Source organism: Phaethon aethereus (assembly GCF_964289735.1).
Source record: "Phaethon aethereus genome assembly, chromosome: 9".
Taxonomy (NCBI): domain Eukaryota; kingdom Metazoa; phylum Chordata; class Aves; order Phaethontiformes; family Phaethontidae; genus Phaethon; species Phaethon aethereus.
Window position 1 is genome coordinate 19,133,166 of NC_138585.1, and position 71,895 is coordinate 19,205,060.

Consider the following 71,895-nt stretch of genomic DNA (forward strand, 5'->3'; position numbering starts at 1 on the left):
ACGCCCAAGATACCTGCATACCTTTGGCTACCAGGAGTTTATTAGGGAGCACTAACTGACCCAAATGCGTGTTGTAGATCATATAGAAGGGCAAGCAGGTAAAAATGAGAACGTAGAAACACAATGCAAATAGAGAGAGCAAAATAAATTGGAACTAATTTCAGCTGGTATCCAGAGTTCTGAGGGCAAACTTCACCCCACTTGAGTTTTCAAGGCATTGACCTTATCATGTTACTACAATACAATATCGGCATGAGAAAATGAAGAATTAGGACCACACCACTTCCCAGGTGTGGGGCTTGGCTTGCTTTGTTCCCCTCCACCAAGCAAGCCCCATGGCAAAGGCCCAGGGCTGGAAACCCAGCCGCAGGCGTGAGCAGGCGTAACGCGCTGCTGTTGCAGATCTCTAGCGCGTGGCTCCGCACGCTGGGACCTGCCTGCGCAGCTCCTGTCCCAGCCTGGCGCGGTTTGCAGGAGGCACTTCGCGGGACATAGCTGGGGCGTTGATACTTCTGAGGAGTGTGTTTGGACGCAGCACTAACAGCGAGCCAGCGCGGCTGATCCACCTTCAACGAGCTCAGTCCCTGGAGCAGGACTGAACCCGCCAGCAAAGGCTGCCGACAGTCCCCGGCTGAGACCAGAGCCCATCTGGGGCTTTGCTCAGCCCTTTCTCGCTTTTAGCAGGTCCTCTGCAGAGGTGGCCCAAGATCACACCTCTCCCTTCTGTGCCTTAACATAAAAGATCGAGCTTGGCTCTGAAGAAAGTACTTTTTGAAAGAACACAGGGGAAGTACTGATTACAGGTTGTAACCCTCCACTGGGTCTGCACCAGGTTATCAAAACGGGGGAGAGATGCACGAAGCTTTACGTGGCCTTGCAGAGCTCTAGATCTCAGCTGCTGAGTGAGAGCCTGTCCTTCCCCCAGTTAGCTCAGCAGTCCTTTCTGTTTTCATTTTATTTCCTAACCATCATTTATTTCCTTCTGTGGTAGTTTACAGACGAGAAGTGTCGGTCTCCCCCTCTCTCTCCACCTCCTTTCCAGCCATGTGACTGAGCACTCCCTGCATCAAATGAAATTTTTCAGTCCCCAGGAAACCTTGATTTCCTTTCCGCCCGCTCCACAGTGAGAAGCAGCATCTCTCAAACCTGCAGCTGTGCTGGCCATGGGGAGGAGCGCAGGGCAGTTCATCTTGCTAACCTTTGCCTGTGGTGAGTAACATCCTCCAGCGTTTCTGTCAGAACAATGAGATAGATTATACCAGTTTTGTTTCCCTGCAGTCCGGACAGCACCTAACAGACTGAAAACCTTCAATAATTTTGTTGCTAGCACTAAGGGTGCTTTTAATAAAATCCCACTGCTAAGAAATAACTATAACTACATTTAATTGCAGCTGGCATAGACAGTCTGATGTTTTCTTGTGTATTCTCCCTTGCACTCTGTGGTGACATAAACTCTGACTGTGTGACGGAGTAAGCTCAAAATAGTATGAGAAGCAGGCTTTTTTGGGCTAGCTTTTCTTAATTAAAAATAATTCCGAGACCAGCAGAACTGACTGGGGGTCCTGAGTGAGGCAAGCAGAAGAAAAACTAAGGAAGCGTTGCTCGAGTCATTCATCTGCATTCTGACATGCAGAGCATGACCAGGAAAGCAAGAGTGGGGCGGGGGGCTTGGGGAAGGCGGAGGCAGGCTGGGGCTTAGCTCAACGACAAACCAGACCAAAGTCACCGTTCTGTCCTCAACGCTGCTCTGTGAAAATCTGAGGAGCTAGCCTGGTCAAGGATGTGTCCCAGCATGTGAAGGCATGCCTCAACACTCGCAGCAGTACAAAATCAGCCAGGTGAAGAAGGACAGAGCGTGATTTAATCAGTGGAATGGTTGAAGGTCTGAGCTTGCTGATGGGGTGCTGGGTTTCTGCGGTGTGTTTTGCTATCGGCCCACAGGGATCACACAGGCAACAATCCCCGACTCCCTCCCAGCCCCGCAGCGGTGGTGCAGTGAGCCGGGAAACAGCCCAGGGACTTGGCCACATGCAGCTCCTGCCGTATCTGCTCTGCTTTCCCACACCTGCTTCATAGCCTGCATCTGCTGAAGTACCCCAGAACGTATACAGGAAAGGAGAGCGAGATCAGACTGAGAGAAATAACACTAATAACTCAGTGGTCATCAAGGATCTTTTTGACCAGGAAGAACTTGTTTCCTCACCTCTTTATCCATTTTGATAATTCCTTTAGTAATTTGCTGTGATGCTTCATTAATGCCACAAAATCAAGTCTTTCAGTGCAGATAGCGAGTTAAACATAATTAAAGCTTAAGGGATAAAGTCTGATGAGTTGGAGCTTTAAGAAACTGCTCCTGTGTTGGAGGGAAACTTTGACAGTACTGAAACCTCTCAGAAAATCTTGGTGCTTTTCCAGTTCCTCAGGGACCCAAACCAAAGCACCCAGAGCCGGGAAAAGTGTTCTCAGTGATTGTAGGAGCCGCATCAGGTTTTCATGTCGACACAAAGTCAGTCAGCTAAACACAAGCATTTCTTCTGGGCAGTGTAAAGCGGAACGAACCTGCGGGGCGGCCGAGCAGCATGACTGTGTGGTTAGACAAGATGGGGAAAAAATCCCCAGCGAGAATTTTTTTCATCCCCCCCCGCCAATTACAGGAAGGCGAGCTGAGAAACGCTACAGCCAGACCACGGCAGTGAGCGCTCCGCTGCCCGCCGCAGCGGCCGGGAGCAGGGCAGTGATGTTCCTTTGCTGGCACTGACTGAACCTCCCTGGCCACCAAAGCACGAAAGCAGGGTCTCCAGGCCCAGATTTGGGACAGTGAGTTTCTGAGAGCTGACCTGATCCTTTTCTGAGCTTTGTTCCGAAGCATTGCATGCATGGAGGCTCGCTGGGCAGAAACGCAGCCCTTGGCAACTGCAACACACAACTTCGAAGCCGAGGTGAGACAAGGGGATTGCAGCTACTTGCTCCAGGAAGGTACACGGCAGGGAGCACGCGTCCCTTGAGCAAAACGTTGGTCATATGAAGTTTTGAGATGGCCTTGTGGAAAAAACGGGCAGAGACCAGCAGAGGGATGCAGAGCTGCAATTCATTGTTGCTCCGCGGCCTCGTTTGCCGGCAGAGCGTGAAAAGGGCTGCGGTGTGGGCAGCCATGCAAGCGGCTCCTTTGCCAAGCCGTGCCAGGCTCCCCGAGAGGCAATGCTGCAACGCTGAAGGACACGTGGTGAAACCTCCTAAGCTCTAGTTGGAGGGTACGTCAGGCACCCCATGGGCCTACCTGCCCCTTCGCACAGCAGCGCTACCGAAGCACCTCCAACAGCCACTCAAGAAGAGCCAAGACCATTAGGTGCAACCGGGCAGCAATCCTTACCAGCCCTGGGAGCTCATGTGGCCAAATGCCTTTTGAGAAGATGACCCAAACCAACAGGTTTAGCAGCATGGCTGTGCCCCAACAGAGGCTCCAAAATGCTGGGGAGAGCCATGGGAGGCTGGAGGACTGGTCTGGCCAGGTCACCATGGGCCACCCCAAAGATATTTCTGACTTTACCCCTCAGTGACCCTGAACATTCCTCTAGTGAAAAATAGTTAGGTTGAAATGACCTTTTGGGGAAAGTGAAGTTTCATTTAAAAGCTATGGGTGTCATCCAAATGTTAGTGAAATAACGTTTCTCTCCACATCTGTAAGGTAAGTGTTATCTGGTCAGAAATTGAAGCCAATCTGTTAACTATAAAGCAGGAAGTACTGACTATTTAAGACTTGTGTAAATTTAAATATGGGTTGTTTTGCAATCTTATAGGGGAAAAAAATGAAAATTGCAACTTCTTTTTTGGTTTTATTGTGTCGATACACTTAGATGCAACTACCTATAGCTGGTATAGGGAAACTGCTCTGATTTTCCACCGGCACACAGAGAAGGAGAGAAGTTATTTCAGCTCTGCCAGCAGGTGTGGTAAAGTCTAGGGGAAAGTGAGAAAATGAATGAAAGAATCATACTTATGGCATTTTTAGGTTCCTTCTGATAAAATTCACAATCAGGGGGACCTGTCCTGTCATTTTTGTGGCTTTTCAACTGCATCAGGTTGCAATTCTTTGATAGTAACAGCTACACTGGCAGTCTGTATATTCTGTACAGCACAGAGGTGAAACCCAGGCAATTTTAGGAATATGGAGTACACATCTACACTTCTGCTCTTCTCTAGCATAGCCATTTTTAAGGGAAACTTGTGGTGTGGGTTCAGATTTGTACATCTGTTCTCATTTCTTTGGTTTTGATCTTGAATTTGATCCAAAACCCAGTAGGTTTTGTTATTCTTATTTAGTTTATCTGTATCCTATAATGGTGAGATTTTGTGAATTCAGCTATTGCTGCAGATCTCTCTTCATGCTAAGTGAAAAGAAATAAGAAAAGGAAGAAGAGCTTGTGAGATTTCAGCCATTTCCACTCTGAATGTGCCTCTGGCCTTAATCGATCCTTAAATACGAATCTCAGCAACCTGCCTGCCACAAAACTTTGACATCAATTCATGAGAAATTTCTTTGGAAGAACCAGCGTACAATAAACTTCTCAGACAACATGTTGTGACATCCTTCGTGGAGCTGTACTCCTAGGAATATAAGCTGTCTTGGACTTTTGGGTCCCTTCTATCTAGAAACTGAAACTCAAATTCATCTTTGTCCTCCAGCAAATTTAGGCAGTAAAGCATTTAACTACACCTGAAGCTTCATGCAAATCAAGGAATTCATATCTGTCAGTGATTTATGATTTCTTTTAGCTTGACCTTGTCTTTACAGAGTCTTGTTGCATACTCACAATCAAAGACTCAAGCAGAAGAGTTGTGACCTTCATCTATTCTACAATGTACTATTCTCACTTCTTCTTCACCTCGTTATTTACATTCAGGAGCCAGATATTTTCTTTTCAGTTCTGCAAGGGACATGTTTCTGTAAATGTTATAAGATGGAAGCGTAATTTTGGTGCTGTGACTATTTTCAGATGTGGTCCAAACCAACCCTGGATGCTGTACCCTGAAATTTGTTTCTCGTTGCTGAAAGCCCATCACTAAGAGGGCTGATCTTTCCTTGTTTGGAGCATCCTCTTGGGTACCTCCCAGGAGGAAGAACTTCAGGGTTCGAGCTGGCATGGCTACAACAAAACCATAAATAACTATCTGGAATTTCCCTGTCTCTCAGACTGGTTTCCCAGCTTTCCCAGACTTGCATCACTGTAAGACCATTACACTGCCTCACTTCCTTCACACCTAAAAAAATGTTTCCTTTCCCCACGCTTTGTTGGTAAGTAACCAACCACCCCTTCGCCTGTTACACCCACTTCATCTTCCTTAGACCTTGATAATTCGCCTCTAGCAAATCTTGCTGTACTATTTCCTGCAAGGGAATTCTTGTGCTGCCTGGGGATTGTGCAAGGTCTGCTCACACCTCCGGTATCTTCTTGCTGCTTCAGCAGTAAAAGCAGCATGTGGGGAGCTGGGAGCCAACGTGCTTCCACTGCAATGGGTATCTTCAGAGGTGTGAAGACTGGGGGAGTGGTGAAAAGTTATGGATAGTCCTACAGCATGTCTGCTTCCACTCTCCTATCACGACTGGAGCCAAGTGAAGAATAAAATCATATCACTCGATAACAAAATCAGTGCAGTTATGTTGTGGGTAGCAGCAGAAATGTTAAAGGTAAAGGTTTCTTAACTACTGACTTACTTGTTTCTTTGCAGCATTTTCCTCCTGCTTTGCTGAAGTGGCCTTGGGGGTCGAACAGTCTCCAGAAGCCGTATCCTTCCACCATACAGCTACTTCTGCTCAGCCGCTTTCCCTTTATCATTCTTCACCCCACCAAGGTAACGCAGTTCATTTTAACAGCACAGGCTCTCTTAAAACAACATCCATAACAGCTGTGCAGACAACCCACAGAACAACTGTGCAGACAACAGACCAGCTCCAGGTAACAACAGCACCAGGCCATCACTCGACAGCTCAGGCAGGAGCAACCACCCTACAGGTGACCAGCCAGGAATCTCCTACGGCGGTATCCACGTCAGCAGACAACACAACTGCAGCCGGTCAGGCTACAACCCAGGCAATGGAAACAGTTACACCTGCAGTGAAGAACACAACTGTACACCCTATGTCCTCAACCAAGCAAGACAGAACACATGTGAGCACAGAAATGACAGCAGCAGCCACAAACACAACCACAAAACATACAACACCAAATACACAAATGACAGCTGCTGCCTTAACTGCTACAGCCACCACCATGCAAACCACAAAGCCCACCACAGGGTCAGGAAATCAAACAACAGTGCCTAAAGGTCCAACAGCCACAGCTGTGACCAACACAACAACCATTCATCCAGGGACTCAACCAACCATCCCATCTACTACAACAACAGTGGGACCCACTCCTGCACCGCGGCCTTCTCCCATCCCCACTGGCACATACACCGTTTCCACCGGGAACAGGACCTGCATCAAAGCAGTCATGGGTTTGCAACTGATGGCTGAAAACACACAGGAGGTAAGGTGGAAGCACTACAAGGCTGAGCTTTGTAATGACTGTCTCTTCATTAGCTGTAATTTATTCTTCTTTTTTCAAAGCAATTTTCAGAAGTTAGCTTGTGTGATAAAAATAAGCGGTTTGCTACCAGTTCGAGGTGTTTTCTGTGCCACAGTATCTCAGCTGTTGTACTTTGGCTTGTATGATGATGTCAGTGGGACATACGGGTGCTTTCTTATCTCAGCGATCTATCTGCGGCAGCAGTATTTGGGAGGGAAGGTCAGGCTTCAGTGTTATTTGTGTTTCTCAGAATGGGAGACTAGTTGAAATCTGAATTGACTTCAGTGAAGGGCTTGACACCGCGAGTTGCAATGAAAGCAAGAAATTGTCAACTCTCAGACTTGGATTTAGAGGTGGGTTGTCTTGATGCTGACACGTGGATATTTTAGGGATCATAGGAACTTCAAGGCTGCATCAGAGCGGTGGGGCTGATCACCTCTCCTAGCAGTGATACGCTGTGAATGATTCAGCAAAAGATGTCATAAAACCCAAAATGGTGATTATGTCCCTCAGAATTAAGGTTTTGCAACCTCTGTTGATAAAATATGTGGGGTTACATCCTCAGGTTCTGGAGTTTATATGCCTCAAGCCATCCCCATTAGAAATCCAAACATTCTTGTCTGGAGTCTGAATATTTCTAAGATGGGATGAGTATATAATGTTGGTGAAAGTAATTTTCACAGAAGCAGAACCATTTAGGTTGGACCAGACCCTTAAAATCATTTAACCTAACCGTAAACCTAACACTTTCAAGTCCACCACTAAACCATGTCTCTAAGCACCACATCTACACATCTTTCATCCCTTGTCCTGTCTGAAGCCAGGCAGGGAGCGTTGTTCCCCACCTCACCAGACCACAGTGAGACGCTTATTACAGAAGGTGTGTATGACATGAGACTGAAGGAGCCAAACTGTGTATTCAGGGCCCCAGAGCTCTCCTTTCAGACCACAACGTGGGTTGGTTGATGCTGGAGATGAACGGTGCAGGACATAATGAGGAGGCTGGGGTGATACAAGGAGCAACACGTCAAAGTCAATCTAACCACTGCCTGCCTCTGTCTTGATCTTTCCTTCGCCTTCAGGCATCAGTTCCCACTGCTCTCTCTTTTTAAATTACCACTGGTGTTCATCTGACCCTGCTCTGAATCATCTCAGTTCACTGAATGAGCAGAAAATTATTATTTTCTTCCAGCTTAGCACACTGGAACAGCTGGGTGCTGTGTCAGACAAGTGCTAGTGGTGGTTTACGAGTGGGGAATGACCCCAGCAGCCAGCAATTAGGCTGCCGCCGCCACCGCCCTGTTCATCTGGCCACACAGAGCCTGCCTGAAAACCAAAAAGGCAGCTATAAATCTCTGTGTGCTTCTTATTAAGTTTTCCCCCACTCTTCATCAGCAGCCCTGAAGTGTCTCTTCTCTCCACAGAAGCGGATGGAGTACATGGCTGTCAACCCCAACGCGACACAGACATCTGGCAGCTGCGGGACGGTGCAGTCTGAGCTGAACATAACTTTCAGTGGAGGGTTTATAAACTTCACCTTTGTAAAGGTAATTGTTGCATTTAGAGGGAAGGAGTGTTTTAGATTGGGAAGCTGGAACTTAGGCTGCCTTTGATCCAGCTTGTGCTGTGGGAAAAGGCATTTCATCCACCTCTGTGCTAGTTTTCCACTTGCATATAAGGCACTACTACTCCTGTCCTTCCCAAGAGGCTAGACTCATAGAACCATGGATTAATTCAGGGTGGAAAAAATCTTTGGAGGCCACCTGGTCCAGCCCCCTACTCAGAGCAGGGCTAGCTTCAGTGGTAAATCATGTCTTGCCTAGTTAAACTTCCAATTTGGAAAGGTTCGTATGTGCAGCGAAGGGTAAGTACAGTGCCGTGCCATCCTTTGATAGAAAGTGCTGGAAAACAGTGTTAAAGCTACCCATCTAGCAACACAAAATCTAGAAATAGCCTCAAGCAAAATCTGCATCTCATTTTTACATTGATAAAAATCTAGCGGGAGGGAAGGCCGGCTCTGCTGTTTGCACTGGAGCGGGACGGAGGGAATGGCTTTGGTACTGGAGTCCCTGCACAGGAACAAGGTGTGTGTGCCGCAGCTCCGACTCACACTGTCAAGCTGCTCGTGCGAAATGGCGCCTCAGGGACCACTCGAATGCAGGCGAGGTTAGTTATTTGTTTCCCATAACTGCCAAGTATCGCAACTGCTCGGCCAAAAGCCAGCTTGTTAAATCCAAGTGCCCAGGAGCCACGGCCCAGCCACAGCTGAAGGGGCCTAATTTCATCTAACTTCTGAGTGGAAAATTCCAAACAAGTGAACTATAACAACAAAATCGTAGATAAGTGCCCTTAAAATGCACTACATCAGGGAGACTTATAAGTACACGCAGAAACTTGGGCAAGAGAGAGGCCCTGCTTACATAGTGGGAAAATGAGCTTTCTTTTCGATATCCTGTTTATTGATAAATGGTCCCCACCGGGACCACATCGTGTGTGGATGAGGCTTTAACATAAGCTACCGAGAGCACTGCTGCTATTATAACCACAGGAGAAAATTGCTGAGTGCAGCCGTCCTCTTGCTTCCTCAGACATTTACACGGTTTACGTATTTTGGGAGGCAGCATGCAGTACTATTTATCTGAAAGCTAATAAAGGCTGGGTGGTGATGCCAGCAGGGCTAAAGACAGAAGTTAATACTGTGTATAAAGTCATTCATGGGCAGGGAGGAATGCGGCACGGGCTGGATCCCATCAAACTCCGACTTAGGTAACATGCATTAAGGCCATGTCCGGGAGCTCCACAGAAGTTCAGAGCTGCATCTGGCCGTCCCTGCTGATCTGTGTCCTTCAATTAATTAAGCCAAAATGTCAATCTTACAACCTGGTTCCAAGCTCAAACTGGTGACAATTAAGAAAAGTACAAATGGTTAATCAGTCATTTCCACAGAAAGTCCAAGACATGACAGCAAATTATACCACATCTGTGTCATTAGTGCTTGAGCAGAGAAAAGATTTCAATTACTAATTATCTTGATTTTAGTTTATGGCAGAAAGTTTTCGAAAACCTACAGAGGAAAAGTGAGGTAAAAAATCAAGGGGCTGTTTTAAAACAAAGGTTCAGTTCAGACCGTGAGTGTTTGCTTTAAATGTATGCTTCCTGCAACAAGGGGAGCATTTTCTGTGTTACAAGGATCCTTAGAAAAATCTAGTGATTCAAGTACCCATGAAAGACCCAGCTCACAGCAGAGCTAAGGAGAGTGATGTGAACCTTTAGGAGGTACTTGACCTGTCTTGCTCTGAAAAACATGGTTATTGGCACAGCATTAGACAATCCTCCCTTCACTTAAAGATAAGCCTCAAGAGTGTAGCAGGGCTCGGCTCAAACTTCTTTGAAATCCAAGTTAATAAGAAATCATTTTGCTGCTGTTTTTTGTGTGTTTGGCCCCCACAGCGTCTCTAACTACTTTGAACCATGAGTGCTCCAGTGATGGCACTTCTGATTTTCACTGGTGAAAGAGGAGCTGGATCAGGCCCTGGGGCTGCGGTGCTGGTGCGGGGCAGTGGGAGGTGAGCGGCTGGCTCCGCACTCCCCACTGCCAGCTGCTTTTTGCAAAGAACTTGAAAAAAGGAAGTTTTGTAACCAACCCACAAGACATAAGTAGGAGCAGGTGTTTTCCCCAAGCAACTGTGGCCAAACAGAACATAGCGCTGCTGCCAGAAAAATGGTAGTATTATTTGACCCGTTTCCCAATATTTATGTCTTTAAGTAGGATTAATGATGAGAACTTCTTCTCTGGTGTATTTCTTTCTTAAACTTTACCAATCCATCCTACCAGCTTTCGAACTGCATAACGTTAATACTGCGTGCACAGGAGACATTCATGTCTGCTGCCATTTATCCACCAGCTGCACTCACCAGTCCCGGCGTGCTCACAGCTGGAATGGAAACGAACAGTACGGCTGCTACACAAAGACTCGCATTATACCCAACCCTGATACCAGGGAAAAGCTCCTAGGGCTGGCCCTCACGTAGTGACAGTCCAGGGGAGGACAGCGTTCAGGTTGCACCAGGATTTTTGGGCACATGCAGGCAGGACAGTCAGCTGGAAATTTTGCTCCGCGCTATTGTACACGGTGCTTTCCGTGTCAGCAGTCTGTAGCCATATGAAAAAAAGCCAGTCAGCCCCAACAGTGTCAGCAGGGTGGAAAGAACAGTTATTTCTCCGCTACACAGGACATCCAGGTTGCTGTTTCCTCATTTGTAGTGACTGCTGTTGGTAGAGAAAATAGGAAATGAGTGGTACCAGCATGAGATGAGCTCCCGGCTCTCAGCGTGTTGCTGACCTCTCCCAGTTCAAAACAACGACGAACGCAGAAGCCACGGCTGCTTTCTGCAGTTCGCTCACGCGAAGGGCATCTCTGCGTAAAGTCCGCTGCAGCGCCCAGTCCCCAGTACTTCTAAAGGTGTGGGCTTAGGTCCTGCAAGCAGTCAGACTGCAGGTCAGCATGGACTAATTCAGAGCAGGATTACCCAGGGGAGCACTGTAGGGACTCTCGATGAAAGCAGAACAAGTGAACAGAAGTAAAACGGCCTTATCACATGCCTGTTAATTTGTGCAAAGTATACTATTTGCTTAAGTCCCTTCTACTTTTGGTAACCACAAGTATCACAGAAACATCTAGCCTGAGCAGTGTGAGTAAAACCACACCTGCGTGGTCCAGTTCCACTGAACTGAGCGGACCTGGTGATCTAGCTGAGGCGATTACTGCATTACACCAGCTTCTTAGCTATGGGAGTGATTTGGAAAAGAAAAAGCAATACATCCGAGCAAGCTGGTTTTTGGGTCTTGAAGATGATGCTTTAAAATGTGTTTCTTTGGGAAGTTCTTTGTGACCATTTTGCTGTGGTGAACTGTACTTTTTTCACAAATATGAGGATGTATTATGACTAAAGAGATATCTTCTTTTATAGCAAGCTCCAAGGTACTATGTCAGTAAAATCGAGACCAGGTTACAGTTATCTTCTGAAGGTCAGTGATTTTACACTGTCTTAATTTCATAACAAACTGTTCTGGGTGTGGGATAGGCTTTCATATCTAACACTGTATTTTGCAAATTTTATAAGGCTTTCAACATGTCATTCACCCAAATCTTATGGTATGAAAATGGAAGAGAAGAGACTAGGCTGCAGTTAAATCAGAATTGTTCAATTTTCCTTTTGTCCTCAAAAGCTTTTCCTGCCTTTCACTACTCTTTCAGAATAGAGACTACTTCAAACATAAATTCAAGATACAAAACAATCCTCAAACTTTTTATCTGCAAATACATAAAAATACTGTGACTCCAGTTCAGTTGCATGTGTCTTGCCAATCTAATACGCAAATTAAATGAATACAGTATCTGGATCACAGAGATGCAGAGCTGGATCCAGATTTCAAATACATCAATATGGAGAGGAGGCATGTCTCATATTTTGGTTTGGCAAAAATAGGAGCTGGACCCAGGCTGAGGCTCTTCAAACCACGCTGAAATCCTAGACCATGTCTGTGCTCTTCTCAGGTGATTAGATTTTTTTTTCTTACATAGTCCTGCTTCTCACCATTTGAACATTCTGGAGCTGCCCCAGATGCTACATGCCAAGAAATGCTAACAGAACATCGTTTAGGTCAGAGACCAAAATTCTAAGCAATCACTTCAGATTTTCTCTGACATTAATTTTGCACAAATTCTTCCCAATATATCAAATCTAGGACAGGTTAACAACTATATTGTGTTGCTTCTCCATTTGTTACTCGTGAGTATTTGGATTAACTTTTGTCCCTGAAAGAAGTAAAACAAATCAGGAGCTCGACCAGGTGTGTCCTAATAACACTGAGCTTTTTGGAAGCTCAGTGCCTATTTTTCTTCTCACTGATGAGCACTTTTATTAACTGAAGTGGAGCCTATCCTGTTCTGCAGCAATTGAAGTAAAAGAAAAGCTGATCTAGAGGACATGTCTGCAAGGGATGTTCTCAGTCTAAATGATCAGCGTTTTACTGTGAATTGCTAAGTGCAAATTGCAGCAAATACACACTAATTGGCTTACTCATAAGTTTTAAAATCCTCAAATACACTTCAAGTCCTCCACAGTGGTGCTCCCTAGAGACCTCGCTATCCCTGGCTCTTTGTTACTGTCTCTCTGCCAGATGTTGCCATTTCACAGACCAGCAGTATTTTTACAGTAAGCAAGCCTGTATCTTTTCTAAGATAAAAATTACTGAATTAACACTATCAGTACACACTGGTGTACTGATTCTGACTGGAGAGAAGCAAGAGTATGCTGCACACTATGGCGCTGGCAGATGTGGTTGAGATACAGGAATGCAAAGTTGGTGATGTGGATGATTTTGTCTTAAACCGGTATATCTGCTTTACAAGGTTACAAGATCTTTTCATGCTTTGAACTTGAGCCATATTTTCCGTAAAGTATTGCGACACTGAAATATGTTTAATAACATATTTAATAGATAAAGCAATACAGACTAGTTATGTCAAATTCCCATGCTAGAGATGGTATCTCTGTTTTGTCTGGAAATAGCCATGCTGGAAATCTAAGATAGTTGTCTGCTCCTGCAAGAATCCTAACCCCTTCTTTAAGTTTCAGGTTGTTAAAATATGATTTGAAGAAGCATCTGAAATTTTAGCTGCTTTTTCAGACCCAAGCTCAGCTGAGTTACCCATTGATAATTAAAGCACTCATTTAAACATGGAAGAAACATAACCGATACTTTCTGGGGGAAATGTCCATGCATTAGTCACATCCGTGGCTGCTGCTCTGCCAAGCACCGGGGATCCTACATTTTGTCTCAGAAAGATGTTGTTTCCAACAAAGTTAATGTGGATTCTCATTTGTCTCTCTCTTTATGGCCTCCAGGTATGCTTTACTATGCAGCCATACATGAGAAGCTGTTTACAACAAGGCTGGGGAATTCCTTTAAGTGTGCCAGCAAGCAAACCTTCATCTTGGAGAAGAACTTCCAGCTACTCTTTGTTAACATGCGGCTGCAGGCGTTTGATATTGTCGGTAACCAGTTTGGAAAAGGTAAGTAGAAGGATACCTTTTCCACCCTTCCAAAGTCAGCACTCTGGTAGCCTGAGAGATATAACCTCCTAGATTATAACCACACACATGCGGTGATCCTGTAACACCTATAGCACAATCACAGCCTTGTAGTAGTTCCCAAATAATGTAATGTGCCTGCTGCTGTAGTCTCACCCTTTTCTGAGTAATTTTCAACACAGTGCTAATACCTATGGAAGATAGAAAAGTATCTTTCCCTCCTGCATTCAGTACCTTGTGTTTCACCTTTTCATTAAAAATGTTCAATTCTATAGCCACAATTTTATTCTTCACCCATTTTCTCCCAGAGCAAGTGGAGGTGTGTTCACCACCATTGCATTTCCCAAACCCCTAATATGTACAGTTCAGTTCAAGGTCACTGTTCTCAATATAGTCAGATTTTAGCTATTTTGAAAGGCTTTTGACAGTCATGATGCCTCACAGCTGCATCAGCAAAACTGACTACTAATAAGGGATATTTATGAATGCAGGATGATACTTTCAGAGCAACTGTGTCTAGACATGATGAAATGTGCCCCCGAGGAGGAACACGATTGGCACGCTCCCAGTTTCAGAATTAAACATGATGCTCATCTCTGCAATTTGTCTTTTCTTTAGTACAGCCACAAAGAGGCAACCATGTAGCTTAGTAAAGGACAGAGACAGACCAGTACTGACTCCTCTGGTCTCTGGGTTGCCCACACTGGGAGAATGTATTGGGGCTCATCACAACTTCTTTCCTACAAACACAACCGGGATTCCTTCCACAGGGAAATGAGACGTTGTCATCCTTGTTTCTTGTTCAGAGATGCAGCCAGGACCTGGCCAGGCTGTGGGGCCAGGACTGCTGGGTGCACCAGGAAATTCCTGTTACTCACAGTATGGACACTCTCAGCGTCTACTGCCTTACTTCTTATGAGATGCATGAGAGATCCTACAAAAAGCAGAGAGGTGGACTAGATGGTAGTCTGTGGACTCTTTCCAACTCTTCACACTCCTGTGATTTCCTCTCAGGGTCTTTCCATGCAAAAACTCAGGTCGACAGATAGGCTTATCAGCTCTCCAGCCCTTCACATGCACTAATAAAACATTGACTTCTGACATTTGACTTTCTGCATGCTTACAAAATACTGCCCCTGTATTCTTTTTACTTTAGATCTGTCTTTTGACTCAGTTTGGCTCTGCTTGATTCTTCTTTTGTTAGTTCACCATTTTTCCTGTTATTCTAAAATGAATATAATGGGAAACAACATTTGGGGCTTTTTAAAGACATGAACCTTTTTTTTTTGCATACTTTTCTTTAGATTCTTAAAAATGACACTGAGAATCCAATCTATGCTCTCATCCTCATGAAGATTTTTTTCATGGGATAACACTGAGCTGGAACAACTCATGGGATCCCATCTGGTCCCCACATTCCCATTTGAATTTGTACAATGAGTGAGTTCAGTCGTGGCTTTTGGTATGGCCTCACATCTAGTGGAGACAGAGCTTAGAAAGACTCTCTCTCTCTCTCTTTTCTCCCTTCAAGATCAGGCTAATCTCTGCTAATCAATAGCATATACAAAAATAAATTAGTTTTGATCTTAATCAAAAGGCTGAGAAAGCAGCTACCACCTCTGAAATAATTCCCCAGTGGCCATGAAATAGTTATGAAACTGTTACGTACCTCTGCTGTGTATGTAGATTTTGAAAGACAAAATCCCCAGTGAAGGAATGACTCTACACACACCACCGGCCTCCTCCCTACAGGTTTCTTGAGGCTGGTTGATTCACTTCTGTTGCTGCTGATTTGCCGATCTTTAAAAGAGGAAGAAAAAGAAAACACTAATGACCATTGGTTTCAAGTTCCTTACAATTTTGTACAGACTGCAGCAATGTTACATCAATAGCTTAGCCTGTTTGATTCTGGAAAGCTGTAAAAGTGTCTTCTGAACTGCACTCCAGTACATCAGAAATGATTCCTAGAGTTCATAGCCCAAGGTTTTGTCAAAGCAAAATGGCCAATTCAAACATCTCTGGCTTTTGCAGTACTCAAATGCAAAGACTTTTCAGTTCACTTCCTTAACAGCAGGTTACATTAAGGCTTCTGCCTTCCTAATCTCTTGATGTTCTGAGTTAGCCACAATTATCCCCAAATATTCTGAATTAAACACAGTTAGAACTTGATTTTTCTTAGGAAACACTGACTTAACTAGGATTCTTGCTGCGCTAATAATGTACTGGACTATGGGCTCCCTTCTCTGGCCTGATCCTTTTTACTGGGCAGAAGCAATTAGATGGCACATAGGAGCAGTTTTTGTCCATGCAGGATGTGTATTGCTCTTTATTTTTAGACTTGCACTTTGTAGTGTGATGTTCCACATCTGGTATCAGCAAGAAAGCCTCCTGCTGTGTATGTACTGATCTTGATGGTAAAACAATTACTGCAGACACGAAAGAGCAGGGTCATTCTCCAGCGAAGCACGTAGCTATTTCGAAAGGGGCAAGTATTGTTTTCTTGAGATAAGATTCACCACAGATGAAAAGGTATGAAGTATAGCTCAGGAAAAAGAAAGAAAAAAAAAGAAAACAAGGTTTTGAGAACTTCTGGCTCATACTTGCTAACTTTTCTGGAATATATAGTCTAGGGGTACGGTGTTCTGCTGTAACACACTCTCTGATCTCCTTTTACTTTCAGAAGAAGAATGTTTTCCTGATAAAAACAGCAAAGCAGCTCCCATCGCGGTGGGCCTGAGTATCCTGGGATTGTTTGTCATTGTGTTTGCCACATTTCTCATTTCCAGAAGAAAGCCGCATAGAGGATACGAACGTATCTGAGGTGCCCTTGTACCTCCAAATGTGTGTAGCCAGAAGAGAAGTCACAGGGGTTTTAGCTTCTACCTGGCAATCTCATTGCCCTGAAGCCATACTTTTAAGTGGGATGATACCATGTGTTTAAAGATAATGAATATTTCTGGAAGCGATTTCTGTAAGGTGGGAAGGAGAGAACTCACACCATCTACTTTAGCCTATTCTTAAGATTTAATTTAGATGTAGTCCAGAGGACCAAAGTGAGGAGCCTAAATGGCGTTTAGATTTATTAAAATAGAGGAGTCCAGCGATATGACCTCCAAGTGAATAAACCAGAGGTCCACAGCTACAGACAACCCTGTTAAATGAGAGCTCAGTGAAAGCCTCGTGGGAACATTGTGTATGCTGGAGTCTCAGGGCAAGCGTAAGTGTGACTTCCATTCATAAGCAGGTTCTCACCCGTCCTGTAAATATCAGGGTTACATTTCGTAAGTTCTTGGTTTTTCCTACTAAGCCCTTAAGAAGAACAGAGTGGTAATATGTGACTCTCAGTCTGGAGGCAATATCTTTAGAAAATTTTCCAGTTTCCAGTGACTGTGTATGCAAATAAGAGAAGATTACCCAACAGAGGTCACACAGGGCCTGCCTGACCAGTATGTGCCAAAATTATCACTTGTCATTGCTTGTCTCAGCCCTGCTGCAAAGATGTCTGAGCTTCTCGCCAGTACCTCTTGAACTGCAGCTTCATAAAGCACAGCATATTAGAGCAATCGACGTTGCTAAGTTTATCCTGAAGTGTTAGGTTGCAAACTGCACAATTCAGGAGCTGACTGACAGGCAGCCGAGATGTCTGTGCAGCAGACAGAACTGGGCAGGCGTTTGGAGCAAACTCCATCCATTTGCCACACCAGGCCAAGCCACCCCACTTGTCAGTCCGTGCTCGGGACACAGCATCCCGTTGCCACATGCTTGCAACACGGCGTGGAGAAAGCTAACACGAGGGTCTGAAAGCACTGTGACACGCGGCCGGTGCTAAGGATGCCAGTGCAATAGATGGGGACGGGGGTGAATTCGCTTGATAAATTCAAGAAGCTTAATATTTCGTGGTCTTGTGAGAGCTCATGAATCACCTGCTTCCTATTCAGACACGGACCTGTTACAAGGACCACCACTGAACTCAGTAGCTGTCCCTCTACTGAGATGGCAGCACTGTGATCTCTCTGAATCTCACTGGAAATGCCAGGGATTAAGTGGCCACGGTTGTGTGAAGACCTGCACAATGTCCACGAGCAAAGGAAATCCACTGATGCTGTATGTTCAAGCCTTCTGTGGGAAAGAAAAGCTTGCAGAGGCCTTGGACAAACTCTCTGCCCAGAAGTGAATGCTACCCAGTGTGCTTACAGCTGAGCAGCTGGATTTGCGTATGGAAATAATCTGGGGTTGCTTGAAAGCACACTGATTGATAGACCCTGTAGTCTATCTCCTGCTAAGCCAATGATGAAGGCATGAAAGTAGTAATTGCTTTTGAGATGGAGTTCAGCTAATGTTCTTTGTTGTAACAAGGAAAATCTCCTTGTCACAAAAATGTACAAATTTTTTTTTTAAATTTACAAATCTAAACATATGCAACAAGTGTGCACAGACACACACACGTACACGCACCAATCTGTTCACTGCAGCAAATGACATAAAAATGATAAGAAATTATATACAAAAATTTTTACAAAAGAGAAAAATAATATTAAATAAGAGCACGCTTCACCCTTAGGAGTTAGGGTAATGGTTTAAATTTTACCAATGAAAGTTTTGCCTGGAATAGGACTGTGGAATGGCACCCATTAAACAAAAGAAAGACTGAAGTAATGTGCAAAAATTCCTTGTTGTTAGTTTAATCTGGATCTAAACAAAATAGAAATGCTGGGAGCTAATTTAATTTCTATTAATAATGGCCCAAAACCTGAGCAATTATTAATGGTGATGGAACCTCACTGGATTTTCACTGGGTGAAACTGATGATAATATCTTTTGAGTTTAATTTCCCTTAAGTATTTTTCAAATAGTTTTGATATTTTACTAGTATTTAAGCACTGAGAGCTTACTTATTTAAATTAAGAAAGAAAAATCCTTCAATTCCATGAATTACTAGAAGGTGCTGGTCTGTGGCAAGCAGGAAACGTGGTCATACTGTTCCATAATTGACATAATACGTAGCTGTGGAAGTAATTAACAGTCTCCAGAAATGTTCCCTTTGAGTCTGAATGAACCAATAAATATGAAAGATAAAGACAATTTTGAAGAACTTTTGTACTTGGAGAAACATAAGACAGAAGTCAGAACCAGCTGTGAGCAAGAGAGGCAGTTGAATACGATTGTAAGGTAAATTAGCAAATGAAACAGAACACCAAACTTTCAAACTTTTAATACAGATACAGTAATTTGACCTGTATTCAGTTGAATACTTAAATTGAAATTTGAATACTTCAATTATTGTTTTGTAAAAGGCCCCAGCACTGCTAATATTGCTTAGTGAACTTTATCTACCTTATTTTCACCCTTCCTCCTTCCCCCCCGGTCAGTGGATGAGCAGCCCACTGAACTTGGTGGCATTGTTCATGCCCTTGGCTTAGTTAGATCCCTCTAGTTAGGGGGATCCCTCTAAAGTTAGTTAGTACTATTAATCTTTTATACTCAATTAAAGCATTCATTTTTTTAAAAACAAGAGAATTGATGGGATGTCCAGCAGGAAAGGTAAATATATGGAAGAGCTTCCATTCGAAAATGAGCCTATGTATGCAATCGTGATGTTACTGTCCCAAACTGTTACATGTGGACATTTTAACAACAAACACTGCCTAAAAAGCTCAGCACTGCACATGAACTGATCCTAAGCTGTTCTGACTCATGATCAACAGACATCTTTCCTATTCAAAGCTAAGTCCTATGTCACATGTTCTTTGGATTATTGGGTTGCATGATCTGTACAGTTTGTTACTTCTACTGATATGGATATAGCATTTTCTTCTTGTGTTCTTACTGAAAAATCATTTTATGTTAATATTCAGTCTTTTAACATTTGATATCAACATGAGGAGAGAAAATGGTTCTTAATGACTCATAATTCTGTGTTTAATCTTGTGACACCCTCTGGCATTTTTACCGATGATGCAAAGTTAATGTTTTTTTCCCCCAACTTTTTTCTTTCTACAGTGAATCAACTGTTGGTATTGAACAATGTTTGGATTCAGGTTTACCTGATTTGTTCTTATGCTTTTTATTGCTATTATTTGTTTGCTGTCCCTATAGCTCCCCAATGCTCTGCTGCAGGTCTCACCCCAGACAATTCACTATGGTCTCTTGCACACCCAAGGTAGACACAAGGGCATCCCATAAGCATGATGATGTCATACTTAGCCAAATCACCAAGGAGTTTATAAAGCAAGATTTAATTTCTTTCAGTCCTTTTTGCTCTCTCATGGACAAAGTCCAAATTAAAAAACAGCTGTTAATTCTGGTTGGAAGAGGGAGGAAGATGTAGATTAGCATCTTGGGTGTATGAAGATGGTTTGGTTGATCACTTCTAGCTTGTTATAATACATGGTTGCTGAAAATAATTTGCTATGAGAAGTAAGATATGCTCTTTATTTTTCTATTATTGGTGTTTCTATAATAAAGGTTGTATTTAGTCATTAAAGTGCGCCTTGCTGTGCAATTATTTTATTTCTCAACTGTTGTTTCACCTGAACAATCTAACAAACAGGCAGAGTCCTATGAGCTCTGGTCACAAGCCACAGCCACAGGTATGCTTATGCCCTAACCATAACTTTGATGATTATTTTTTCTGTGGCTTGGGCAGCTTATCTGACATTTCTATCTTTGTTTCATCAGCACTACAAAAAAAAAAGGGGGGGGGGCATTGAAAATATTATGCGGTTTTCTGTTAATATCCCCACAACTTCCAAAGTACCTGAATTCACTATATTTCTGTATACAACTAGATCTCTTTTTGTTTCCTGTTGGTCCAATAAACACAAACCATAACTCACAGCAGATGTGATGGATGCTTGTTACTTCATGTTTAAACTGCTTTCACAGATAATAATCTTAAGAATTATGATAAGGGTCTTTTGAGGAGAATGCATCCTTTCAGTTACGGAAACCAGAGGAAATAAATAGCTTGGAAAATACCACACATAAACTTGAGAACCCAACAGCTTCTATGTTGGTCAAAGCAATTCCCCAAAGAATGGTGGTTGGAGTAGATGATCTGTAACCCAAACCAGTCTATGATTCTGCATGACTTTGCTGTGATTTTGCTGTTTGTCATGTCAACAGACAGCTTAAAATATTCTAACTGTGGGACAACTGCGTGAGGTAAACTTCTCAATAAAAGGCAGCACATGAAAGTTCTTCAGCTTCATCTTTGAAGGTTTGTCAAAGAAATTTGAAACCAAATCTTACTAGATCTATGTTTGGCTAATAACTGCAGCCAGACCCCATTTTGTGTGAAGGCTCCTGTAATGCCTCTAAGGCTGTTGTTGGGAGGTTGCATGACAGAGCTGGCTTGGCTAGGAAAGAGAGGGGTGGGCAGATAGATGGGAAACAAGATACTACCTTCTCTGTGGTGAGCAAGATAAGGCTCTGCAATGGCTGAATGAGTCCCACATGTCATGCTCTTCATGGCTAGGGAAGCAAAGGTTGTTAGGTGGATTGCAGGAAAGCAGAAGACATGGTAAAGATGGGGGAGACAAACCTATCTCTCTGCTGCCGGCAGCTGATTCAGGAACTTGTCTGTTGCAGAAGTGCCAGTAAGGGCTGCACAAAGAAAGTAACTTCCCTCTGTGATAAAATACCAGAATTATGCTTCACTCCTATTACCATTTCTAGTCACAGTGCACATCCCTACACGATGGACAATTTAATAGCTACAGGTCACAAGGTGAAAACTTTGCAAGCCCCTTGATTCATCCTTCAGTAGAAAAGCAGGGCTGCCAGGAGAGCAGGGTCAGTTTGCTCCGCTCTTTTGCACTTGCTTGGCCTGCTACAATATTAAATTTGATGCCAGGTTCACCTAAGCAATACAGCTGTTTAGTGGACAAGGTTCCTGGCTTGTTCACGTTAGTTTTAGAAGCTTAGCTGGCAAATACACGCTTGGGAGATGCATTTCAGCCAATGAACTTGAACATTTATATGGGGCCTCCTGTATGTTCATTGCCTGGAGGGTGGATCTGAAGTACGTCTTTGAAGGCTGCTGGATGTCTCAAAATTCTCTCTTTCCTGACAAGGTTTAATGGCAGATGGAGGAATAGTCAACCATTTTTCCTTTTAAGGCAGAAAACACCCATCTGTAAGTCACACCACTGACTGTCTCAGAAGCACAAAAGTTTGCAATTCACTGGAGAAAGGTTTTTACATCAGAGTGCCTGAAAGAAAAAAGAAGAGTTTTTAAAAAAAGCATCAATTAGAGGAAAACAACAAGGGTGAGGAAAGAACAATTTCTATGGAGTTAACCCTTCACTAGGTTTAAGGTGACAAGACACGTGGAGACTACACTTTCTTTTTCACATCCATGGCTGTGGCCATTGCATGCCAATAATGGACAGTTATGCATGTCTGAAGCTTATCAGCCACAGCCACACTCACACTCCTGGGCTTTCATCAGCGTCTGGGCTTTCCCAGCTACCCACAAACTGTCACAAAACCTGCATTTCCCTTTTTCTGCAAGCCCTATTGCCTATTAAATTGATAGATCCCAAGTATTTTATTAAATTATAATTTAATTGACTCAGTCTCTGACTTAACACTTCCACCAAAATTTCAAAAAGGAGTAGGTTGTATTTCCCACATGCAGAAACAAAACAAATGGCAGTTGGGAAAAAGGAAAATGTTCAATCTGAGTCAGAAAATCTGTGCAGATTAGAGACACAGATCTTGGTTTTGAACGTCAGCTTTGCTGGGGCTTTCCTATGCCCCAGAAGTTTCTAAAGAATATGATTCATGAGCCCAGCCAATGTTTAACCTCATTCATTTTGCCATGGAATGACATTTTTTTCATCTCTTCAAGGAAAATGAATTAATATTTCAAATAAATTATGATGTTCACAACCTGCTCATGGAAAAAATAATGAGAAAAGTACTCTAATTATTAATCTAAAACAGCTTTCATAATATGTCAAGCTTCCACAATAAAATTCAAAATGTTGCAAATCCAACCTATCCAGTACATCTCTAGGTTCTTCACAGTACCTCTATCTATATACATGCACATTGAGCATATCACTGGTGTCAGTGAGAACATCATTATTTCTTGCATTTCAGTTTTATTACATTGCACTTTCAAACCTCTGCGTATACAACCTGGTTATCCCGCTTGATTGTGCAAGCCCTAAAAGCCATGCTTGCAGGATGCCTTCACCAAGATTGCAGATTTGAAATATAAATGAGTTTGTGACTTCCATTAGTTCTACTGGTCAAAGTGCAAACTCCTCCACCATCTCTGATTTATGTACTGTAAAAGATCTGTAGCTCTTCCCAATGTTCAATGGCAAACTACATAAAATGCTGCCATCTTGTGTTTAGAGACAAATTAAACATGCTGAAATTTTTTAAAATCTGGATTTCAAAAGGCAAAAGTAGGATCTACGCTGTCAGCACATTATGTTGAAGAAGAATGACGTGAATGAATTACGGAAAAATGGAAGTTTCACTTAATAATTTAGTTTTTAAAATCTCATCTTTAGAGTAAGGGCTGAGCCCATCACCTCTTGCAGTTGGGTTCAAGGGACCACACTCTTTCGCTGGGCCCATCTGGTGTCCATTTAATCTACTACAACCACTCAGTCCCTGGCGTGAGAGGTCACCATGCCTTTTGTGAAAAAGCATGGCTGCTTTGCTGCTTGTAAACAGCAACTAGAAATGCTTATTTTGACTAAGTGCTACTGTTGTTTTTTTAAAATTTACCTCTATGTAAGTAATACTAAAACCATGGCCATGTGAACTACTACTTTGGAAATACTTTGTTGTAGTCTAGCAGTATCACAGTTTATCTGAACATTGTTAACCTGGGTTCAGTAAATCGGCATGACTGAGACAAACGAGGTGGCCTTGGTGATTCGTCTCCTTATCTTGCTGCATTAGGAGACCCAGCTCAACGTGGAAAGTAGGAACGGCCAGAGGAGGCCTGACCACAGGCCCAGCTCCCCCACGCCCTGTCCCCTCGGGAGCACGGGCACCATGCTGGAGCCGTGCAGGGAGGTTTAGCAAGGCCCCGCACCGACCCACAAACCTGCGAAGCCTGAGGGAGCGGCACCGATCCTCCTCGCTTTCCGTTCACCAAAGGGTGGGACGTGCTGGTCCCACCGCTCTCTCACCTCCTCCATTTACACGACACGGTTCTGAGCAGGGGAGCTGGGCCCGGGCACAGCAATGTTATGGTATCCAAGTATCCCCGCGCCCTTCCCAACCACCCTCACTTTTTGAGTTGCTGCTCTCTTACAACCCTGGATATCATTCCCGAAGGAACACAGTCAGCTCTGAGCCCATGCATCCATAAAGCCAGGATCCCTTCTGCAGCGTGCATCGCTTCACACATATTAATTTTATTTGATCTGCCGTTTTATTGTCCAGTTTCTCGGTAGCATCCAACCCCTGGCGCCTTCTCCCAGCTCTGCCTTCACCAGCCAGCCGTTGCAGCCACGCTCCCAGACCGCTCAGGAGTGAGCACACAACCGCCCCTCGGCTCTCCTCCCCCGTGACCTCCAGCCTCCCCGAGCGCTTTCTGTCCCCGCTCCCCGCCCGGCGGCTCCTCCTCGCCGCAGCCCGCCGTAGCCCGCCCCTGCCGCGGCAGCCACTGGCAGCCGGCCTGGCGCGCACACCCTCCGTCCCGCCGGCCCCCGCGCTCGCCAACATGGCGCTGGTGCTGGCGGCCGGGCGGGGCCGCTGCTGCCTCTGGGCGCTGCGGCGGCAGTGAGTGCGGGGTGGGGGTAGGCGTTACACGGTGCACCGGGCCCCGCGGCCCCTCGGGGACGGCGGGTGCTGCTTCTGTGCCCCCCTGGCTTTGCCGACGCGCTCCTCGCCTCCTTCCCCTGTCCCCGCTGGGGCGGTGCGCGCCGTGGCGGCCGTTAACGGGGGCTTGAGAGGGGCGGCGGAGGCAGGCATCGCCCCCGGGAGGGAGCCGGCGGCGGTTGTCGGGCCTGGCGCGGAGGGAGGTTTCCCAAAGCCGAGCCTGGAGCCGGGCTGCCCGAGGGAAGGAGGGAGGGAGAAAGGGCTCTGCGCCTCGGGAGGAGCGAGGGAGCTGGGCCGCTGGTGCCGAGGGTGGCGCGCGTGTGTGGGCGGGATACAGGTACCCGGGCTCCTCCGTGGAAAGAGCGAGCGAAAAAACCCACCCAGGGTTTCAAGCGTAGTTTTAGCAGTTGGTACCGATGCCGTGAAACGGTCCTGGGTGTGCGGCGTTTGATAACCGCCGCTGCCTACCCGCTGCAGCCACCCCTCCGCCGTCTGTCATCCTGTGCAGGAGGAATTAGTGACCATGACAGCTGCTTGTTAGAAGTTTAGAAAATGCACTAATTTCCCCTCTCGCTACTGAAACTGAGCGTTTGGTTGTATGGTCTCAAGGATGCCGTGTGTCTTTTTGTCTGATAGCGTTTAAGTGTTGCTGGACTTGATCCAAGATTCCAAAGCTGATTTGTATGTTAATTAAAACAGTCCCAAGGGTTCGCTTTTACAGTTTCTTCCAGCCTCTGCTATCTCATTTCTTTAGTATTAGTCTTTGTAGGTTTAACTTTTTATTTCTGAAATTCTGCATAGCTCTTCTTTCGTGTGATCTTTCTCATTCTTCTCTCTTGCACCTTTTCTCATTATACACAACTCCAGTTTCCTTTTTAAGCTTTTCTGTTTTGTGGTTGTTCATGTCTTCTTTCCCAAATACTTCGAGTTGCGTTCTCTGTAATAAATGCCAGATGTTGACTGTTCTGTCCACTAAGAGAGTTGTTTGTTTGTTTGTTTTTTTAATTAAAGTTGACTATTTCAATTTGAATGCTGCTAAAAAAGCAAGGAGATAATTTCGTTGTGTCTAAATGAAGACACTTTAAGGAGAGATCTGGTGAAGTTTGTACAACCTTCCTTGTTGTACTTGAATATGTTTTGTGTAAGCAGTTGTATCAAAAGCTTCAGAGCTGTTTTAGTGCTGTTCTCTCACCTGAAAATAAAAGTAGCTTAGTTGCTACTTCTTCATATACTTGTGTAACACCTGTGTGTGTTTATAATTGTACAGGCAATGGAACCAAGTGCAAAGATTTGTGAAATGGGCCTCAACGATAGGTATGAAATTTAACTTTAGCTACTAGGCTTAATTGCTTGTGTAATGTGGGTGGTTTTACAATTACTTTTAGACCATTAGTTGCTGAAAAACTGTAGGGTATTTTAAATAAATATTCAATATTTGTATAGTTTTTGAAAACAGTAGTCTCTAGCTGACCGAACAGAAATCACCTTTAATGTGTAAACAACATTTTGAACAATTGTAGCTGTCATATCTAGGTATACTCAACTTAAAAAAAACCTACTTATTTTTGTGATGTTTTCCTCTGAGTCTTTTTCTGATATAAATGTTGCAAAGTCTATGACAATTGTTTTTATGCATTATGGTATTCAAACAAAATATGAAGGAATCTAAAAATCATTTAGCAAGATGATTTAAACTGACCCTGTTTTCATGTTGTCTAAAAAGATACGTTTTAGAATTCAGAGATCTATTTCTATTTTATTAGTTAGTTTTAAGCTATTTAGTTCTGCCTGTGAGGTCTCTGGCTGTGCTAGCCTTGTATTTTTATCATGTTGTAACTGCTGTCATGAAACTTAGTAGAACCTTGTAAGTCACTGTTTAAAAACAAACAAAAAACTTCATACCTTATTTTTTCTTTGTGACTGTGTATCAAGGGGTAACAGTGATCTTCGAAGAAACGTGATTCACTTCTATGGGTGGGGCAGACACAGGTGTTGATTGTTTCCTAGTTGGTCCAGAGAGTACACAGTAAAAATATAAACATCAACTTCTATGTTTTAAGTGTTGTTTTAGGATTAGAATACATTTTTTGGATTCTAAAAAGAAAAAAAGACTTAAATTAAACATACTTCTGCATAAGGACTCTAAGGAAAAACTTCTAAGACTAGCGTGGGAATGCTTTTGGGTGAAGCATGTGTTTTTTCATTATTGGAAGAAGTGCATAAACACTATAAATCATAAGAAAGAAATCTGAATTTAAAAATAGCTTTATTTCTAGGAGTGTTTTTCAGGATTTTTTTTTTTTTTTAAATTGCTTACGGTGCTTCATTCTTTTAAACAGGAGGTCACAACATAGGGAAGATTCTTATCGCAAACCGAGGAGAAATTGCATGCCGAGTGATGCGAACAGCAAAGAAAATGGGTGTGAAGTCTGTAGCAGTTTATAGTGAAGCAGACAGAAATTCCATGCATGTAGCAATGGTGAAGTATATTCATTAAGTTTGTGATTGACGTTCATTCACAACAATATTTCCTATTAATAAGTTCAATGTAAAAGTAGATGTGTGTGCTAATGCAGTTGGTTTTCACCTCTGTAGAGTTACTTCCAAGTTTTCCTTGAATCAGTGAAGTTTGCCTAGTCTTTGTCTCGGCACCTGACAACTCTACAGGAAGTGCATTAAAGTTTGGCGCTCTAACTCCAGAGTAGCCATGTGGGGTTAGAGAATGGACTCTGATTTTAGGAAGAAAGTTGGAATTTGTTTCACCCAGTTGAGCTGCTCCATGAAGAGCGGCGGTGATTTAAACTGTTGCATGCTAGCAGTCTCATAATATAATTAGCTCAGAAATTCAGTTAAATTTGCTTTTTATTGCCTAATAAACAGTCTGTGTTACATGTATTTTTTCTGTAATAGGCAGATGAAGCATATTGCATTGGTCCAGCACCCTCACAGCAGAGTTATTTGGCCATGGAGAAAATAATGCAGGTGGCCAAGGTCTCAGCAGCACAGGTAAGTAGATCATGACCTTAAATCTCTGTTACTTCCATGCTCTTTAGTTCTTTATTTTTACCGATGGTGTTTCCCTCTTGTGTTTCCTTACCACTCTACTGAAGTTTCAGGGTTTTCTAAGCTAAACTGACACAAACATAGGCTGGTAATGTTTATTCTATTTTAGGCTATTCATCCAGGTTATGGTTTCCTCTCAGAAAACACGGAGTTTGCAGAGTTGTGCAAGCAGGAGGGAATCATCTTCATAGGTCCACCTTCATCTGCTATCAGAGATATGGGTATTAAGAGGTATCTATTTCTGATTTGTTACTTGGTTATGCAATTTACACTTTGACAAAGCTAATTTTGTTAACAAGTGACCAGTTGCTCCGTAATTGTTTTATTCTGTCAATTTTAATTGTCTTTTATTTTTATGGCTTCCTTCAAAGGAATAAACTCCAGGTTTATAGATGTGGGATTACTGTAGGCATAGAAACAGTCAAGATTGTTCAGTTGTTAGGAATTTTATATTAGGAATTTTAAATTTTTAATTTTAGTAATTAAATACCTAACTGATTCTAGTTTTCCAGAATTGGGGTATTGCAGTGTTATATAGGCCACTATATAGTGTTCAGCAGTCAAATTGGATGTCTTCTATATCGGTCAAAAGAACAGTGGAAAGGAAACACTGTGTCATCAGGGGTTATAGTGGCTCGTAAAATGGGGTGATAAGTTTTGTTCATCACAGAGGATCTTATTCTTAGTTACTTAGATCAAAGAAATGTTTCCAGGGTGTGAAGTATAAAGCAAGAATATGGAAATAAGGTTATTACTAACACATGAACTGTGTAATATTAATTTCAGAGAATTAATTTTTTATCTCTTCCTAAAGTGAGAGTAAATTACCTCTGTAATTTAACTAGCTTTGCATGCATATTTTATAGTTGTTACGCATGATTGTTTTATGTATGGTGTGAATCCAGCCTGTATCATGAAAAGAGTTTTGCCTTTGTACAACTTTAAATATAGTTTTGGCAGGATACAGTGTTGTAATTTGAAAATGTTAGGTTTTAGCCTCCATAATGTGGGTCAAAAGATAGGAAAGAAGAGTAAGCCTGAAACAGACTACCACTTTAATCTGGAGGGCTTGGAGGAAAAAAAAATCCCTATTTGAAACATCTGATTAATTCCAGTCGAGTCATATGTAACCCACTTATGTAAATAGTCCCATTGAGATCAGTGGAACTACTTTTGTGAGGAGACTTAACATTGGGAACATATGCAGGTTTGGAGCGTAAAGAAAGAAAAAATATTATTATCATTCTAAACATAAAACTATTCTGTCAAAGCACTTCCAAAGCTATAATGTCTGCTGCTGGCGTTCCTGTTGTTGAAGGTTATCATGGAGAAGATCAATCAGATGAGTGTCTAAAGAAACATGCCAAGAGAATAGGGTATCCAGTGATGATTAAAGCTGTTCGTGGAGGTGGGGGAAAGGTAAAGGAACTAATCTGTTTATCACATGGTGTAAAGTTGTGATGTCTCGGTTTCTGTAACTGAATATGCTAAAAGAAATCTCTGAAGACAGATTAACTGGAAAACAATTTTTGCTTAACATTTGTTGTTAATGTCCAGTCCAGCACTATGAAGCCTCCTTTCCATTTGTTGTGCAATCAGGCACAAGATAAGTAGCTGGTATAAATTGGAAGAGTTTTGTTTATTTCAGTGGATCTCCAGCAATTCATATAAGCAGAAAAATTGTCCTATGGATTTGTTTAAGTGAAATTAGATGACTTTAAATTGTTATTTTGTAATAGCTTCTGTGACTTTTTTAGCTAACAGTTTTAAATGTTGCATAAGAAGTGATGAGAAATACCATTTAAGTATGGTAGTGTGTAGATACATTTTAATGTATGGTGAATTCCCTGTCTAAATCTGATTTTACTCTGAAATAAATTTATATAAAAATCACATGAAAGAGAATTCTAGTTATTTCCAAAATGGCTATATTTATTTTTTAATGAAATCAGTTTTTCTCTGCCTGTCTGGGAAAAATTCTATGATATTTAAGAATAAAATTGAATTTTGTACTCATCCATATCAGTCGAATGATAGTACCTATTTTTTATACTTATAATGGCACTTTCGGAGGGACTTGGTAGACTTATCTTATTGGAAGTTGATACACGATTTTGCTAAAGTTTAAGAAAAAAGGGAAAAGTGGTGTTGATAAGCTCATTTGCTGTTTTAGTCATGTACCTGTTTGTGTGCAACAAGTATTTTTAGACATTTAGATCTGCATCTTTTATTTTAGGGCATGAGAATTGCTCATTCAGAAGAGGAGTTTCTGGACCAACTAGAATCAGCTAGGAGAGAAGCAAAGAAGTCTTTTAATGATGATGCAATGCTGATTGAGAAATTTGTAGATAATCCAAGGTGAGAAACAGACGTTTTAACATAAACACTGTGATGTTTATTCTACTGTTAAACATAACTGCTTTAGGATGAAAATTGGCCTTGCGTGTTTTATTTGCACTATGGCAGGTGTTTATTTAGTCAAAATTGTTTATAATGTATTGAATTTCTTGTAGTGACTTTGTTTTGAATGATAAGAATTAAAATACCACTGTTCGGGAGGCATGGCAGTGACATCTAAAGACATTGATATTCCTCCTTGAGTGAGCTTTCTAAACTTGATTTACATCTAGAACAAAAAAATCACTTTATAAGACTTAAACTAGAGACCTGAGTCAAGCTGTCATGGTGTTTCTGCTGCCCTCAGGTGTCTTAAACTAGTTCTTTAATCTTTCTCTATTTTGATATTTAAAACAGAAGTGATAGTCTTTAGCTCATGCCTGACCTGGGAAACTGAGCTAACTTATTTTTTATAAAGAGCTTCTCACAGAGGCCTGTTTGATACTCTTGTACTTTACATCTGTGTTTCTTGAAGCATCACTATAAAGAAAGCATTTATTCTAAAGAGACTGAGGACCTGCTTATGCTGTCAGACGGCATGACAAAAATCTCATTAAAGTCCTGGGGAATTTCTTTTGCCAGTATCAGAGGATTATCGGAGTAGTGACAGATTTTTCTTAGTTTTATACATAGAATGAAGTTCTGCCACCTAATAGCTGTCCTCTGAAATAGTGTGTTGAAATAATGTTATTCTTGAGCCAGGGCTGCTGTCTCTTGTGAATTCCTACACAGTAAATTATGAAGGAAATCAACATTATCAAATAATAGTGGTTTTGCTTTTATTATAATGAAATAACTAATAAAGAGGTAGCAGCCTTAGATATGTATCCTGTTTATGCTATGGCCTGTGAGGTTTTACTGCAGTAGCTAGCATTTAGAATCCTATTTGATTAAGGAGATTGAGGAAGTCTAAAACAGTTGAAATCCTGCATAACAGCAGCCTCATTTCTACATTTTGGCTAGTTGAGAGCAGACACTTAAATCTGTAAGTCCTACTGAAGTGTATAGGACTGTGTACAAGATCAAAGTCTGTTTGGGTGAAGCCAGTCACAGGGTTGGGACTTTACTGAAATATGTTGAAACATGTATTATTATTAAACAGGCATGTTGAAGTCCAAGTATTTGGTGACCAGCATGGCAATGCAGTCTATTTGTTTGAAAGAGACTGCAGTGTGCAGAGAAGACATCAGAAGATCATTGAAGAGGCACCAGGGGTGAGCAGAAAGTTCTTGCATTTTTATGAACGGACATATTTTTAAAGTAATTACTAACCCCCATCAGATTGATTTAGCGGGTGGTGATTTATTTGTAGTTCTCAGTACTTGTTTTAATTTTGATTCAGAAAATGTTCTAATTGAAAAAATTACTTGCTTTAGGATCAGGGAAAACTTCTGTAGATTTCAAGTATAAAATTGATTAAGGATTTCACTACAGTTGCTAAATACTGCAAAATATTAATGTATAGTACGTTTAATATAACCAAAATTCACAGTAATTGATAATCTTTTGTATTATTATTTACAGCCAGGAATTAATCCTGAAGTTCGAAAGAGACTTGGAGAAGCGGCTGTCCAAGCAGCTAAAGCAGTGAATTATGTGGGAGCAGGTAAGTCTGTGGAGGTATGGCTGCTCCAGAGGTATGCTTTTAACTTAATAAGACTTTAACCCTCAAGGCAAATGGCATCTGATTGTTTGAGTATGACACACGTCCTCCAATTTTTTTGAGGTTTAAGCAAGTAATCACATCGTTTATTCTGGTGTAATTACAAATTTAAACTAGCATACCTGGTCTGAGCACAAGGCTAGTGGCAGGTGAAGGGCAGAAAGAAAAAATTTCAGAGCAGATAATCAACTAGATTGTTGTTGGAAAGTAAGCATTATGAGTGTTAGTAAGTTTGAGCAGAGCAAGGGAAAAATAATTTCTCTTTCAGCATACAAAGAATAATACTTTATAGTCAAACAGTAAAGCCTTAAAAGAAATCGGCCACAGCTCACTGTCTGTTAAGTCCATGCTATTTCCCGGGTGAAAAATAACCTGCTAAAATTATTTGTGGCTTTTCTTTTCTCACTGCTTCCTTGGGATACTTACTTTAAAAAATAATTACATGACCTGTACATATACACAATACTTTAAAGAGTCTTCTTGCAATTTTTACAGGTCTAATGAAATGCAGCTCTTGCTGTAGAGGATAATGGCTACTAAACAGCACAGGATATGTAAATGTGCAAGGAAACAATCCTTATGTTTTCAGACCTCAATTGTGTGACCTTTTAAGATAATTTGTATAGAGTTTAATGAAATTCAGTGTATCTCATTTAGAAATAAAAGTCTTGTCCTGGCATAAATCAATTAAATGTCTTAGGTGTGCATTCTGAAAAAGTCTTGTTTTGGCAAAGTGCCTTTTTATTAAATACTTCAGGAACAGTGGAATTTATTATGGACTCCCAACATAATTTTTACTTCATGGAGATGAATACCAGACTGCAAGTAGAGCACCCAGTTACAGAGATGATCACTGGAACAGACTTGGTGGAATGGCAGCTTAGGGTAAGTGTTAATTGATTTTTACATGTAGAGTTCCTCTTGTCTGGTAAATAGTGCTCTTTGATATTGACTATGAGAGATCAGATATGTTTTCAGAGCCTCATTTCCTATTCAGCTAATTGGGTAGTTTCCTTTGCTCTGAAGGATCTTACTACTGTATTTGATTGCAGAGCATTGTGTAGATGCTCTGAATTCCAACAAAGTCATCTTCCAGTTGTGTAGGAAAAAACATTTTTTAAAGTATATTTAGAGAGGCTATAGAGGATGTGGAAAGTGTGAGGAGTAGGGTCTTGATCTTTCCCTTGCCATGCTGAAAATTTTTTTAAACTTTAGTTCAAATGTATCTCTGGCCGCAAAAAAATCATTCTTGGATCAGGCTACAGGAGGAAAACTCTTCACAAAAACGTGTCTGGTGTTATACCTGTATAGTCACATTCTAGAATAAATGTATAGTTGTGTGGATTTGAGGCTATTTCCTCACACACCCAATTTGCAGAGAGATTACCCACATGTTCAAATGATAACAGGAAGTTTTGGACTGTGGGGAACTGGAAATTAAAAACAATTCTGTTCAGATAAATTCAAAAGTGAGGACAGCAGCACAGATTGAGCTTAAGTAGATAGGGTGGGGGAGTGTTTTATGTAACCAGAAAGAAAACTAAAAGGGCAAATGCTGATGCAAAAAGGAGGAACTTTTGGCTTCCTGATCTGGGAATGGAAATCGAGCATTGAGAGCTGAGTTGGAGCAGGGATGAAACAATACTGGAAGAAAGAGATAAGATGGAAGGGTTCAGTCTTGGCATGTGGCTTAATGAGTCAATAGATAAGAAATGTCTATCAGTTCTTGGAGAGATTATTTTTGAGAACCTGTATAGTACTACTCTTTCTTTGAAAACTTAAGTTATATTTTGCTGTCTCTGCTGAAATCCATAGTTCGGTGTCAGAAGGCAGAGTATGGAAAACCCCTGACACTTCAAAAGAAGATGAAATGTTGCTACAAATGTTTTAATAGAAACTTGTATTTTCCCATGTAGATGGAAATTTTAGTTTCCTGGTAAAAGTTCTTCTCTGTGCTTAACTGCAGCAGGCTTCTTGTTACTATTTTGTCCCGAAAAGCCCCGTTTTTTCAGTCTCAGACTGGTGTGTTGCTGGTGTTTGGTATTCCTGTATTTGTAATGTGAATTCCTTTGAGTAATAAAACAATGTTTCCTTCTCCATTAAAGGTTCTTAAATTGTTAGAAATCCCCGTAGAGGAACATACCCTAAATTGTACAGGTCCCACAGTATACAAAGAATCAACAGCGTATGTCTAGTGCTGGCTGCCAGTACTCCATTTTATCATCTGCTTTTGGAGCAATCTTTCTCTAGTTAAAATCTTGTCTTAGTTGACAAAGCTTTAACTTAAACATTTAATTATTTTTGACATAATCAGTAGAAAAAATTTAGACTGTTTTTCCGTTATGTTTTAGCTGTGTGAAATACTAGGAGATCAGTTTACTTAATAATTCAAAATTCTTTGGTGACTCCCAGAGAAAAGGAAGGAGTAACTTCAGAATTAGCCTTTTATGACCTACCACTTTTTTCTCCTTGAGCTTTTTTTTAACGTGGTTTCTAGTTATTCATGTTTAGAAGAAAGATATTTAGTATTTCATACACTGGCAGTCCAGAATATTGATCCTGCATTAAAGAAAAAAAAATATTTTTTTCAGGTTGCGGCAGGAGAGAAGATTCCCCTAATGCAGGAAGAGATTGTGCTCCGAGGCCATGCATTTGAAGCTAGAATATATGCTGAGGACCCTAATAATAACTTTATGCCAGGAGCTGGGCCGTTGTTGCACTTATCCACCCCACCACCTGATAGTTTCACCAGGATAGAAACTGGAGTCAGACAAGGTAAAACTGAAAGCAGTGGTGTAATCAGAAATATTTAACATCAAAAGCTTTTCTTTGTAAGCATTTCCCTCTGGCCTAAATAAGTTTGTCTCACAGGGTGTTGTTATAAAGACAAATCTCTACAGAATTGTTCTTCCTTGTGATTGTCCATGTTATTCTGGTCAATCATTTAATATTTTCTTTACCTCTTTATTTACCTGTATCCAAATTACTTTCCAGTGGATCATGCTGACTATATTTGTATCACTATTTATCAATTCTATAAGTCTATACTGAAGTTGTCCTTGGAATTGAAATGTCAGGTCACATAAAGATAGTGTTCTTCAAGAAGACAGAGAAATGTGGCCATCGATTGTGTCAAGAGTTTAATGCCATATGGTGTGCAGTACTATGCATTACCAACTTTCAGAAAGTGTTACAGCATTTCTTTAATATATTTTAGGTGATGAGGTTTCTGTTCATTATGATCCAATGATTGCAAAGCTAGTTGTTTGGGCTGAGGATCGTCAGGCAGCACTGAGAAAGTTGCGATACAGTTTGCATCAATATAATGTAAGTAGAAGGAATCTAGTGTGATTTCAGATCTTGAGCTAACTTTGTGAACATCTTGAGCTAACAAAATATGGACAAAATACTACAGTAAAACAAAAGTGGTTTCTAAGAGGGAGCCTGCATTGCCACTACCATTTCAGATTCATTGTTTGTAGAGGCTGTATTTTTTCCTAATTTGCAAACTGTCTTCATTGGTGGAGTGAGTAGAGATAAGTGTGAAGTCCAGTTTCACACATAGATTTTTTTTTTTTTTTTTTTAAGTTTCTGGTATGTTCAGTTGGGTAATGCAGCTGGGACTTTGTAGAAGCTTAAGGCTAAACAACAACATTTTCAATTCTACCATGAGCTTTCTCAAACTTCAAGGAATTTGTAGGTGGAATTTGTGTTAGATGATGTTTGCTTTTAATTTCTAATTTATAGAAACAATTAAATCTTCAGACTATACATGTGGTAAAGAAATAATGGAGATTTTTAATGCTGTCAGTTCTTTTTAAGAAGTGGTCCCTTATTCTCTTATAAAAACTACAGTATTGTATCTGTTTTCAAAAGCGGAATTGAGAAAGTTTGACTTGAGGTGTGACTGAATAGTATTTGTGCAGAATTAATTTACACTTTTAAATTGACAATATAAACATGACTGAGGTACTGAAAATGTTTGGCCCACTATAGTTTTAGCTAAAAATGAAGATTACTGTAAGAATTCCCATGGGTTTTTTTCATTATTTTCTTAGTAGTTCTGTCAATAAATGTGGACAGCACAATATAATTACCAGTTTCACTGATTGCTCTAAAATAATTATTTCTGTTTTCATGTTGTTTGCTTAGGTATTTTGCACTACAGGAGATGGATAGTATCTAGGAAATTTATAACACTGTTCCCATTTGTTACTATTAAAATATCTGAATATTGGAATATCCAAATACTATGAATACTGGAATATTATCTGAATAGTATGGAACATCTGAAACTATTACAACTAATTTTTATTAAGAGGCACTTTTCATATTTGGAATGTTCTTTTAAATACTCAGAGCATGGTTTTCCAAAGCAGTAGGTTTTTTTTCCCGAAATTACCTCCCATTACTATTGCTGGGAAACTTTCTTTGACTTCGCAGTGGACAAAGGTAGCATATTTGAAAACAGTGCTTTTGAGAAAGCTACTCTTGGGTTTGTTTTGGGGTTTTTTTTTCCTTTTAAAAGAAATGGTTTAATTGGTGATAAAACAGAGCAGTTGAATTAATTACATTTTATTGATAAACTTTGTGTTTTTATGGTGCTGTCTAAAGAAAGATTCATCTATCATCTATGTATAAATTGAGCAGAAAGCTGTGTATTCATTCATAACTTCATTTCAGTTTGGCAATATGCTTCTTTCTCTTTACAGATTGTAGGATTAAGCACTAATATTGATTTCTTACTGAGCCTATCAGGACACCCACAGTTTGAGGCTGGAAATGTGCACACTAATTTCATTCCTCAGCACCATGATGAACTGTTTCCAACCAAAAAGGCAACCTCACATGAAGTTATGTGTCAGGCAGCTCTAGGACTCATACTGAAAGAGAAAATGCTAACAGATGCTTTTAGAGATCAGTCAGATGGTAAGGATCATTCTTTTGTTGTATTTTACTTGTGACTGGATGAGGCAGTGCTGCGAGCTCATCTGCAATTACTTAATTTGTGTGCTCCCTTTTTGCCTTACTTTGTGCCTGCTCAGGGTTCTGCATTCTGGCATCTGTCAGATATTTATGCACAGAGCAGACTACACTTTTGTTAAGGGGCAGATATTGAATATATCACCACTGTAATGTACAGACTACTTCCCACAGCACTTCAGATAGGCACTGTCTGAAGGACCTTGGGATTCATACACAGTGTCACTGTGTACTCTTTGCTCTTTACAAGCATAAACAGTTAGTATCTGTTGCTATTACTCCAACAGTTGGCTCAAAATCTCTAGAGGTGTAAAATCGACTCTGCTAGGATTGGAAGAGGCAGTAAGGTTTAATGGAATGAGCAGGAGCTGAACAGTCTTGAGTTCTGACCTGTTAATGGCTATACCAGTGTGGCATGTGATTGCTGTTAACAAAACCAACATATAGTATAAATCTAATATATGCTGCCAACAACCTTGTTAATTTTCTTTCCTCTTCCACTTAAACTATCCTGTAAACATGGGAGAGTGGGATGGAAGGATTCCCATACACTTCCCTTGCTTGAAGAGACAACGAACTAATCGGGCAATATCTGACAGCTCTATATCTGATCCATTCTCAAAACCACCACGTAACAGAAAACCCCTCAAAATCTTCCCAGGCAGTTTGCTGCCATGTTTGACTACTCTTACAGTTGGAACTTTCACCTAAAGGTTAATCTGAATCTGCTATGTTGCAGCTGAATTCCCATGCTTTCTTGTCCTTTTCATGGATGTGTTTGTGGAGAACAGTCAGTGTCGTTTTTAGTAAGTGCTGTTGTTGGGGTCATGTTTTCTGTAGGTTACACAGCCTCAGTTTATTCAGTGTTGAAGCTTGAGTGAAGGATTGTTACTATCTATTACAGTGGTTCCCCAGTCTTTTATGTGCAATATAAATAGATGAGTATGATGGTAGTAATAGTAGGACAGTGATTATATAGTGTAAGTTCTAAATGTTGTGTTTTGCCAAAGTAGAATGAAAGTAAAATATCTGTATATTTTGTGTTTTAGATAAATTCTCGCCATTTGCATCCAGCACTGGTAGAAGGATAAATATATGTTATACTAGAAAACTGTCTCTGCTGGATGGGGAAAACAGTAAGTTAATAAAAAAGCGTATGGAGGGAGAGGAGATACTTAATGGATAAAGTCATTTCAACTGGTGCTTGAAAATTCAGGCTAAGAAATAGCAAATTGAAGCAGTATGAATTTTATGCAATTTGAGCAAGGAATTCTCAGAATCGTATGATTAATCCACATTTAGATCTTGAGATAAAAACCAAATTCAAAGGACACTACTGTTCATCATTTAAATTAATAAGGTTGACATTTTTAGAAGAGCTGAGTGCCATTGTGTGGGGTTTTTTTTTTTCTTTTTTAAATTTCACTTTGATGTGGAAGTATTCAGTACTTTTTCCTATCAAAAATCTGTTCTCTGTCCAGGTAACTTAGTATAGATTTCGGAGGATAACTTCAGGTGTTCATCTTTGAAAAACAAGGTATCTAAAATTCAGCATGAAATCTGTAGTATGTACTAGGCTAATCTGAAAATACTTGTTCTTTTCTTGGTATTAGAAGGTGTCTCTTATAAAAAAAAGATAGACTAAATATTGTTTGTATGTCATTATTCTCTAGATCCCATAATTAAATTTACTCATATATACATATTTTGTTTTATTGAACAGTTGTGGATGTAGCTGTAAGTTACAATCAAGAAGGGTCATACAACATGCAGGTACAACTCCCAATTTTTTCAGATATTTCATTAAATAAAAGAAGAATCAGTTTCCTGTAGACTTCTCTTGGTATTAAAGTTGCTTGGTAATTACCAATACAGGATTCTATTTTTGGTTTGCTTGCAGCCATTGTTGTAGACTATTATTTTGGCCTGAAATTATCTTTGGTAGATGCTGGATTGGCATGGAATTGCTACTAAAATGCTTCTAAAAATGAGGCTAAGAAAAGCATTTGTTTTTCCAGTATTTAAAGATCTTGCTCTTTATTTTTCCGTTCCTTAAATTTGTCTTTCTAAAACATTGGAAGTTAGATTTAAATCTGCATTTAAAAAGACATTTTTTCCACAGGACTCCTGTTTTATTCTGTGCATGAGGTGGATCTCCTGTGGGATAGATAAAAGCTTTCTAGAGCATTATCTGTAAGAGAACACTTTTTATTTTAAGATGGAAATCAGAAAGTGATTACCAAATGAGATGAAGAATGACGAGAGTAGTAAATCATCTGGTTAAATAATGGAATGATGCCTGATAGAACTGGTTTCTTTCTCTGTCTACACTATAGAGATCCTACAGGATACAACTGAAGATGCTTTAAACATAGATATTTTGTGTGTGTGTGTGATAGTCTTTTAATTGTGTGGCTTATGGGGGTTGTGTTTTGCTGAGTGTTGAATATCCTTCTTGCATCACCTGGAGTAAAATGGGTTTTATCTCAGATTTGGCACCCAAAATGATTGCATGCTTGAGAATGCAGTCTCTCTTTAGTTCAGCTTCTTGTTTCCAATATTCAGAAAGGGAGAATTATGAGAATAAGTCAGTATTTATGAACTGCTTAGTCTATATAGAGATGAGCATACTACAAAAATAGTGAGAAAATTATTGTGGTTTCATGGGTATAATCACATGTTGGGTAACTCAAACCCTTATACCCTTATTTCTACCAGTAAGTATATTGATATAACTCACATCCTTCAATAATACCCAGGTTATTCTGAGTGTATTGATTACATACATAATGCAGGAGAGCTTTTATGTTTCAGGCTTACCTCATGTAAGTAATGTTAGAAAAAAATAATAAGAGGCTGGAAGGAATGTAGAGTGGGGCCTTTTGGGGAGGGGAAGTGCAACTGGGGAGAATGTGGACTCCCAGGGAAGAAGGAAGAATGGGGGTGGAGATGGAAATGGAGAGAAACTGGAGGTAAGGGGTGGAGAAACAGAATTGGGAGCTCATCATGAGGAGGACCGTGCCTCTGGAGTGCTACAAAACGTGTCCTGAGGACAATCAACTAGAGCAGGTTGCTGGGCCATGGAACTGGCAAGTACTCACAGTGCTGCCCAGGGCGTTCCCTTAATTTGCACCTGTGCACAGGACACTGATCAAGCAAAGGATTTTTTTCCTCGGGGATCAGTATCAGATCAGCAGTATCCTTTCAATGCATGTTATAAGGTCTTCATTCAGGGGAAAAATAGTATGCGACTATAAACGAAGACTGAATTTCACAGAATCACTAGGTTGGAAAAGACCTTTAAGATCATGAAGTCCAACCGTCAACCCAACATCACCATGCCCAATAAACCATATACTGAAGTGCTACATCTACACATTTTTTGAACACTTCCAGAGATGGTGACTCCACCACCTCCCTGGGCAGCCTGTTCCAATGCCTGACCACCCTCTCAGTGAAGAAGTTTTTCCTAATATCCAATCTAAATCTCCCCTGGCACAACTTGAGGCCATTTCCTCTTGTCTTATCGCTGGTTACTTGGGAGAAGAGACCAGTGCCCTCGTCACCACAACCCCCTTTCAGGTAGTTGTAGAGAGCGATAAGGTCTCCCCTCAGCCTCCTCTTCTTCAGACTAAACACCCCCAGTTCCCTCAGCCGCTCCTCATAAGACTTGTTCTCCAGACCCCTCACCATCTTCGTTGCCCTTCTCTGGACACGCTCCAGCACCTCAACATCCTTCTTGTAGTGAGGGGCCCAACACTGAACACGGGATTCAAGGTGCGGCCTCACCAGTGCCGAGTACAGGGGCACGATCACTTCCCTACTCCTGCTGGCCACACTATTTCTGATACAGGCAAGGATGCAATTTCATCTCTATTCATAACACCCTGAAAGACTAGCAAGTCTCTGATTCTTTGCTTACTGATGTTAGACTTACAGCTAAAAAGTTTAGTTAAATGCGATGCACTTATGTTCATATCCTTACTGTCTTTATATTCTGAAGTTGTGTCAGAGGTGCAATTTCCATTGATGTACATGAAGGGGTTACCTACAAATAAATGACCTTTCCATTTGGTCTTTCATCTGCAGTTTTGGTGTCTAATTGACACTGTCTCCATTACTGCTCTCCTCTGGTCCTTTGTAGGTTTACTTGAATACATTGTAGTTTTTGTATTTTAAGCTTCCAAGAGTGAGGAAGTTACCTGTCTTTTGGAAAACATTGTGGAAGCTTGTGATGTGAGGTAAACAGTAGGGATTTTTCAGTTTGAAGAAAGTCAAGATGCTAGGACAAATTAAAAATACTGGACTCTACTAGCATCACTAAACAGAATATTCTGGTTTTTTGTTTTTCCTGAGAAATAGTATACCTTTGTATTTTGCTGGGTGCTCTTGCATAGTTTGTGATAAAAATTGTCCTCAGAGAGCATATTAGCTAATATCCTGAGATGATTGCATTGGATACAGAATATATTCTGCTAATTGAAAAATAAAGGATACCTAAGATTTTAAAAGATTATTTTTTTAAAATTCTGTAATTATCTATGAAGAATCTATGAGTGTATATTACAAATACTAACTTCTGGTTTGTCATATTAGAGTTCATGAAGGGTTAGGCGTTGTCCTTATAAAAACATTTAACTTTCAGATTCAAGATAAAACGTTTCTGATTTCTGGAGAGATCTTCAATGAAGGTGATTCAGTTTACTTGAGGTCTTCAGTAAATGGAACAGTGTGTAAGTCCAAATTGGTCATTTTGGACAACACCATTTATCTCTTCTTTCCGGTAAAGTTCTTTTCTTTATTATCACAAGTATAAAATTTTAGAGTTTTATCCATGTAAATGAACAATAGAAGTTGCAGGAGAATGTGAAAGAGAATAATAATTTCAAATTCTTATGTTGGCCCGTAGTGTTTTGATACTTGTTGGATTTATAGCTATAATTAGAAGTTAGTTGCTTATGGTCAGTGAGTGAGCAAATTAATTATTTTTAGAAAGATAAAATATAATTAGATGAATCAGAATTGCAAATGATGGTTTGGGAGAAGAGAACACAAAATATTAGAATGGTCAAGTATCTAAGTTTGTCATAGAACAGCAGCAATTACTTCAAACTGATAATTATTTGGAAGTGTTTGTAACTGGTATTTTTATTTCAGTGTATTTAATTTTTAATATTAAATGATACGAAAGAAATGGATACTGGTCTGAGGAAGGATAACTTCAGCTAATATTAAAAAGTTGGAATTATGAGTTACCATGGCATTATCTGCATTGCATGAATAATGTATTTGAAAGAGGAGTTACCCTTATTTGCATAATTAGGCTGGTAATCTTTTACTTGTAGTTTAAAAAAATTACAGGGCCCTAAAGTAACTCAATAAAAATGCAGTCTGAATAAGTAAATTATTATGTATTAGTTTCAATAATTAACCTCTAGCTCTGAGTCCCTTAAAGCTTTCAGCAGAATGCGGTGAAAATTTCTCTGCTCCAATGATGAGGACAAAATAATTCATGCTGGAATGGCAAAGCTCAGTTTTCCTGTGGTATCAGAGTGGAGTCTGGGGTGGGGGACCTAGAAGAAATCACAAGAGTTTTAGGATGGGGGGAAAACAAGTCTTTGGGAAACTCTGGGTAGCAAGTCTGAGAGGAATCAGGGGATTTTGAATGACTGTGCAAGTTTTTTCTAAACTTACCACTGAATCCATTTTATTGTGGATAGTGAAACGCTCATATTGACAATGCTTGGCAATGAAGATGCCATTGTCTGTGTCTTGTTGCAGTAACCTGCCCACCCCTTGTGCAGACAGTCTTTACTCATTTTCTAAAACGTGTCCTATTGCTGCGTCAGTAGGGAAGGTGTGGGTTTGGGACAAAGGTCCCTGCTGAGCCGCTTTTTCACATGGGTAGTTCCTTCTTTGCTAATCCTGAGCAGCAGCGGGTGTGGCTTTTAAAGACTTGGACATTGGCAAAGTAGTGAGCGTGCCCACCGTGTTTTTGCTGCTCTGGCACCAGCAGTCTGCCATCCTGAACAGTTGACTATTTTGAATAAAGCCAGATTTGTTCTTTCCCTGTATGTCGAATAGTGGTATTATTTTATGTTGTTAACTCCTGTGTCATTGATTTCATTTCTGTAGGAAGGTAGCGCTCAGATTGGCCTTCCAGTTCCCAAGTACTTATCTGCAGTAAGTTCAGTGGGGATGCAAAGTGGTGCTGTAGCGCCCATGACAGGCACAGTTGAAAAGGTAATTATAATAATATGGGTAGAAAATTAATTCTCCAATATACGTCCACGTTCGCTCTTCCAGAAATGGTGCTTGCTTCTGTACTGTACCAGGAAAGAATAAGAGGCAGAAATGTCAGTGCTGTGTGGCTTCACCTAATTGGAAAAAGCCTTGTTTACTCTGACTTTTCAGCAGCCATCCAGGAGTTTTTCAGGCTTCTGGTCATCTTTTTCTAGAGCTCTGGAAGATCTGAATATTAAGTAATCCTACTGCCTAAATAATTTTTTTCTTCATCTTAATTACTTTCTAAGTCCAAGTTCCATGAAGTGTTAAAGGCTGTTTGATCCATTTCACCTAACCAGAAGAATGAGAGGCCAGATGCATGGCATGAAAAATAGGTGGCTCCTGCAATTTTCTTTCTGGATTTTGTTTTAAAAACAACTTTAGTGACTGGCTCCAGGAAAAGGTTCTGTACTCTCTCAAAATAGAAGCTCTTAAGCACAGAAAGGGTGCGTATACATTGTCTCTTGTAGTGTTTCTTCTTTGATAAATAAATGGCTTCTCGGTCATCCTGTTAGCTGTTACTGAACCTCCTTCTAGAGCCTCTGACTCCCCTTGAGTATTATCTAGAGAACTCAGATACCCAATTCAACAATAATAAAGATATTATGAGGTTGTTTTTGCAAAACCGTAATCGCTGTGATTGTGCTAGTCAAAATCCAGCTGGTGATTTTTAATGGTACAGACATGAGTGATTTTTTTCCCAATTTTCTCTTGAATTGTAGGTGTTTGTGAAAGCAGGGGATAAGGTTCAGATCGGAGACCCTCTAATGGTTATGATAGCTATGAAAATGGAGGTGAGTGACATATAAAAGGTTTTAATTACTGAGAAAATAAAAATGTGGTCATAATTTAATTATTTTTTGTGGCATTATTTAAATATGGTGGAGATTGCAGCTTGCAGATGTCAGTATCACTTTATATGCTGTAAAACAAGTGTTGTGTGTGACTAGATTTGAGAGGATTATATTTGCTGTTATTTTATTAACAAATTATGATTATATAATCCATGCTATTCTGCAGATGTTTTAACATTCATTTGGTTAGCTTTGTCAGTCCTTCCCCTCCCCTCCCAAGACACCAATAACCCTTTCATTTTTCTAGCAGAAAACTGTCTAGGTATATCTCTTGCTCAGTGTCTGTGATACAAGCATATGTAATGTCTGCAGTTACTTCATGCAGAAATTTAGCTAATGATGATTTTGTAAATATGGCCAGGATTTTTTTGTTCATAATGTTTTTATTATTATTTACATAAAGTTTTACCAAGAGCACACTAAAACACTCTTTGTAATTGTCCACATGGCATTCAGTGGACTAGTATTTTGGCCATTATATCTTGTCACATTGCTTGACCACGGCTCAAATTGCTTGAATTATAGTTTTTGCTTATTAGTTTATTTTAGAATTCAGTTTGTGGTAGCAGAATTAATGTTATTGAGAAAATTTGCCTTTCCCTTATCATGTCCTTTCATAAATTACACTAAAATTACCGGAAAGACAACATCTATGCACTAAAAAAATTACACCCAAAATTATTTGCAATTGGATGCTAAATGTTTGTGCCTTTCCAGCTGGTGTCTCAGACTGACGTTATCTGAGTTGTTATCTTTTTTTGCAGTGTTATTAAAATATAAAATGTAAAATTTAGAAAGGAAATTATTATTTAAATGAATCCTTGCTTGGATGTGGGATTTAATATCTGATACGAAATGTTTTGATATTAGACTAACCCCATTTAGAAAATTACCAAGCAACAAAACTTTAATGAAAAACTAACCTGATACAGTGCAAATAGACCAATTTGGGGAGTGGTATGTCACTACTGTCACTAGTAGCTGCATTTGTATTTTATCTGGATTTTGCCAAATAAAGACACCTGCTGGCCAGCAAACAGAAATATCCTTAGAAAATCTGCAGATTCCTCTTAAAGGAACAAATCTGCTATATGATTAACGTTTTGGATTAAAACTGTATTATTTCTGCCTGGTGTTTATTATAATAACAAAAAGTATTAGTGAAGTAAAATAACATTCAGCTGTTCATACTTCAAAATATAACATTATATAGCATTTTTGTCCCTAGTATACTTACCAAAATAAATACTGATGAGAAAACTTGAAGAGGGTCTAGGATAATGTTTTAACAGAAGGTTTAAAATAAATATACAAGTGTCAGAGGAAGTAATTAAGGGTGTTATGTTCTAATTGCACCAAAGAGTAATACTAGCATTTCCTGCAGAGTGAGAGGGGAGGGAAAAAAAAGTACTCTGTTGGTTCACTATTGATCTGTTTCCATGCAGCACACCATAAGGGCTCCAAAGGCAGGAGTGATAAAAAAGGTTAATTTCCAAGAAGGTTCCCAGGCCAACAGACATGCTCCGCTAGTTGAATTCGTGGATGAAGAGGCAGAGTCAAAATAAAATTCAAGGAAGGCGCATTTTATTTTTTCTACTTTGCTGATTTTTCTCTCAGGAGAAGATTTCTTCATGTTTTCAGCAAACTCTTTTGTATAATAGATTGGGGAATTGGTTTCCTCTGCACATCCTGCATAGTTTGACTGTAAATTATGCTGACTTTACTGAAATTTGGATATCACTATACTGTAATCACATGTATAACTTGTGGACCTATGTAATTGTTGTTCAGTGGTTATGTTTGCCTGTGAAAAGGCATTAGACTGGAAAAAGATGTGGACCTCTTAGAGGACGTGAGAGGTTGGTAAGGACTTTAAGTTACAGACAGCTAAGGTTCTTTTGCCTCCTTCTCATTCACAGCTGCCTTTTTCCCCTGAGATGTGTGAGCATTGATTTGAAGGAAATCTGAAAGGTGGCAGTTGTTTTATGAATTCATTTCTGTGACAAAGTTCCTGTTTGTGGCTTATGCTTTTGCCTGAATAAAGGAATCCAGGATTGTTCCTTAGCCCAGGATCCCTCTCAGTCATTTTTGGTGCATCTTTTTTCCTATTTACCTCAATGAATAGTGAAAATTTGCATTTCCAAAAATTATTTTAATATACTTTGAAATATGCAATACAAAGCATTTTAAAAATACGTATTAGCATTTGCTACACTAATCAAAGCTGGAACATAACTGCTTTCCAAAAATATAATTTGATCTTTAAGCATTAAGTAGTAGCACAGAAAGATGATAAGCTTATTTAATACCTAGAAAGTGTGCCAAAATAAAATACTGACTTCAAAACTCATTATTTTTCCCTTGTTGTTCACTTTCTAATATATTACTTATTGTCTGTAATGAAGTATACCAAAGTATGTACAACAACATGAAATATGACTAAGAATAATTTTTTTTTTTGCATCTGCAGTGTTGCAGAAGGAAAAATTGGTAGGTTTTTTGATATGCAAAGAAAATATTTCAGATGCAGCATACTGATCATTCGCCATAAATTTATTTTAAGTCCTTTAAAAAGCACCTCAGAGAAACAGGAAAAGGGGAAGAAAACATTTTAATTGTTGCAAACGTGCAAAATCTTTTCACCTTTTAGTTAAGATGAAGTTCTGCTTGTCATATGAACTTTTGATATACTAATTTAAGACAATACTGTGGTTTACACTGCACAAAGGAACAAACACAGATACTGCAGTGATCCCAAACTTGTAGTTACAGCTGTGCCAATGGCTCCTTACATTTACCTGAAATCTCATTTCTGAATCAATATACATCATGGGAAATTCTCTGATCTGATTCTATAACCATGCAGTCTTGCCTGCAATGCAGACAAAAATTGTAAAAGAAAAAAGTAATGGCTCTGGATGGTCTGTATAGTAAAAGCACACAAATACTTCAATTTTCCTTGTAATCCAATAGCTACCGAACAAAAAATTACACTCCAGTGATCATCTTGTAGGATATTGCCACAGTGATTTTTATTTACTGCCAAATAAAAATTAAGCTTAACTTTGAATGTTTGTTTTCTTTTTTTTTCCATTTCATTCTTTCCTTGGTTGCTTATGTTTATGCATTAGAGGGTTTTAAGCAGCTGTTTATGTATCATCATCTGATATCTGACAGACCACAATCTGCAGATGACATTTAGGAGGCAGTAATCCAGACAGTCAATAATGGGTTTCACTGCAGGTAAGTTTAGTGACTTGTTTTATATAAAAATGGAATCTACATGTAGAAACATGAACTCTGTCCTGAAGAGACACTGCAGCTTGGCATTTATTTTTTAGTGTCTGTGTGACATTGCTGTGTTTCTAGACCTACTTTCCTACCCTGAATCTGTAGCAAAACATTGAAACTCACAGCAGGAAGTTCTCTATCCACTAAATCTGATCTACTTGCTTCAGCCAGACAGTGAAACGAGAACACGTTCCTTGGATGCTGACAAAATGTCTCCCTTAGGAATGGAGACAAATAATTTTACCGTTTTTTTATTTTCTCTCACTTCTGAAAATCAGTTGTTAGTTTTTTTCTCTACAGGTTTCCACTGAGATTGATCCCCCTCCCCCCCAATAGTAATGGTTTTGTTTATTTCAGAATAAAATCTTTTGCAGAAGTCACTATCAGAATTTGTGCACTTGAAGGCTGTTTGAAATGTTTTGCTGCAATGTGATTTAATTGAACTTAATTGAGATGCACAAAGAATTATTAAAGGTAGGTTGTTCCTGTAACCCAGAATTTAAACTTAAAAAATATTCAGAATTTTTCTATTTATTACAAATAAATCCTTGTGTTATAAATGTGAATTGATAGGAGCCATATGATAGCAACATAGCTGTAACTAAACTGTTGTCTGTAGAACACTTAGCAGTAGAGTAAGAAAAAAAAAATTGGTAATTGCTTAAAATGCAATACTTTATCATTTGAGTTAAAAGGATAATCCCTGCAAGTTATTTTTTATCAATATGCCTTTTCAGATAGTTCTGTAGTTCTGATACAAGAGTCATAGATATTATTCTAACTGTAAAGATTTATTCTGCTGCCAGAGGAGAGAGGAGACCGGGTCATGGGCTATGTAGTTCAGCGACAGTTGACAGTCGACAGGAAAGAACAAGGGCGTTAGTGATCCAGACTACAGCTTCTGTGAGACAAGATCAGTGAGTTTACTGGTCAGCTTGTTAAATCGGGTTTGTAATGTCCTGTGTGGTAGTGTGAATGTTGCCATACCAAAATGACGGCCCTTCGTAAACTTCAGTTACCCACCTGCGGGGATCTCCGTCTCTCTTGCACTCCTCAGCTGCTGTCAATCACTATAGCTTGTACCCAGTGAAGATCTGTGGTGTGGAGCCTGAATTCTTGCTGAATCAGTGATGAGGACACAGGGAGTGGAAAACAGGAGAGCAGGACTGTGTTCTTATTTCAGCCACTGACTCACCATGACTTCAGGCAAGTCACTTAGCAGATATTTGCCTGTGTTTCCTCCTATTTAATGGGCTTGATGGTAATCAAAACACTGCAAAATTTGTGGACACAGTGATTTATAAATAATTATTTTCCATGCTTGCTGGTAAAAATGTAGTTTCAGATGTAGACTATTTTTACTTGTAAGGGTTTTTTTTTTTACCTTTTATACAGTAAATATATATACCAGTGAATTGTAAAAATAAAGTTATTTTGTTGTAATGGTTGTATCTACCTAGTTAGCAGAAAATCCTAGCTTTTCTCTTCATGATGATTAAAAAATGAATACTGAAGTGTTTTGGCAGGACCTTTAAAACTTAAGTCAATGGTAGGGGAAAAAAAATTAAGTTGATCTGAGCACACTACTCTTTTATTAAAGCAACTTGTACCTATTTTAAAGGGCATGTCAACCAGTGTGCTTATCACAGGTATATTCATTTCTGTTGGTTATTCTTCTGTTCAGTCAGATCAGCAATTATTTGACTCGGTTCTATCTGTTCTGTTTGTAAAAAGCTCAACAACGCTGTGTAGAATGTGCTTGCTGAACAGTCAGTGGCAATGGATTAAGGTCTGAACAGCTTTTACAAAAGGTATGTTCTCAACAGCTACTTTAACGGCTTATGCAGTTACATTCAAAATTATAGATTTTTATGCATGAACAATTCACAGGTAAATATCACTTAGTATCTTTATGATACTGGGGCATAGCCTTCTGCATAAGAATTCCGTTTAGAAAGTAATATACACTACTGAGTGTCATATTAAAAAGTCAATATTGCAGAAATTAATAATTGAAACCTTAGCCTTTATTTTCATGTGGACTGATTGTATTTCTTGAAAGAAAAGTGCCTGGGCTCAAAAGGCAATGCAGTATCTTTTATGAGACATTTGATGTTAGCTTAAAATCTGTTGATTATACAATGAATCCACGTTGAAACAAACATGGATGTTCTGGTTGAATACCCCGTATTTTTTATTATAGCAGTAATAAGCAAGTGAAACACATGTCTAGAGTCCTACTGGGTTTTGAAATTATAATGGTAGCTGGATTTTAGCTTTAATCCGTTTTCCATATAAACAGTTCTGGTGCCAAAAGTTGCTCTTGAAATGGTAATTGGTCTCTGTGAGTGGCAGCCAATCTGCTCACTTAGAAGTAGAGAAAGCAGGAGATGTTAATGTACTAGAGCCAGCAAAGCTCCAAGGAGTGTCTGGTGAAAATGACTGCTGCTGGGAGCTCCATCCCTCTTTTGCCTCTCTGAAAAGGAAAGAGACATCTTACTCTAGGCTCTGCTGGTTTGCTTGCTCATCAGCGTACACTGAGAAACAGTCATAAATACTGGTATGGTAACTGCAGCCAAAGATCCCATGCATGTTCAGTGTCCTATGCTAAGCACCCCAGAAACGGAAGACACAGCTCCTGCTCTGTGGAGTTTTAAAATGAGATAAAATACAAACTAGAATAAACCAATTTAAAAAAAGAACTGTTACATACAGATGTGGTTAATGCATGTTTTCCTTGAAGTTTGCCCCACTGTATTAATGTTGATAGTTAGTCATGGGCATGGAGGTTACAATTTGATATAAAAAAATTAATACTGGCTGGGTTGTGTAAACATGTTCCTAAAAACTGTTACGACAGTGTGAGGAATGGAAAAGGCTAAATGTGTGTGACATGTAAGGCAGGAGGTAAGAGTAATCTTTTTACCCTTGCTTTGTATGTCTGTGTTACTCTTGCAGTCTGCTTACCTCAAGGCTCTGCCTTCTATATATATAACTTAAATTACTTTCATATATTAATAGCAAAATGTGTGCTCTGAATTCAGATGACTTATTTTTATTAAGTTGAACAATTAAAGATGGCACATAGAGAAAAATCCTTGTGGTAGGGAAAATAATAGCGTGTCTCAATCTCCTAAATTCTTGAAATCACGCATAATTCTTTGTAGTGAGAATGGAAAGCTGTTTAGCATTCTAAGGTGTAGGTTTTCATCATGAAATCATAGCTGTGATGGTTTATAGCTTGGGAAATTTCAAATCATTCTGTTTACAAAGATCATACTTTGTTTACAGTTCTGAACTAAGGAAGTGGCTGTATCTTATAAAAATCAACTAGCTATCTCAATTCTTATTGCCCTCTCATTTCTTAATTCATATTACTTAAAATGCCTTGATTTTAGTGTATGTATCTCAGTAATTCTCATGAGTTCCCAAAAAATATGGAAGTCTTGCAGTCTGTTGCCCATTAGGTATCCTGGAAAGTCTCAGTTTATTCAGGCCTGCCATGGTATAGTTAGATACATAAGTAATTTCCAGACTTTCTTAGGCTCACTGATCTGACTTTTTCTTCCTTTGTCACATAAACTTGTCCTGCTCCCTCCCGGAGATACTGTCATGTAGAACCCAGCTCCTCACAGTGCCTTGGACTGGGTGTAGGAACTTGTTAACCTCCTATGTAATGCAGGAAGGATGAAAAACTTAATAGAAGGTGAACACCCTTCCCCGCTAACAACAATCTTCAGATATTGGCAATGTGCCAGTTTGCAGGTTAGATTGCTTAGACACCTACAGGAGGACTCAGACTGTTTACTTCCTCTGTACTTCTTTCAATCCAGAAAAAATTATATGGAGTGATACAGGCATTCCAACCGTATCAGTTGAACAGCAGGATAGGAGCAGACCATTCGGTCTGTACCTGTGGATGCTAAGGAACTTCATGCCTTTAGAGTAGCATTAAATTTCCTTGTGCAGGATAGTTCATGGGACTTTGTTCTCTTAGCTAAACATCTGGTCAGCGTTTGCCCGCAAAGGGCCATAGCTGTAACCACGTTATGGCTATTCCATCAGTGTAAGATGAATTGGTGGCTTCACTTTCTAGAGCATAAAGTAACTGACAAAATGATGTGGGGGTTAGACATTTCTAGGCCAAGCTGTTTCAGGTTATTGTTATCCTTCATAAAGCTTTGGGCCTCATCCTCAGAAGTGGAAGTTTTCAGCAGGGGATTACACCTAATAGATCCTGCACTGATTTAACGTGAAACTTTGTTCTCTATCTGGTGGAGAGCTCAAGTCAGTATAAAACTGTTCAAAACTATGCATTTGACGCACCCGGATTTAGAAAAATCACTGACTGGTTCTCCTAGGGTTCACGCAAGATGATAAAGCACCATGGGATCGCACAACAAAACAAGGCAAGCGTGTCAGCTCTACCATAAATTAAGTCGTCATGTTACTGTGGTCACAGTGATTATGCTGCATGCAGGTTGCACAATGAATAGTATTTCCTTCTGGTCTGTATCGCTGAATGTATGTGTCATGTTTACAAATAGCAGAGCTGTTTATCACTGGTCTGACTTGGTGTGCCATCCTGGATGGAGTTGCACAAAAGTTGACATGTAACAAGCCCAATTTAGACAACTTACTCTGAATATGTACAAATAAGCTTTTTGGGAGCCTCATGGTGCCTCTCGCTTTTACAGAGCACGTATTTTTGCTCAGAAAGGGTAAGGGTGAGATTCAGACACAACATGCGTCACTGAAGTGCAGATCTACATCTGCAGATGTACAGCCAGCCAGTAGACATGTGGACATGAGTGGAACTGGGGCAATCTGACTGTGTCCCGAGTGTGTGCTGTGCAGGATATGCCTACTGCAGTGTGCCATGTATGGAGAAGATAACGCAGACAGTCTAATCAAACTGGCTCAGGCTGAGGCAGCAGATAGCCTGGCCATGGTAGCCAGGAGCTCTGGGTAGGCTAACTTACCTTACTTAGCTTCTGCAATTCAGACATACCCATGGAAGCTCTCTGGAAGTTAAGTAGCTTCCACTAAAATCAGTAACACTAGACTTAAAACTTAAATGGCAGTAGGAAGCCACTCCTTTTCTCATGTACAGTATCACCTTATAACTGAACTTAAAGTGAAAAAAACCCAAACCACAAAACAAAACAGTAGCATGCATGGTGGCAAAAGCATTAATCTGCATTTCACATATCTATAAATTTCACTTATCTATTAATTTCACTTGCATTTCACTGAATCATCCATTTTTATCTGCCCTGCTAAGAGGCCCCTGCAAAGCAGTTAAGTACGATTTTTCCATACCTTTTAAGATGGGAGTTCATAATGTAGAGGAATTTAGTAAATTAGATCAAATCACAAGTCAGTCAAAGCTGGAAGCAGAGTCTGAATGTCCATGACTCCCAGCAAAAAAAAAAAAAAAGATGGTACAGTAGGAACAATTCCTGAACATTAAAGTACTGAGAACAAATTCTACCAGACCTGCAGCTAATTTAAAAATTGCTCATTTGTAATCCAGGCAGATGATGAAAATAATAGCTTGAACTATAAACTGTAGCCATGGTGAATTTTTCAAGAAATCTTTTTAAAGTAAGCATAATTTGAGTGCATCAAATCAGGTCTTCTAGGTAATACCTCTGAGTCTACTGATGTAAGTAGCACCTTATTAAAGCTTACAAACACTCTTGCATGTCAAGTTCCTTGTGTCCTTAAATATTTGTAACATCAGGCCTTAATTTATTATGAGTTTAATCTAAAACTATTTGAAAACAAAGCAAAGGACCATGCTGATTCTAGTACCTTTTTAATTAGGACTTAAACAAGAAAAAGTTAAAACTAATTTATGTTTAGTACTTTATTCAGTGAACAAAAGCAGCAAAATGAGAAATACTTTTTCAACGTTCTTTTAAGTTAAAAGAATCTTATGTACAACTTGTTAAAAGCATAGGTAAAACTAAGCACAACCACAACGTCTCACCAAACACACACTCAAGCCCCCCACAAGAGACCCTGCAATACAGAAAACCAGCACGAGTCCCAGACGTTAGGGAAAACCAAGCCACTTAAAAATCCTGTTTCTGTCCTGAGGAATCCACTGCAATCACAGGTCATCTCTCAGATTGTTACATGTCACAGTAGTTCTCAAGAAGGCCTAGTTTGTGCCTTCAGGTTGCAGGAGGACCGTCACAGCACGTTACGAATGAAAAAGCTGTTCAGGTTTAGCTTTGTCTCCCCTGCTGTGGTTCACATGGACTGGGCTGGTGCCCAACGTTCATGGCTGCTAACTCTGGCCACTTCACAGCCATCCTTGATTTCAAAAGACGCTTTTCAGAAGGATCCAAGGTATCCAGGCAACTAGTGTCTCTCATGATAGCTGAATTCACACATAGTTCCATACACTGAATATCAAGACAACTCTTAATTTTACTGTCTCGGAACACCAGCACAATTGGACACTTCACAGGACAGGCCTGATTCTCCTCTCCAAGTACCACTTTAACTCCTCACACTCCACTTAAGCTTAGCTCTGATTTTCAGTGAAATAAGTGAGAAATGATGCAGACCCTTTTCTATAAAAGCATACGTATAACGTCTGGACATCTATCATGAAGAATGGCTTTCTCATTTGTTTGTCTTAATTTGTTTGTGATGTGTACAACCATACCAGTCACCAGTCACGTAACATAAATAACAGAAGCTTACTTTAATAGCTCCCAGCTCAGCAGGGGATGAGAGAACAAGAACCTGATCTCAAACCTTTGTTCTTCACAGCTAGCAGTTTTGCCACCACTGTGAGTTTTATCAGCAAATATTCTGCTTCCCCCAACCTTCTCGCTGCCAAAAGTCTGCAGTAGATAGAGTAAGCTTTCCCGGGAAAAAACAACTGTCTGGGACAGTGGTACAAACTGTGATTTAACCCTTACAACCTCTTTTGCTAGTACATCTACACTACTGCAGAAAAGGCTACATCTGTCGACAGCCACTTGGAAGCAGCAGCTCCCCGAAGGGGATCACAACCTCTAGCAGGAAAATCCTGCAACTGTGGAGGTGGTCCCGTAAGAAAATGCCTGTCAAGCTGCTGCCCTGAGACTTCACCTTCCCCAGGTCTTCACGGCTGCTCAGCAAATGCCTTCTACCTCCTTTGCAAACCCAACGTGAAAAGCCCGCGGGCTTCTCCCACCTTGCCTCTTTCTAAGTCAAAAAAGTTCGCGTTTAAAGCGAGAACTACCTCGGATCTGTGCATCAGCCCACCTTCGGCAAACACTGCGGTACACCGCTGGAGCACGGCGTGGCAGGAGCCGGCAGTAACACCACAGGCGCTCACACCGAGCCCTCGCAAAATGTTTTAAATTTGGGTATTTAATAAGTAAGAACGTAAGGAGGTTTCCCGACAGAAGAGCGGGCGCAGGGTGACCTCGGGCGCCGGGGTAAGGGGCCAGGGGGGTGTGAAGGAGCCGGGCGGGACCCCGGGCGGCCCGCGCCCCTTAGAGAGCAGCGGAACCCCACCGCAGTAGCCCTCTCCTGCCCCGCGGCCTCTCCTTGCCCCAACGCTGCCGCGGGCCGGGAGCCCACCGCCGGTCCCAACCCCGCAGTAATACCGAGGAGAGCGGGGGGCTTTCCTCCCTCTTCCCTGCCTCAGGCCGAGGTCCCCTCCCCGCGGTGCGGCGCCCCCACCTCAGCTGCGTGCGACGACCAACCGCCATTGGCGCCGCAGCCCCAACTGCCACGCTGCGGGCGCCGGCCGCTCCCCGTCGCTCCCGGACAGAGCCGGGAGCGGGACGGGGCCGGCCCCCGCGGGCAGGGGAGGTTGCCGGGCCGCCCCCCGGTGAATGCTCCCGCCCGCTGTGCCGCGGCCGGCTCCCGGCGCGGGGGATGCGCTGCACTGCGCATGAGCGGGAGGCGGCGGAAGGGCCCGTGAGGAGCCGGGAGCCGCCGCTGCCGGAGGAAGCCGTTGCTGCCGCCGCCCTCAGTCTCCGCCTGAGCCGGGAGGGAAGAGGCCTGCACAGCCCTCAACATGGTGAGCGTCCTCCCGGGTCGCCTCTCGGCCGGGCCCGGCCCGGCGCCTCGGGGCCGGCTAGCCGCGGCGGCGCCGCAGAGGCAGCTGGGGCCTAGTCGTTGGCGGGCTGGGGTGTCCGGGAACGGCGGAGGGGCCTGTCCCGGGGGGCCCGCAGCCGGGACACGATGTGCTGGGGCCGTGGGTTCCTCGGTCCTCTCACTGGGGAGGGCGTGTGGGGCCCGGGAAGGGCGGCACGGTGGGCTGGGGCCGCTGGCTGCGGGGCTGGGAGGCAGGAGTAGGCTGCTCTTGGACAGGGGCGAGCGCAGGGGCCTAGGTGGGGGGCATCGGGATCCCGCGGAGGCCTTCGGCCCGCGGGGCTCTGTCAGGCCTCCTCACGGCGAGGAGGTGCTCGCTTCCACTTTGTGTGAGGGTTCAGGCACCTTTGTACGGGACAGGGGCGATAGAGGCGTTTGGTGGGCAGCTTGGTCTGTGCCCAGTGTGGGGTGGTGGGAGGCAGTGACTGGAGAGAATGCAGGGGGCTGCCAGAAACCTGGGGCTACCTGGAGTTTTTCGCAGTATTGCAGGCGGCTCAGCGCTCATTAAGCACTGTCTGTTCACTGGGAAGCTTGGATATGTTGATCCTTCTTGAACTGGGATTATGTTGGAGAATTTCTGGATAATTGATTTGTGGTTTTGGTAAGGCTCTTGTTCATGTAAGTGTTGTGAAGGAGGACCTAACTATCTTGCATTTTCTCCATAATATTTTTTTTCTTATAGCTGAGGATTTGCTGTGGACTCTGAAATTGGCTTTCTCCCTGCCCTCTTATAGAGGGAAACTGCAGTGTTTGGAACCAAATTAACTATTTTTGTTCACCTAGACAAAAGAAAAAGACATTCCTTTGCCTTAAATAAAAGAGGTCCTTATTGGTCTCTTGCACAGTGTCTTATGCACCTGGGAGAAATTGTTCATAGTCATACTTTCAGGCTTTCTCTGTATAGAAAAGTTGTACAGCTTTAACTACACCTGTAGAGTTTATAGTAATACTTTTCTATAGCAGCTGTATTGTCTTAGTAAAGGTGTAGGAGGGAGTCTAAGATCTACTGCTGTACACTTACTGGTATAAAGATATCTTATTCGTGCTATTATTATTCTAGCAAGTATTGAAAAAATAAAAAGATCACCCTCAACGGGTGGAGTTGTGTTGGCATAAAAATTTGGTCAGCTGGGATTTAAATTAGTGGTGCAGTATGTAGACCTCTAATAAACTTGTCACTTTGTTACTAGTATAATTTTTAATTGAATAGTTTGATGTAGATCTTGACTTAAGTTTTTTATGGAAGATTAAAGTCTGGCTAAAGTTCAGACTGTAGAGGTGTCTTATTGTAACTCTGCAGTTCTGGGACTGTCTCAAATAGCACTTACGCAGTAATGTTACACAACTTTTTATGAAGGCTTTTTTCCATAAAAATCACCTAGAGCTGTCTCATAGTATATCCAGTGTAGGTATGCAAAATAAATAACGCAGCTGATGTCTTGTACATACATGTATTATTGGCCAGCTATGTAGTTAGAAATTTAAATTGAACAATACTGTAATAAGTGGCAATCTAACAGAAATAGTGGGGTGTGTTATTCTGAGAATAGCTTTTTGTGAGAAACAGCAGAATCCTATCTGCTTAGTCTTCTTGGAAATACTTAACTGAAGAACTAGCAGATACATTTTGTGGAACAATACTATAGTGATAGATTGGTATTTATCAGATTGGAGGCAGTATCTGAATACTCTAGTCATGGCCCCGAGCGTAGTTGTTAGGCTCTATGCAAACAACTGTTTTCCAGGTTGTGCTTGTTGACTCCAACACCCAGGTGAAAGGATGACATAGGCACTGAAGAGGGACTAAATGACAGGCTGCAGCTTTTATAAGTGGTAGAAACAGGTATGAATTGTTTCTAGTGCCCAGGTATAGGATTCTGTACCTATACTTGTGGTATGTCAAAATCCTCTATTTAGTTAGGGGAAGGAGTAGGGAGACTTCTTCAGAGATCTGAAGATATCCACCCAGAAGCATGAGATTCAATGTTCCATTTTTATGCCTGTATGCACTCCTCCTCTGGCTAGTACATCCAGTGGCTGTGGCAGGTTCCTGGGGCCAGATTGCTTGTCCAGCACAGCAAATGCTATGGGTAGAGGCTCCTGCAGCAGAGGCCTGGCTTCTACTTGCCCATGCAGCACCACCAGCTTCTGGCTCCGACTTCGTCTCACTAGTGTTTGTATGGCCAGTGCTTTCAGGACAAAGGTTTCCTGGCTTCAAACTGTCTTTGTCCAGTATCTGGAAGGGAGGCCATTACAGCAGCCTGTTAGGCTCCCTCTAGCCATTTAGGTGACTTGAAAAGTGTTTTCTGTCCAGTGCTCAGGTACATCACCCTGGCAGTGTTCCTTGGATTACTGGTAACAATCTGCCCCTCTTACCCGCATTTTCATATGAGCTGAGCAGCATCTGTAGAAGGGGCCTCCTTCACCTTAGCTGTTGGTGTGTTATTGCTTCATCTCATCATGAGGACAAGTAATGTGCCTGCGAATCAAGACGAGCAGCAAGCTGGTCTATTTTACTCTAAGCCATCTTCTCAGAGGAGAAGACCTACTACCTGTACTATTATGAATGATTTAATGAATTTAGGACTCTGATAGTCAAGGCAAGCATGTGAGTATCCATGGCTTTACCAGAGCCAAATGCTAACCTTATCTCTATTTAAATTACCTATTGTCTAGTTTGTGTTCTCTGAAGAATATTTCTATGCTGATAAATACATAATTTCTTATTGCAAACTGCAGGTGACAGGAAGTTGTAAAATTTAGTATTACAAGAATTTCATGTCTGACGCTGTCTCCTGTAATGTTGTTGTACTTCATGACTTTGTTATGTAGTGTTTAACTCAACGAGCTATTCTGCAAGGCTGTTTTGTATGGTGCATATTCATATCTGCAGTAGTTTGTTGATATTAAATGGTTTTGGTTCTCCTGTAGTAAAACTTGTAGATTCTTGGCATTATGCTTAGGACGGAGTAGTCTGAGTGCTAGGCAAGATGGTGCATGATCCTGTTTCCTCTCGCAGCTTACTAGAGAACTCTTTGAACTTATACTGTAAAATCACTTTTAACTAGGGCCATGAAAAAATTACTCAGGAATATGAACTACTCTGAGAACAAGGTGTGAAATTTATTATGCAGCTCTTGATATTTTACTCATGTTTTATGGTGCCAATGCAAATACAAGGTATGAATGCAGCTTCTAATGGCTGAATAGAGCTTCTGCCCTGGACCAGAGTTAAAAATGATAAAAACCTGACAGGTTTATTTTCTCCTTTTTTCATTGAAAAAGCCCTGATTTTTGGTGTTTCTTTCACCTCTCAGGTTAACGTGAAATACCTTAAAACACTATTACAACTACTGCATTCTTCTGGGTAGCTATATATTGCTCTTTTGTAAAAGACTTCTGCCTATATGCTAGTACTAAAATGATTTTATGCACTAAAAGAACGTTAGAGGGTGTAAAAAGCAACTTTGATGTTATGTTGTTTGTGATTTTTTTTTTCCTTGGATTTTATATCTGAACAGACCTTGTAAACTTTTAAGTTTAGTTCTGTTCCACTGCAGACAAACGGATTTCAGTTTGAAACAGAAGCTTAAAAATATCCTTACGAACTTAGTGTGCCCTCTTTTCAAAAAAACTACTGTACAAAATAAAATGTGGTTGAAGGGCATATTTGTTTACATTATACAGAAACTATGATTATTTACTTTAATTGTTTTGTCTTCAACTTGGATTTTATGGGTTTTTTTGGTAGTAGACCCATATGCCATCATGGTGGGTGGCTTAAAATGTAATTCATTGTATTCATAGACTTCTGTTGTTGTGATTAACTTTTGTTTTCTTATCAAAGAAAAATACTCATGATTTTGCCTTTTAAGGTTTAGCCGTGTATTTGTTGAATATAAGCAGTAAACCAGATTATTTGCAGGTGTCTTGTACGTTCCTTTAATGGTCAAAGCCCAGTGTGAAGTGATTCAGACACTGCAAGGGAGCAATATTCTCTTGACCATTGGTGTGTGAATAAAGACGCAACAAAACCAGCAGTCATGATCTGTATGGTTATTACCTGCACAAGCCCGTGCTGATGTTATTGTGTGTTTGAACTGACATCACTTGGGTCCTTTGAAAGTGCAAGGATGCTTCCTGCAGCCAGATCTCGTGTTAGAGTTTAAATGCAGCTAGTACAAAAGCCTTGACTTCGTGGAGGTTGATACTGTTTTAGAAATGGCTTTTACCTATCTGCATGAGAACTTAACAGGCTTTTCTTTGAGTCCTGACGGAAACAAAAGCACAGATGTCGCAACATTCAAATTCCTTTAGTTAGCATTGAAACTAGCAGGAATCGGATCATCTGTTAGCAGTGGCTGGAAAGGGAAAGGTGAAAAGCAAGTTACCCATTAAGGAGTAACTGTGTGAATGTCTTCTTTGGAGGCCATAAGGAATTTTAGGCAGGGATACTTCAAGCTGATCGTGCACTGCTTGTGTAGCTGGCAGCCACACATAACCTTTGAGCAAAGTCCAAGAAAGGGTTTTGGTAGGAATCCTCAGCCATCAAAGTCCAGGCAGTGTGGGATGAAGGTTGTTATCGTTTCCCGTGTGCATTATCCAGGAGAGTGGAGCCTTCATACGGGTATTAGCTATCTGAAAAGCGTTGATGACCAGTGCACAGAGGTGATCTTTGAAACCGAGGTGACTAAAAGTTGAGTGTAGCAGATAAGGAAAAACAACCATATAGTCAGAGTTGGCAGATCAGTTCTAGCATTCTTTTTCTTTTTTTTTTCCCCCTGCTGGACTCAGAAAGCTTATTCCCTTAGATGGGGAAAGTTTCAGTTTGAGGCCAGGACAAAAAATACTTTGGGGGAAAAAACCCCAAGTATTTTTTTAAGTTTAATTTTTAATCTTTCACTGAAGTATCTGATACTAGTCACTGTCAAGGATGGGTTATTGAATTAGAATTGTCAAATTAGGTCCTTGATGGGCAGAGGCACATTTTAATTTTAAAATTAATATTATGTCATCAGATGTTCATTGGAAAGATTTAATTATTGTAGTTTTAAGAATCTACACAATGTAGCTTTTCACATAGAGAAGTTATTCTGTGTTTTAAAAGTAAGTTCACCTCCTGTCTCTTTATGATATCCTCATTGTAAAAGGTAACTTGGATACCACACAAACTTGATCAAAAGCTTGCAGATCTCGATTTTTCCTTTTCCCCTTACCCAAGGGATAAGAATTACTAGAGAATTTGTTGCATTTGTTTTCCATTGGTTTTCGCTTGTATATTTTAGCTAGAAGGGTAAATAAAATTCTATCTTCCCTTTTAACTAGTGTTAAAGTTGAGATATTTTAAACAGATTGCATTGCATTACAGCACATACAATTGCAGTGTAAGGTATTTGTTGCCTGATGACTGCAGGATTAAAGGTTATAGGGTGCTCTGGCTTCTGTATTGCACACTTAAAACAATAATAGACTGTTACAACTCAGCTTCTAGAAATAGCCCTTAAAAGGACAGAAGGCTTGGAACCTGTTCCTGCTTGAAGTGTGGGTTTTTAATGTGATGAAAGAAGAGCTATAATAGGATAATAAAAACTCAGCAGTAATTTCATCCCTTGCTGTCCTGTAGTACGCCTTCAAAGAGTTGTCCAGTCACTTAGGATGTGGAGTGTCTTGTCCACGTTGGCAAGCTTCTGCGGAAACATTCATCAAATATAAAGAAAGGGCTTTGGCACTTCTTCACTAAAAATAAACTTGTCTTTGGCCAGTAAAAATATAGTTATTACAGAAAAAGGTTATGGCTGAACAGTGTGATTTATTGCATCTTAATGTATTATTGAATGCTATACTGATTAGTGTCAATAGCTGCTTGACTGTTGGCAAATTTAATGCTCTTTTTAAAAAAGGTTTTATATTGTTACTATCACTTTGGGAGCCCCAAGCACAGGGAGATCTTGTGCTTGTATAGTATTTGAAGTTTATCACAAAATGATTTAAGCTGCAATTCTTGATCTAATAAATTGTATTCTCCTTTTATGTGACAGCATGCAAAACCCACTATCATTTGTGGTCTTGGGCATCCATGGTGAAGCCCTCGTAAACCTGTTCCTTGACTTTTTGTTGTATGTCATTGCTTTTAGAGTTTACTCTTGGAAGAGTAGGGCAGAACAAAGCCTCCTGAGGTTTTACAGAATACTCAGTATTAAAAAGGTTATGCATACTTATGTGTACATGTTAAAGAAAAAAAAACCCAACCAAACAAAAAGCTAGTGATTAAAGGCATCTGCTCTGTCAAAAAAAGGAAAGAAAAGACAAGGTAAGGTCATAAGTGTGGCCCTGCCCTATACTGTAGCTGAGTCTGTGGTGATGCATCAGTCTGGCTGTGTGGAACTGATTTGAGGAAGCTGGTAATTGATGATAGAGAAAATTAGCCTTGGGATTGTTTCATCTTCATTTGGGATTTCATTCAATGGTTTCTTTTAATGTATCTGAGTTTACAATATATTTTTAAAAAGTGGAGCTAGAAATGCATTAGTCATTTCTGGAAGTCATTCCATGTGGCTTTGTCAGCGTAAGTGATTTTTGCAAAAGTTTGAGCTCAATATTGTAAGGTGCTGAATGTCTGCTGTGAAACTTGAAGCATGCACAGGTTGTCAGTAGTGGGACTTTGCAGGACCTGCTCTGATGGCTTGACCTCTACCTGCAACCATTTCTGAAAATTTGTGTTTCAGAAACATGTTTGTAGCAAAAGGTCCAATGTGAGAAACTTATTCAAGAGACTGAAATAAAGCAGCAACGCACTGTAACTTTAAAAGTAGTATAGCCTAACTAGTATCACTGTGTTTAACTCTGCAGTGTGTGCTAAAATTTTTGGATTCAGCTAAGTGTTGTAGATACAGGGTTGTTTTGGTTTGGGGGGATTTTTTTTTTAAAGGATTCTTAAATCAAAGGGGTATTGGAGTGTTTAGTATATTATGTGGGTATCAGTTTAAGCCAAATGTGTATTTTTCTTTTTAAAGGTGTAACTCTGAAGCTGGTAACTTTACTCTCATGAATAATAGTGTTCACATTCACTGCTATTAAGCAGCAGAAAACTGCTTTTGACTCTTAGGGCAGATGAATTTGTGTTCTGAAGCTTAGTTCTTTTTTCTAATGATAATGTGATTGGACACTAATTATCCTTCGGAATGAAGAGTTTGAGCTCATGCTGCTCCTGCACCATTCATTCTTTGGCTGAGGATAGTTTATCACATCTAGATGTATTTTTGGCCTGTTTTCCCCTATATTCCCTGAGAAGGAGCCATTCACTTGTATATTGTGTTCATTACTATATTTTCCAAGTTTTGGTTAGAATGCAAGGTAAACTACAAATGAAATATTTGTGCCATGTAAGGTATCCAATCCTGACTTAAAAGTCAGAACTTTTATTTACCAAGTTGTAATGCTAGGAGTCTTTTTGCTTTGAACTTTAGAACTTAATTTGGATTTAGTGCAAAAGCTGTATGATTGCTTTCTCCTGATCAGCAGTTAGTTTTGTGTAACTAATACCCTTGAAATACTGAGTGTGCGTCTCCTCATCAAAAATATCCTTTGGGAATCACTCTGTGCTGATAAATTACCGGCAGCAAGCACTCCATTCAGTTTTGCACTGGAGCGGAGGGATGTCTCTTGGTCTGAGCAGGAGAAATTCCAGAGCTCTCACCTTGGCTACTCACTCCTTTGCCTGCCTCCGGCAAACTTACTTAACCTTTTTTTTTTTTAGCTTCAGTTGCTGCACCTGTGAAATGGAGACAATGCCTCCTCACAGGAATGCTTTGTAAATTATGTAGGTGGAGTTAAGCACCTTCAAAGTGAAAAATCTCTTTTAAAAAAAAAAAAGTCTTTTAAGGTATTTCGGTGTGTATCTCCTGAAATAGATGACCCAGCCTAATTCCTTGCTGCCATCCAGAGGCACATCAAGAGATCATGTTTCTGGCAGCATGGTCTTGTGCAGGACCTGGTCCTGCACTGGCTGCTGTTTCTGTTGGCTGGGTCAGCTGGGACTAAGTGAATGCCAGCCTCGCGTGCAGTGATGGTAAGCTCTTAAATGGCCTGTTCTGCCGCATCTCTTGAGGCAATTGATCTATCAAATATTTTGATAACCATGGGCTTTGTTTAGGCATCTCAATTGCCCTTTTTTTGGTAGGTATAGCATTCTTCTATTGAGGAGAATTGTTTTTTTCTTTTTAAAAAACAAAAATCGGTTTAAATACAAAGGTCCCATGTTACAGCTGTCTATGAATTTGCTATGCCCTTCAGCTGTCTCTCAAAATATGCAGTAAGAATACCCACTTTTTATTTCTGTGATTGCTTTGCCAGCATGATTTTTGTGATGCTTTAATTCAGTTTTGTTACAATGCAAAGTACCTAGAATGAAGGTAGGATTAAATTTTAAAAAGGCAAGTGAGAAAATAAGTGTTGGCTTCAGTGTCTAACAGCCCCGGCAGTTAGAGAAAGACTGATTGCTTGGGAAAATTATAAAAGGTACCGATTTAAAAATATTAACAGTACTGATGATTTGTGTGTGTGTGTCCAATAAAACGTTTCTAGTGACAGTATTGTCTGTTTTTACTAGAACAAGTTGAAATCATCACAGAAGGATAAAGTACGTCAGTTCATGGTCTTCACACAATCTAGTGAAAAGACAGCAGTGAGTTGTCTGTCTCAAAATGACTGGAAGTTAGATGTTGCAACAGACAACTTTTTCCAAAATCCTGAACTTTATATACGAGAGAGTGTTAAAGGATCATTGGACAGAAAGAAGTTAGAACAACTATATAACAGATACAAAGGTGAGTAGCCGGAGTTTTAAGGCTTATTTCCTAGTTGGATGTGTGTATTCTCAATTACAATGTATCATTGCAGCTGTGTTCTGTGCTTGGGGATCTTCGTGCTTTCAGCTTGTGTTTTTGTATTGCTAATAATACAAATTAGAAGGGGAATATAGGTAGGCTTCTGCTTCATAAGGATTACATGGAGGTGCTTTATGTGCTCTAAATATATGTAAACTTATACAAGACTAGGGTCCGGAACTGGATTTGTGTGTACAGTGAGTAAGTGTAGCAGTTAATGTGGATTTTAGGTCATTCTTCTGAGGAAAGCATGTTACTTGTGACTCACTCCTGACAAACGTTGAGTACCAAGGATGGATTCTACATTAATTTTAGTCACCTTGTGCTTATTATCAGATAGTTACAAAACACCATTATATAGCCAGTGTTCAAGTGATGCTATCCTACCATAAATAGTAAAGTGGATTCAGTACAGTAGAACAAATTCTGTGTTTTAGCACTTTAAAAAAAAATCTAAAAATGAGTGCTACTTTATCTGTCAGTTTTCATGTGCGTGCATGATACAAATAGCATTTTCCTGAAGTCTTTGTTGGCTTGAGTTAGGTCTTTGTTAGTGCACTTGAAATGTGAGCAGCTCATTTCCAGACTAGATGTTGATTCCTTTGTGGAAAGAGGAGTGTGCCTGGCTGACATGGAATCGGTAATGGGGCAACGTAACTTTCCTCTTGGAGCTTACCATGTCGAATCTCATGCATGCTGGTGATGCCAGAAAATGCATAAAACTAATGTTGACTTAGTAGTTTTGGGGCAGATTTGATAATTGTATCAGTATGGCTGGCAAATAGACACTGCAGAATTGTTTATAATGATACACAGATCGGCAATCTTACCAAAGCTGCCAATAATTAAGTGTGCTGGTGGGAAAGGAACACTGTTGTCTGTATGGAATGAGTCAGAATATCATGCATATTATTAGACAGAAAACAAATGTTTGTGGTGCTTTTGTGTCTCAATGAAAATAACATAAACTTCATTGTATGAGGGGCTTCATTGTAGTAACTTCCTCAGTTGTTAAAGCTTAGCCATTGAGAGTACTAATTTAACTTTGTTTTTAAAATACTCACTTATAAGGGCTGATCCAAGAAATGGCTTCTTGAAAATGTTTGCTTATCTTGTAATACTTGTCTTGAATAAATTAGCTTTTTCAAAAATCTGTTTTCTTGATACTTACTTTTATATCCCAAAGATCCTCAAGATGAAAATAAAATTGGTATAGATGGTATACAGCAGTTTTGTGATGATCTAGCTCTTGACCCAGCCAGCATTACTGTACTCATCATTGCGTGGAAATTCCGAGCTGCAACACAGTGTGAATTTTCAAAGCTGGAATTTATGGATGGAATGACTGAGCTAGGGTAAGTGTGCAGTAAGTATTAAAAATTGACAGTGTAATCCAGTGTCAGAAACTGGAACATACAGTGAAACGGCCCTGTTTTGGGCAATTCACAATCACATTGTCCTTTCAGACTTCTGAGACTTTTCGGAGTCTAGCATCACTTGTCTGCCTCTGTAAAAATGCATCTGCTGTCTGTGTGCTAGATGCTGAGTGACCAAAAAAAGGGAGGCAACTTTGAGTACTACTTGCCTTGGCTGTGTGAGTATTTCAGTTAGTTGCCATAGAGCTACTCAAGTAGGTAAAGCAAGGATGTTGGTCTGCAGTGTAGCATACCTGGGATTTCTCTGCCTTATGAGAATGTAGTAGTCTTTATCACGTTTTTCTAAAAATCTTGTGGTTTATAGAGTCTGCTGTGTTAGCTAGTATGTGCAAATGGCAATGTGAAGAAGTACAACAATTTAATTTCTTTGTTGTTATAGTGCAGACTAATTAAAGGCTTCCTGAATTTTGTTTTGATAATTGTATTGTTTTCCACAAAAATGTTATCATTTTTGTTTAAGTTATAACTCCTATTTTATGGCAAAATGAATAATACACAAATAAACATGCTTTTTAAAATGCAGATGTGACAGCATAGAAAAACTGAAGGCCCAGATTCCTAAAATGGAACAAGAATTAAAAGAGCCAGGAAGGTTTAAGGATTTTTATCAGTTTACTTTCAACTTCGCAAAGAATCCAGGACAGAAAGGTTTAGGTATGTATTCTTCATTATAAACATTTGTTTGTAAATATGGGAAATGACTGATTAAAGCAGTAATATTATTGTGATCCAATGAGTCTGAAAGATAACCACCCTTGGGATAAAATACATCTCTCTGTTGTGAAAGACAGATGTCAGTTTAAGGTGTTCAAATAGATAGAAATATCTGCATCATTAGTATAGACTACAAAATTTTACGAGACAAGGTTTATTCTTTCACTAAGGGTGTGTGCAATTCTCCGTAAACATAGTGGATTATGGCCTTCCATTAAAAGCATAATTATACCACTTAGAATTTGCAGCACTGAGCAGATTATCCTAAAAGCAAAAATTCAATTGAATTTAAGCTGTAAAACTGATTTCCATGTAAGTACACTTGTACAGTCTCTTGTAACACCAAAAATTCTTGCAAGTGTATTGGCAAAATAGAACTGGAATAGTACAAATAGATTTCTATATCCTGGGCTTGATGTCTGGTGTTGTGCTGTTGGTAACAGGTGCCTACCTACAGCTTTTCCACTCCCCCCTTGCCCCCAGCTCACCGAATGTTTGTGTGTTTTTCGTAATTTCAGAGCTCTTCCGCTGATTGTGCTTTTGATTAGTAGGATAGGTGAGGTGGAAGAATCACTTAATAATTTTTTTTTTTTAAACAAAAACCAATGTCAAAAACATGCCAAAACACCACAGTTCAGATGGAACTAAATGAATAAACTGTAGATCTGTCTATTTAAAACAGCAAAAATGAGGGAACAAAAATTTCTTTCAAGCAGTAATGTTAACCAACCGGAATGCATAAATTTATATACAATGTAGTTGAAATATTAGCCATAGCTAAGTATTTCATGACTCTCTGTTAACTTCATAATTTAACTGTTTTGAGAAGAAATAAAATACTGAAAGACCAGTAGGTTCTTACTTGTCAGCTTGTGAATTTCTTCTTCTCAGTAATGAAAATGCCTTAAACTGACTGCCACTGACCAGCTTTGCGTTCATGCACTGTGAAAAGATGAGCATTTTGCTTTGGTTTTGTTGTCTTTTATATCTGGACCAACTTCTGGCTTAAAATGAATATTGAAAAATAGGTAAATAAGCAAAAGCTCCATGTGTTAGTTTCGAGACTGTGTCATACTTTAACATCTTTCTGTGCCCTGTTTTTTGTGTCCCCCCCCGCCCCCGTATGGAAATTAATCTTTTGAGTATCCCAGATGAAACAGACTTCAGTAAAAATTATTTACCAGGAAAACTAAGTCCCTTGCTCTATCTTTCATTCATCTTAAAGCTTCTTTATGCAGGTTAAGCTCTAAGAGTGACAAAGACATGTATAGTTTTCTCAGATTCATATAGCCTATATAGTGTAAGGTGATTTTTTTTTTTTTTTTTTTTTTTTAAAGTCTGAGTCTGGAAGTGATGTAGAAGTAAGCTTAAAATCTGGATGCTTATCAACCCTCTTGGTGCCAATAAATACACAGTTCTAGGCATGAGTTTGTGACAGGGCAGAATAGTTCTGGAAACCCTGAAGCAAAAGAATATCGGGAGAAGTACAGTGCTGGAAAGTAAGTGCTCCTAGTTAGGCAATTAATTTTGGAATGTCTAAATAACTGCTTGTAGGAACTTGCAAATTCATTTTAATGTATATTGGTCTCTAATCTTCCAAACATTGTGTAGTAGTTAGGCTCAGTTCTGGAAATGCATTTCCTCTACATAATTTCTTACTACTGTGTAAGTCTTAGAAGTTCATGTGATATTTGCATATCATTTGAGAATACCTTTTAGCTGATGTTCATCTCAAACATTGTTTGCTGCTGTTGCATCTCTCAGGATAAAACTCAAAATGGAGCATCTATGTTGAGACTTTCATATTTGATCCATGAGGACTTTTCCTGAGCATTCTTCCACTTTCTTATGGAAAGCTAAAATTAGATCTTTACTTTCAAATTTTGTGATTTCATAAGATTTCTTTTAAAACATGTAGTTTGTCCTAAGGCATTATGTCTTTGTGCTTTACATGTTTGCACTCATATAATGAGTTTGAGGTTGCAGCATCCTGAGATTTGTTTCCTAAAGGCCTTTGCTTACCCACAAGAATAATCCCAAAATTGTGTAAGTGTGTCAAAATGCACAGTTTGGTTATAGTGTTTGTTGATAAACCACTATAAATATGCAGAAATTTGATGACCCTGCATTTATTATATGCCTGCTATTAATACATGACAAATAAGTAAAACTTAGTTTTCTAATCTGTTTCCTTGAGGAACTGATCAGCTTAATCAGAAGTTTGTATCTATTAATTTTCAGAAAGACAGTAGTGTTAGTTCAAAGCTGAAGGGAATATTTTTGTATCTGAATCTTCTGTGAAAGAGAGATACCTAGCCTTTACACTCTTTAGTAAGTTGTCATTTTCACCTATAGCTTATTTACTCAAGAGTAGTGACTTCTGTTTAATTAGTCTCTGCTTCTTAAAACTCAAACTTAGACTTTTGTCTGAAATCACACCTTGTTGCAGCTGCTGGAAAATCCTCCATAAATTTTACTCTTTACTTTGGTCAGGAAGCGTTATAATGTGAATGTGGCGTTGGAGAAGAACTTGCAATATCAAAGATACTAAACGATTAATAAGCTCCCTCCATCACCGTCTATTTTCCCTCCAGCAATGCAGAGTTCATGCTTTGTTTTGTTTGCTATTCTCCAAGATCCATCTCCCTGTTTTTTTAAGTAATGTGGGCACCTTTGGGGGGAAGGGAGGGGTTTTCTTAGGTTGTGTCAGGTTTTTTCTATTTTTCCTGAGGTGCGGTTGATGATGTGCCTCTTCTCTCTGCTCTCACAAGAGGATTGTTTATGGAAGAAGAGATTTGCTTGACTGCAAAATATATAAGAGCTTTTCTTAAAAAACGAGGTCACTTAACTAGATAGCCTTTTTGGGTTACTGTGTGTACTTGGTGATGGATCCTGAATTCAGTAAGATCAGTCAGTAGCATTTTGTTATACAGTAGAGAGGTCCTTGTTAATTCCTGGTGCTGGGGATCACGCTAGGGAGAGACTTAGAGCTCAGATATGTAACTTTCTCTTATCAGCTAACACGTTACTGTATGCCACTAATAAACAGTAAATGCATGTTAGTTTAGCCTTTGGCAAATACTGGGGAAGTGATTTTTTTAAAAAAAAACTTTTTTTTTTCCCTACATGCTAGACTAACCAGTTTCTTTTTCTTAACTGCTACACTATAACAGCACCTGCTGCTGACAGCAGCACGCAGTTGCCTGACGGGCAGTAGGTTTTTGTTCCTGGCCTGTGTCAGTTCAGGTTTCTCAGTCATCCTGAGAAACAGATTCAAAACAAGCAGGAACTTTCTTTTGGGGGGGGGGGCGGGGGGGAACCACCACCCAAAACCAAAAAAAGCCGTCCAAACAAACCCAAACCAACCAAAAGACAACCAACAAGTAACAAACCAACTATGAACCATCTGCTTGTACAGCACTTAAAGATTTTTTTCAAAAGGAAACCTGATTGCAGAAATAAACACTTGACAAAAGCCATGTTACAAAGCCAGCACCTGTTACAAGGTTGCTCTAAAAATGAAATAATAAAAAGCTAGTTTTATGTAAATTGTATTTTATATATTAAAAAAAATTAAGGCAGATCTTACCACAAAAACCTACAAACTTTCAAGTCAATAGCATTTTTAAGACAAAAAGGTTTCACTGAATTTAACTAAAGTAATGTTAGATAGCAAAAGGCCTATGAAATATCCTTGTGTATTTTGGATATTTTAGATACTAATATGTGCAATTTTCAGTTCTTCTGTATTCAAGAGATGTTACACAAATATTTTAGAGCTTTTTATACTACTTTATGGTTGCCTTTTTATAAAGGATCCATGAGTATATTTGCATTAGATTAATCTTTTCACCTTTATGAATATGTGGTTCATCTTAATGTTAGATACCTGTGGAGATGATATATTTGAAATGTGTATCTCTAAAAATTAATATATTTTAATATTACAGATTTAGAAATGGCCATTGCCTACTGGAATTTAGTACTTAATGGAAGATTTAAATTTCTAGACTTGTGGAACAAATTTTTGTTGGTAAGTTTAAATCTTTACATAAACTGGACTGCAGTATTTTCAAAACTTGGAAGATAAATATGCTTAAATTATTGAGTAGACAAAATAAACTGTTTTGACCCAGATCCCAGATACTGCACTTCATAGTGTGTACCAGAGAGATATGTTTTGGGAATATGGATGTGTCCAAGACAGTAAAAATGAGTATGTATAAGGCTTTTTTAATTTATTTTTTTTTAAACATAAATTTTCCACCCCTCCAAACAGGAACATCATAAAAGATCAATTCCTAAGGATACCTGGAACCTTCTTCTAGACTTTAGTACAATGATAGCAGATGATATGTCTAACTATGATGAGGAAGGTAAACATTTCCATTTTCTTATCATTAACTTCTGTGTTTTATGCTATATTTATTATTGTGTATCTGCTTTGGCACAGCTGTCTAATAACAGCATAATTAGAATAACACTGGTGATCTAAAGTTCAGTCGGAGCTACTTTAATGCATGTTTTTATCCTCTGTTTATTACTGCAGCTTTAAAAAAGGAATGCTGAAACCTTCTTATCTTCTTTTTTTTCTTCTGTCTGAGCTCAAATACAAATTTTTTCTTATTGAGACAAACCCTGATATTTGTCCACTTAAAAACCACAGATTCTCCATCAGCGCAGTTTTTGGCATCTACAACTAAGTAACTGATTCATGGCCTGTGCATTTCTTTGTAGGGTCCTCTGGTTACTGCATTTATTAGCTGAGAATATTTTTTTAAGTTTGGTTGCTTCGGTGCATGAAGATTGGACATGTAGCAGGCAGCATACAGGGATTGCTAAACATAAGTTATTTCCTACCCAATGTGTTTCTTGCAAACTTTTGTCTTGATCTTTCCTCTTTCAGTCCATCTGTAGCCAAGAACAGCTAATTATCTTCGATCGGCAGCAGATAAGTTCAGTGAGTGGAGGGAACTGTAGACTTCTGATACTTCCAGAGCAGAGGGGAACAAACTTCTACACCTGTATTAATAATTATGGACAGTTCTCATTCCCTTACTGAGTGAATGGGCTGCTCCCCATGATAAATCAATATAGTTTAGAAAGACTAAAGGCAGAAAATGTGTTTTAATGATTTGGAATAAATATATTTTGGGGGGGGGGGCAGGGGGGAAGAACCCTGAGCCCACAATTATTTTTAACCTTCACATGATCATCATGCACATGACTGGGGACCTCTTTGGATATGGCTGCCCATAATATGTAAAATACCGATATGCATTTTAACTACCTCCTGATAAGGAATACGGAAGAGTATATATATATATATATTTATAGTGTAACAGCAGCCTTTTAGGGCATTATACTACGCTGCTGGCTACCAGAGAGCATTTTGCTGTTCTCGGGTATGGCTAAGTATGCTGATTCTAACAGATGAACACTGCATTCATGCAAAATCAAATTGTGAGCAGTAAATGCTGTACCGTGTTAAGATAATGCTGCTTGTTTATGGCGTAGCCTGCCTCATCCAATGTTCAACATTTTTAAGCAGCTGTTGCCATCCTGGAGATCAAGTTCTGGTGCCACAACCAGGCCAGTTTTAAGCTAGAAGTTTTGTCATCTTTGTGGGTTTTTTTTAATTTTTTTTTTTTTTTTGGTCAGGAAGATGAAGGAATTATGACCCTTGAAAGGGATGTGTATTAACTGGGTTTAAAGGAAGTAGAAATCTTTAATCAGCTCTTAAATTTCAAGCAA

At 40.1% G+C, this 71,895-nt stretch overlaps 3 protein-coding genes across 5 annotated transcripts in view; all 3 read left to right on the forward strand.

The window, feature by feature from the left end:
• Window positions 1–1,163: 1,163 nt before the first annotated feature.
• Window positions 1,164–16,487, forward strand: LAMP3 (lysosomal associated membrane protein 3; the record flags this gene model as incomplete). Of its 3 annotated transcripts, none has more annotated exons than XM_082003720.1 (6): window positions 1,164–1,209; window positions 5,728–6,530; window positions 7,994–8,116; window positions 11,541–11,598; window positions 13,482–13,649; window positions 16,348–16,487. In XM_082003720.1, the coding sequence occupies 6 exons, from the start codon at window positions 1,164–1,166 to the stop codon at window positions 16,485–16,487; spliced, it is 1,338 nt and encodes a 445-aa protein (XP_081859846.1). The 3 variants fall into 3 exon arrangements, with proteins under 3 accessions (XP_081859846.1, XP_081859848.1, XP_081859847.1); XM_082003722.1 differs by having other exon boundaries at window positions 7,997–8,116; XM_082003721.1 differs by having other exon boundaries at window positions 5,728–6,527.
• A 10,327-nt stretch (window positions 16,488–26,814) lies between these two features.
• MCCC1 (methylcrotonyl-CoA carboxylase subunit 1) lies at window positions 26,815–45,271 on the forward strand (the record flags this gene model as incomplete). Its single annotated transcript, XM_082003333.1, has 17 exons — window positions 26,815–26,940; window positions 27,372–27,467; window positions 27,634–27,755; window positions 28,796–28,943; window positions 29,761–29,882; window positions 31,024–31,135; window positions 31,446–31,527; window positions 32,342–32,469; window positions 34,176–34,359; window positions 34,802–34,911; window positions 36,297–36,513; window positions 37,617–37,703; window positions 38,291–38,340; window positions 41,213–41,350; window positions 42,703–42,810; window positions 43,575–43,646; window positions 45,152–45,271. The coding sequence occupies exons 1-17, from the start codon at window positions 26,860–26,862 to the stop codon at window positions 45,269–45,271; spliced, it is 1,977 nt and encodes a 658-aa protein (XP_081859459.1). The 5' UTR covers window positions 26,815–26,859.
• An 18,449-nt stretch (window positions 45,272–63,720) lies between these two features.
• DCUN1D1 (defective in cullin neddylation 1 domain containing 1) overlaps window positions 63,721–71,895 on the forward strand; it is a 9,249-nt gene continuing 1,074 nt past the window's right edge. Inside the window, exons 1-5 of the mRNA XM_082003854.1 lie at window positions 63,721–63,931; window positions 65,178–65,346; window positions 65,951–66,081; window positions 70,092–70,174; window positions 70,421–70,517. Of these exons, the coding sequence (XP_081859980.1) occupies window positions 63,757–63,931; window positions 65,178–65,346; window positions 65,951–66,081; window positions 70,092–70,174; window positions 70,421–70,517 (655 nt within the window). The 5' untranslated portion in view covers window positions 63,721–63,756. The remainder of the gene's footprint in view (window positions 63,932–65,177; window positions 65,347–65,950; window positions 66,082–70,091; window positions 70,175–70,420; window positions 70,518–71,895) is intronic.